Consider the following 72089-nt stretch of genomic DNA (forward strand, 5'->3'; position numbering starts at 1 on the left):
TGATTCCTTTTCTTCCTTTTCTTCCTATTCTTCTTCTTCTTCTTCTTCTTCTTCTTCTTCTTCTTCTTCTTCTTCTCGTTCTTTTTCTAGCCAGTCTTCTTCTTCTTCTTCTAACTTGCTTCTTTCCCAATTTGCAGATTTGCTTTAGATGAGGAAGCTTGCGTTCATGGAGTCTACTCTTCTGTTTATGCTTCCGTCTTGTTTTGATTTGCTTTATATGAGGACGCTTGCTATACCTATATATGTATGGATGGATGAAACCATTGTATGCTTATTGTTGGATATGTTGACTATGTATATGTGTTGGATGAAACCATTTGCTATGTATATGTGTTGGATGAAACCATTTGCTATGTATATGTGTTCGGATGCTTGTCGAAAGTATTTTCATATGTGTATATATATATGTCAAATTCTGTCAAATTGAATGAAATCAAGAAAAAACAGAAAAAACAGGGGCTATATAGACTCTTTGCCGTCAGCTGGCGGACGACAAAGAGGTTTGCCAACAGCTAGCGGACGACAACTATGCCACATGTCAGCCACCTCTGCAACCTGGGGCAGTAGGTTGGCTAATTAGTAGTTTTGTCGTCTGCCAGCTGACGGCAAAGAATGTTGCATCTTTGATGTTCGCTAGCTGACGGCAAAGCTGCCAAATAGGCTAGCCCCCGAGGCGCTGCCATGTGGCATGCTATGCCGTCAACTGGCAGACGGCAATATGCAATGGTCTTTGCCGTCTGCTGGTTGACGGCAAAGCACGCCGTTAACCACGTAACGGACTTAAGCTAGCACGTGTGCCGTCCAGGCTCTTTGCCATCGGCTGGCGGACAGCAAAGACCTGTTCATCTTTGCCGTCTGGCAGCAGACGACAAAGAGGTCTTTGTCGTAGCCTATTCAGCCGGACATGTTGCCATCTGCTGGCTGACGGCAAAGGTCTTTGCCGTCCGCCAAGTGTGCCTTTGACGTCAGCCGTGGCGGACGGCAAAGTTCCTGATTCCTTTAGTGCGTGTTACCTGGCCCAAAGGGAAATTCGTGGATACTGTCATGGTATGGCAGCAGGAGTGGTTCTTCATCACCGAACCCCGTGGCACAAAGTGGGCGGCCGCTCCTACTTTCAGATCTAGACCTCCGCTGCGGCTCGCATCCTGGACCAACAAGGGTCTAGACTGGGGATTTCCTAACGAAGTATTTATGTTGCAAAAGCGTATCAAGAGTATGATAGAAAAGGACATCACCCTTGCTGATGTGATTCAGGTGATGCTTATCCGCCGAGCTCTTCCCTGCCAACGACGACCTCTCAAAATGTGGGAGTTTAATTTGGAAGGGCCACGGACCCTGCAGCATTTCTTTGGCACGACGCACAAAGGGATCTGGAAGCTACTCTTCAAGAAGCAGAAGACATGGGAAAGGATGTCTAACGACACCGGCCATGACTGCAACAATCTAGCATCCCCTATAATTTTTATATTTCCAAACATTACTAAGCTCGTCAATCTTAGGGAGGGGTACTAAAAATTCCATCCCTGAATAGGGATGGATAAAGAAGGCAGAGCGAATCAAATGTCCGGCCCCGCTCCCCGAAAACCCAACTGAGCCGGTGTTGATGAGGATGCTGGTCCCGGCCCCACACTAGGCATTGGCGAAGAAGGACAAGAAGAAGAACATCAAGGAGGCCGATGGTGGCCTCCGTCGCGACGATACTTTGGGCGCTATGTTTGGAGGGACCGAGGCTCCTTCCTCTCATGAGGGAGAAGAAAACAAGGACGAGGAGGAGAAGGAGGAAGAAGAGAACCCTCCTCTCAAAGGGAAAAAGAGGGCGGCCTCCATATATCCGGAGGAGGGCACGTCCAAGAGGGGAAAGATATCCCTCTCGGATGATTCGGATTCGGACACCGAAGCTGTCCCCAAGCACCGCCCCCCGAGTCAAACCCCTTGCCGAATCATAAGTACCTTAGGATGCCTTACATACATCCAATCTTTTTATAAATTGTAAGGATAATACCAAATTATCTGTTTCAGTCTGGCACGTAATATCCCTCAAGAATCATCGTCATCGGGGGATCTTCCGCCAGATATGATGGAGAGCGAGATGCCTCCACAAGCTTCCCCGCCTCCTAGGGCGGACGACACCGAGGTGTCGTCCCACAGGATCTCTCCGGGCTTTGGGGAAGTGCGGGCGAGGACCAAGACAACGCCAGAGGATAACGCCTTGGCTGCCGAGAACATGAGGGGCACAACCCTCATGGAGACCGACGATGGGGGTCTTGGATCATCCGACCCCCGGCCCGATACTGCTCTGGAGATACAAACGGCTCTAGAGTCAAATCAGCAGCCCCCTCCGAGTGAGAGGAAGATGGCTATTTCGGCGGCTACCTCTACTAATGCGGAGGCGCCGAACATACTGATGTATGCTCTCCAAAGTGCGTCCGTCTTGGAGGAGCACCATACCTTGATGGCTACGGTGGTTGAGAAGATTCAGTCTGCTAAAAGAGGGCTGAATGAAGCCTTCACGAGCCTACTAACAGGCTTCAAGGTATGCGATGTAATGTCTTTATCCACTTTCCATATGAAAAATATGCCTGTATATAGATAGTTGCCCCTGAGACTCTGTTGGGCCCATGAAGGAGGGCGAACAGAGGATCTATATGCATCCGCAGGAAATAACATACTTATCTTTTAAGTAAAAAACAGGCTTTACTATTAGCGGCAATCGCTCAGGTGGCCGAAGTTTCGAACTGAAGGAGAAACTGCAGCTGGTCAACAAGGACAATATCTATATTAACAAGCGGCTCGATGAGGCGCAGGGTATGTTTCAAGTATTCCGTACATGATTGCATTAATTTGCAAATGCTAAGTTTAAGCTTACGCACTGCTATATGCATAATTGCAGATGGCCCTGCTGAGGTTGAGGCCCTCAGGGGTGACCTTGCCTGGGTGAAGGTACAGGCAAGGGTGAGTAATGCAGCCGCTGAGAAAACGGTTGCGGATTTAAAGGCCGAGCAGGCCGCCCGACGCCAGTTCGAGGAGCGGGTATCCAGAATTGAGCAAGAGCTCAAGGATTCCACTCGTAAGTGCGAGCTCCTCAAGGAGGAGAATAAAGCTAATGTAGCCGAACTCGCCAAGGCCCTTCAGGAAGCCCAAGAGGCGAGGTCCGAATCCTGAGCGGCTCGCGAGGAGATCTGACAGGCCGGACAGATAGCAGCTGGTAAGCCCTTTCTTTTAGAGTCTAAGTTTGGCGATCAAAGGTATGCCTTGCTTAATCGACTATGGAGGTCTCTCGACGATTTTGCAGATCTTTTGAAGAGTGCCGCCGATGTTGCGCAATTCTATCGAGTCCAGGAGGGGCATATGATGGAGAAGATATTCTGGTCGCAATTCGCGACGCAGGAGCGCTCGGTGCTGCTTAACAACCAAATGGCGCAATAGGCCGAGCTGCATAAGATGTCCGAAGTGGCCATGAAGGATGTCATAGTCCGGCTGTGGCCAGCCGAACCCGTTCCGAGCAGCTATTTTGGCATAGTGCGGAGACCCATTGATGCCGTGCCCCGAATTGATGCCACCAAGCGGTCAACATGCATAGAAGGTGCACGGATGGCCTTCGCCCGTGTGAAGATGCATTGGGCAAAGATGAAGGTCGTTGTTATCGCAGTTGAGGGTCCTCCAGGAGGCAAGGACCATCGCACGCCGGAGCACTATTTAGAAGACGTCCTGGAGGGCACTCGCTTGATAGAGGGTCAATGCTCAAAGGACATTATTTTTGAATGAATGTATCCGAACGACTCAAACGTGTTTATTATATATATTAAGGCTTTGTCATATATTTGTGCCATTGTCTGAGAGTTCTTTCCTCTTGTGTGACCGTTTTTGTATTCCTGGTAGTTTTCCAGTCGTCGACTTCGGCCCCCACATAGATACTACGGGGGTGTTCGGAATGGCACATGAGCACACTTGACCCAATGTCTTGGTCCGTAAAGGAGGTGTCAGTGCGGCAAACCAGGCAATCGGACTATATGGCTTTACCACTCACACTTAGCCATATGAGTTTGACAATGGGGCTATGAGATAGCCCCTGGTATGTACGCGACTATCCGGATGCGGGTGCATTACGTATGTGACTAGAAAAATGGTCCTTCGTGTGATATGGAAAATATCGTTAAAGATTTAATAAGTAGCCAAGTGGCTGACCAGCTCTTGCCACATCATGACAGTCAATTTTCAGCTTTCTCTACTGAGGTGCTTCACCGGATGAACCAAAAACACAATCGCTGTAGTTCTCTATTTACTACCCTAGCCGAATAAACGGAATGTAAGGTAGCAAGCATAGGAGCCGGTCAAACCAACTATTGACCAAAGACATGATTCAGAGCCGATGCATATAATGCGAAGTTCGGGATGTCGAGGTGTGCTCTAAAGCTATTCGTGCTTTTGTTTGGCGACACATATGTGGCCACATAGAGCCCCTGGCAATGGGTGCCGAGGTGTGTGAGTGAAACAACTAGGGAGACAGAATACAGTTGTATGAATAAGGTCAATACCGAAAAATTGTCTTCACTAGAATATGATTAATACGTCAGGACGTAATCTTACAGAGGGAACCAAAAGCACCAAGGCCATTTTACATGCTGGGGGTCTTAAAAATAAGGAGAAAATCTCTATACAGGTACTTGAATAAAGTTTGGTCTAAAGAATCCTTTGGACATCCTGCCGCACGTCTGCGCCGCTTTCGCCTTGGAGAGAGAGGTTCCTTAAAAGGAAAGGTCTTCGGCTATCCGTACGAAACCGGGCTCGAAGAGAGACCTTGTGAGTCCGTAGGATATATGTTTGAATGCACCTATGGTAGAAGAGAAAAAATACTTGAGGACAAAGGGGTGGAGGGTCACATAGGGTCAAACTGTACTATAGACATGTCCGTATTATGCCTCCGTTGACGCCCAAGGTATTTTGAGTGCATAGTTATGCATGCGCGGCACAAACTCCATGGGTGTGTGCGGCGATCGACGGAGTCAGTCATCATGCGGAACTGACTGCACTGATTTAACAATGTCCGGCGGTTTGATGGCCGATGAGGTGTGTGGCTTGATAGGGCCGCTTTGTATTTCGGCCACGAGGGCCGCAGTGTGCTCCTCCGTACGGAGGGAGTTTTCCGTGTTTCCATTAACTTTTATGACGCGACATAGATTAAGCATCTTGAGCTTTAAATAAGCATACTATGGGACCACGTTGAATCGAGCGAAAGCGGTTCGTCCGAGCAGTGTGTGATAACCACTGTGGACGGGGACGATATCAAAGATCAAGTCTTCACCGCGGAAGTTGTCTGGCGACCCAAAGACGACTTCCACTGTTATTGAGCCTGATCAACGTGCCTCTACACTAGGTATTACTCCTTTAAAGGTAGTTTCGGTGGCTTGATTCTTGATGAGTCAATACCCATTTTGCAGACAGTGTCCTGGTAAAGGAGGTTAAGACTGACGTCTCCGTGCATGAGGACTCGCATGAGGTGGAATCCGTCGATGATTGGGTCGAGGACCAAAGCTGCCGAATCTTTATGGCGGATACTAGTCGGGTGGTCCTTTCGATTGAAGGTGATCGGACAAGCCGACCATGGGTTGAATTTTGGGGCGACCGGCTCTACGGCGTAGACGTCCCTTAATGCGCGCTTGCGCTCCCACTTGGGGATGTGAGTGACATAGGTCATATTCACCGTTTTGACCTCAGGAGGGGGGGGGGATTTATTCTGTCCCCCATGTTTGGTGGGCGAGGCCCTTCATCGTCGTCCTTGCTGGGCAGCTCCTTCCCCTTGTGTTCAGCGTAGAGCTTGCCGGCCTGTTTTAAGATCCAACATTTCTGTTGGTATGATTGGCAGGTTTATCGGGGGTGCCATGAATGTGGCAAGGCCGATTAAGTATTCTGTCCACACTGGATGGACCATCTTTATTTCCTTTGAATGACACCGCCGTGTCTTCGTTATTGTTTCGACTCTTGTGCTTGTTGCGTCGTGGCTTGCTGTTGCCATCCCTGGCTTTGGATGTGCCCGGGTCGCTGGTGCTGTTGCTCCTACGAGCTAGCCAGCTATCTTCTCCCACACAAAAGCGGGTCATAAGTGCGGTAAGGGCTGCCATGGACTTTGGTTTTCTTGGCTGAGGTGTCGGGCGAGCCACTCGTCTCAGAAGCTGAGTTTGAACGCCGTGAGGGCTTTGGCGTCCGGACAATCCACAATCTGGTTCTTTGTAATTAAGAACCCGGTCCGGAGCTTCCGAGATGATTCTCTGGGTTGCAGGATTATGTGACTAAGGACATCGGCATCTGGGGGCTAAACGTAGGTACCTTGGAAGTTGTCTCTAAAGGCGTCCTCCAAGTCTTCCCAGCTACAAATAGAGTTTTTTGGGAGGCTGTTCAGCCAGTGCCATGCTGGTCCCTTAAGTTTTAGGGGGTGGTATTTGATGGCATGTAGGTCATCACCGCAGGCCATGTGGATGTGGAGAAGAAAATCTTCAAACCATACTGCGGGATCTATTGTGCCATTGTATGATTCAATGCTCACAAGTTTAAACCCTTCTCGGAACTGGTGCTCCATTACCTCATTGGTGATAGGGGGTGTGTGGCGCCTCTGTATCGAGCAGCGTCACGAGGCAGTTCGAATGAAGTCCGTATGCGGTTTTCGGCCCGGGTGAGGTTGTGCTTGTCGCTCCAGGCCTGATGGACATCATCTCGTGCTGGGACACGTCCCATTGATCCGTAAATTGATCTGGTTTGACCAGCTCTATTGTCCAGGTCTTGTCGTAGGTCATAGGTGTATCATGTAGCAGCTGTCTCTCTGCCTCTAGGGCGAGGTGGTGCGGGCTAGTGTTCGGATTGAGTTGCCGCTCAGTCCCTGCCATGAGGTGGTCGGTTAGGTCTGTCAGCAACGTTATGCACTGTAGGTATAGGCTCCAGGACCTCATCGTCAAATTGGGATAGCAGATTGCGCTTTCGGTAACTCTTAGTTGGGTGCTCGAGCACGTCTCGGCTGCTAGGACATTAGTGCATCTGTCATCAAGTAAATCTTGATCAGCTTGAAGCTGCTACTGCTTCTTTGTCAGGCTTCTTGCCATGGCTATTAGCCGGCGCTTAAAGCACCCTTGTTCAAGGGGTTCCTCTGGCACGATGAAATCTTCGTCGTCGAGGTTCTCGTCCTCTCTAGAGATCGGTTGGTAGTTACTATCCTCCGAGCCCTCGTTCCCGACAGGATCGTCGGGGTTGACTTGCCCATCCTCCCAATCATCCTATTCGGATGTTGGCTCGATAGGGGCTTCTTGGTCTTCGGCATTCTCCGGAGTATTATTGTCTCCGGTGTCGGTATTGCTGACTTTTATGCGACGTGACTTCGATCGGCGCCGCTGACGTGGGCGCTTTTGAGGTACTTCAGCAAGCTTGTCCTTTGGATATTTCCCACGCTCTTTGGGCGTGTCCACCATGTACACGTCATATGAGGAAGTGGCCGTCCAACGTTCGGCGAACGGCGGGTTCTGGCTCTTCTCATCTCCAGCATCGTTGTCCATACCATCGATGTCTTCAGAATCATAGTCGAGCATGTTGGTTAAATCCTCGACAGTGGCTATGAAGTGGGTGGCGGGTGGGACGTAAAATTCCCTATTCTCAGCCCCTAGTATGGGATGGGCATAGTTCGGCAGTGATTCTTCTGCAATGGCGAGAGATCACATTAAGTCCAGGGCCTTGTTTAAGGGTGAGGTTTGGACGGGGAAGCGAGAGTCCGTGGAGTCGAGTGGGACAGAAGTTCCTTGGCAGAGCTCACACGATGCGGACCTCGGGAGTTCGGAGCTAGTGTCCGGAGGCGAGTCTGGCTTCACGATGATAGAGGGAGCCTGGCGTGACTCTAGGCCTGTCGGTGATGCAATCCCCTCTGGTTCTCCGGTGTCAAGCTCTATATCTACAGAGAGTTCGGCGGCCTCCAAACTCCCGTCTTTGGACCTGGTGATATGCTTCGGATCAAAGGCCAGAGCAGCGGTTGGGGTCGCGAACCCTTGGAAGATCAAGTCTCCACGGATGTCAGCGACATAGTTTAGATTTCCAAAACTGATCTGATGACCAGGGGCGTAGCTGTCGATTTGCTCCAGATGGCCAATCGAGTTGGCGCATAGTGCGAAGCCGCCAAATACAAAAACTTGGCCAGGGGTGGGGGGTGGGGGAAGTCGCCCTCAAGGAGGTATTGTTGTAGATGATTGATGGAGCCATCGGGCCTTCTAGAGACAACACAGTGGAACTCTCAATGAAAGCACCAATGTCGGTGTCAAAACCGGTAGATCTTGGGTAAGGGGTCCCGAACTGTGCGTCTAAGGATCAAAGGTAATAGGAGGCAGGGGACACGATGTTTACCCAGGTTCGGGCCCTCTTAATGGAGGTAATACCCTAGTTCTTGCTTGATTGACTTTGATGAGTATAGGGGTTACAAGAGTTGGTCTACCTCGAGATCGTAATGGCTAAACCCTAGATGTCTAGCCTGTATGATTATGATTGCCTCTATGGACTAAACCCTTTGGTTTATATAGACACCAGAGGGGCCTAGGGTTGTACAGAGTCGGTTTACAGAGAAGGGAATATACATTATCGAACGCCAATCTTGCCATCCATGCAAAGGAGAGTCCCATCTAGACACAAGGGAGGGCCTTATGTCTTGTATCTTCGCGGCCCATTAGTCCGGCCCATGTAGAAGTAACCATAGTGATGGGATGAACAATGAAATATTGCTTCAACTTGCGACTGGCCATGAACACGCTGTAAACCAATTTCTGCCAATGTGGGTATCTCTGCTTAGTCTCAATGAGCACCTCACTAACATAATAAACTGGCCTTTGAACTGGATACTACTTGCCTAACTCCTTCCTTTCAACCACAACTGCCACACAGACCACTCTGTTGTTTGCAGCCCCATATAAAAGCAAGGGCTCCTTCTCAATAGGAGCTGCAAGAACCGGCGGCTCAACCAGTTGTCTCTTAAGCGCCTCAAACGCCTCATTAGCAGCATCGCTCCAGACAAAAATTATCTATCTTTTTCATCATTTGATACAAAGGGATAGCCTTCTCTCCGAGGCAGCTTATAAACCGGCTCAAAGCTGCAATATGACCCGCCAAACGCTGGACGTCATTGGTACACGCCGGTTTAGCCAAAGAAGTGACAGCCTTGATTATCTGTAGGTTAGCTTCAATGCCCCTATCAGACACCAGGAAACCGAATAACTTGCCTACTGGCACGCCAAAGACACACTTGGCCGGGTTAAGCATCATTTTATAGACCCGGAGATTGTCAAAGGTCTCTTTCAGATCATCTATCAAAGTCTCCTTCTTCCTGGATTTCACAACAATATCATCTACATAGGCGTGAACATTGCGTCCAATCTGTCCATGAAGGCATTTCTGAACACACCGTTGGTAAGTCGCCTGGGCACTTTTGAGCCCAAAAGGCATAGACACATAGCAGAAGGCTCCAAAGGGAGTGATGAAACATGTCTTCTCCTGGTCCTTAACTGCCATCTTGATCTGATGATAACCAGAATAGGCATCCAAAAAACTCAAACGCTCACAACCGGCCATAGCATCAATTATTTGATCAATACGAGGGAGAGGAAAAGGATCAGCCGGACAGGCCTTGTTAAGGTCTATACAATCTACACACATACGCCAAGTTCCATTTTTCTTAAGTACCAGCTACGGGTTAGCCAACCACTCAGGATGAAAAACTTCAATGATGAATCCTACCGCCAAGAGCCGGGCCACTTCTTCACCAATTGCCTTACGCCTCTCTTCATTAAAACGATAAAGAAACTGCTTGATCGGCTTAAACTTTGGATCCACATTAAGTCAGTGAGTTCCCTCAGTACACTAGGCATATCAGAAGGTTTCCATGCAAAGATGTCCCGGTTCTCACGGATGAACTCGATGAGCACGCTTTCCTATTTCGGATCTATATTAGCACTGGTGATGAGCTGCTTGGACGAGTCGCCAAACACAAAATCAACCAATTTAGTGTCATCTGCCGATTTAAACTTCAATAGGGGGTCATTTTTTGTAGTTGGCTTGTTCAGAGGCGTCATATCCGCCGACAGCATTGTCTTTATAAAACTTCAACTCCTCTTTATATGTAGATTTCCTTCTCTGTAACCGACTCTGTGTAACCCTAGCCCCCCTCCGGTGTCTATATAAACCGAAGGGTTTAGTCCGTAGGACAACAACAACAATCATAATCATAGGCTAGCTTCTAGGGTTTAGCCTCTATGATCTCGTGGTAGATCAACTCTTGTAATATTCATATCATCAAGATCAATCAAGCAGGAAGTAGGGTATTACCTCCATAGAGAGGGCCCGAACCTGGGTAAACATTGTGTCCCCCGCCTCCTGTTACCATTAGCCTTAGACGCACAGTTCGGGACCCCCTACCCGAGATTCACCGGTTTTGACACCGGCATTGGTGCTTTCATTAAGAGTTCCACAGTGTCATCACCATAAGGCTTGATGGCTCCTTCAATCGTCTACAACGATGAGGTCCAGGGTGAGTTTTCCTCCTTGGACAGATCTTCGTATTCGACGGCTTTGCACTACGGGCCAACTCGCTTGGCCATCTGGAGCAGATCGATAGCTGTACCCCTAGCCATCAGGTCAGGTTTGGAAGCCTGAACTACACTGTCGACATCCGCGGAGACTTGATCTTCGACGGATTCGAGCCCATGACAGGTGCGCCCTACAGTTACTATGAGCATGACTTAGATCCGCCATCGATCGGTGTTCAGGAGATCACACCTGCAGCTACCCTGGCTTTAAATCCAGAGAAGATCGTGCCATCCGAGGATGGGTGGATGGACCCCACCACGGAGACCGCACACTCAGCGGCGATAGACCTGAACACAGATCTCACTTCCAAGGAGGTCTGTGTCATCGGACTCTCGGACTCGTCTCCGGCCATAGGCTCTGAACCGCGTGCATCCGTGCCCATCGGACCTAACTGGACACCAATAATGGAGTTTAGCTCTGCGGATATCTTTCAGCACTCGCCCTTGGGCGACGTGATAAACTCATTAAAATCTCTCTCCTTGTCAGGAGACTCTTGGCCTAACTATGTCCAGTTTGAGTGGGAAGCGGATGATGAAGGAATTCGTTGCCCCACCACCCACTTAATAGCCACTGTCGACAACTTAACCAACATGCTTGATTTTGACTCCGAAGACATCAATGGTATGGACGACAATGCCTGAGAAGAACAGGAACCACCGCCCACAGGGCGCTGGACAGCCACCTCATCATACGATATATATATGGTGGACACACCCAAAGAAAACAATGGCGAAGATCAAAAGGATGCAACGGAGAATGATCCTCTTGCGAAGCAACCCAAGTGCCGACGTCAACGGCGCCGCTCTAAATCCCGCCATAGCAAAAACAGTGATACCGGCACAAGAGACAATGGCACTCCAGACGATGCCAAAGACGAAAACCCCGACCAGCCAAGCTTCAAGCAGGCCGGACGGGAGAACGGGCAAGCTAGCCCTATTGAACAGGCAATGGATGAAGACTCGGAGGATGACAATTACATGCCCTTCTCCGAAGACGAGGTGAGCCTCGGCGACGAAGAATTTATTGTGCCTGAGGATCCCGTCAAGCGCCGGCTTATAGCCACTTCAAAGAGCCTCAAGAAAAAACAGCAGCAGCTTCAAGCTGATCAAGATTTGCTCACTGACAGATGGACTAAGGTCCTAGTGGCCGAGGAATACGGACTCGAGCGCCCAACCAAAAGTTACCCGAGGCGCAGGTTGTTACCTCAATTTTAGGACGAGGCACTAGAGCCTACACTACCAGCACAGGATGCGGCTGATCGATCACCTCGTGGCCGAGACAAAGCAGTGTATCAGCCCGAACATCAGCCCGCACCCCGTCGCTGAACAAACAAAAACACGAAGGCCCGGGGCTACACACATGACCTGCAAGACGAATTGGAAAACAAAGCAGGACAGTCAAGATCGATCTACGGATCGCGGGGCGTGCCCCAACGCGTGACGATGACCGCCACGCCGGATATAATAAATACAAATCAGTCCGGGCTGAATACAGTAGCCCAGACTCATCCGAACTGCATCGTGACGTAGCCCGGCATAGAGGTGCTGCACCCCCCCTATGCTTCACTGACGAAGTAATGGAGCATGAATTCCCAGAAGAGTTTAAACCCGTGAACATCGAACCATATGATGGGACAATAGACCCGTGGTATGGATCGAAGATTTCCTTCTCCACATTCACATGGCCTGCAGCGATGATCTACGTGCCATCAAGTACCTCCCACTAAAACACAAGGGACCAGCTCGGCATTGGCTGAATAGTCTACCGGCAAACTCCATCGGTAGTTGGGAGAACCTGGAAGACACATTCCTTGACAACTTTCAGGGCACTTATGTGCGACCACTGGACGCTGATGACTTAAGTTACACAACCCAACAGCCCGGAGAGTCAGCCAGAAAATATTGGACTCGGTTCTTAACTAATAAGAATCAAATCGTCGACTGTCCGGATGCCGAAGCCCTAGAGGCCTTTAAGCATAACATCCGTGACGAGTGGCTTTCCCAACACCTTAGCCAAGAGAAGCCGAAATCCATGACAGCCCTTACGACACTCATGACCCGCTTTTGTGCGACGAGGACAGCTGGTTGGCTCGCAGCAACAGCAAATCAAGACTTTGCTCGCAGTTGATTGGCACTTCTGAACTAAGAGATAACAACGGCAAGTCCCGGTGCAGCAAATATAAGCGTCGAAATAATGATGAAAACGTGAAAGACACGACTGTCAACGCCGAATTCAGCGGCTCTAATACCGGTCAAAGGAAGAAACAATTCAAAAGAAACAGTCCGGGCACGTCCAGCTTGGACCATATACTCGACCGCCCATGCCAAATTCATGGCACCCCGGGAACACCAACCAATCATACCAACAGAGAATGCTGGGTCTTCAAACAAGCCGGCAAGTCAGGTGCCGAAAAAAGGAGAAGGGGTCGCAAAGCAATGACAACGACGAGGAGCCCCGGCCACCGAACACAGGAGGGCAAAAGAAGTTTCCCCCGCAAATTAAATACGGTGAATATGATAAACGCCACACGTATTCCCAAGCAGGAGCGGAGGCGCACACTATGGGACGTCTACGCGATGGAGCCAGTCACCCCAAAATTCAACCCATGATCGTCCGGACCGATCACCTTTGACCGCAAGGATCGTCCGGCCAATATCCGTCAGGGAGGCTCAGCCACACTAGTCCTTGACCCAATAATTGAAGGATTCCACCTCACACTAGTCCTTATGGACGGAGGCAGCAGTCTGAACCTGTTGTATCAGGACACAGTGTGCAAGATGGGTATCGAACCTTCAATGATCAAACCCACTAAAACCACCTTTAAAGGTGTTATAGCAGGCCTAGAGGCCCGCTGTACAGGCTCCGTCACTCTGGAGGTAGTCGTCGGACCCCCGGATAATTACCGTAACGAAGAGTTAATCTTTGACACCGTCCCTTTTCGCAGCACCTATCATGTATTGCTTGGACGAACCGTTTTGATCGATTCAACGTGGTGCCACATTATGCCTATCTTAAGCTCAAGATGCCCGGTCCGCGCGGCGTCATAACAGTTAATGGCAAAGTCGAACGCTCCCTCCATGCCGAAGAGCACATTGCTGCCTTAGTAGTAGTAGCACAGAGTGGCATCTTTCAATTGAACTTTCAGTTGAGGGCCAAGCTTCCGGACACCGTCAAAGGATTCCGAACTACTCCGTGACAGGATAACCCAGTTCGTCAAGAGCTCAATCAACCACTCCGGCGGTAGGCGGAGGCAAAGCTAGGTCAAGCCCCACAATGCAGCTCAACCGCTCCGTGGCACACAAACATTTTTTTCGCATTTTCTTCGCAGGTCCACTTTTGTGTAGGCCATCACCGGCGACATGGCGACCAGACCCATGAGGGGACAAACATACCAAGGAGGGAAACAACTCGAACGCGTAAGGGAATCATTAGATATTCCCCTTGATGACCATCCGATTATTACCCGGATCGGCACACACCCTCCCTCCCCTGGTCTCAACAGGTTCTGAAGTCATATTTCTTTTTATCACATTACTTGTACTCGTACACATTGATGTATTATTCAATTACAACATGTGTCTTTACATGACGCTTACTTGTTGTTCTTTCTTATTGATATTCTTTGCCAAACGGCATCCGTACACTATGGTACGCCTTAATATGCCAGGGGCCTCGTTGTACCCATAGTATGGCAATAAAGTCTGAATACCTTCACGGTCGCTCAGCACCCCGAATTTATAACATTATATGCATCGGCTCCTAATCATGTCTTGGGTCAATAGTTGGGTTGCCCGGCACCTGTGCTTGCTACCCTATGTTCCGCTATATCGGCTAGGGTAGTAAAGGGAGAACTATTATGATTGCGTCCCAGTTCTTCCAAACGAGCGCCTTAGTAGAGAAAGCCAAAAACTGACAACCATGATACGGCGAGAGCTGGTCAGCTGTTCGAGAGGTTACAAAATCTTTAAGGATTCCTTCCGCATTATGCGATAACTAATGCAGCATCCGATGGATCGGCTTTTCTTCTGATCAGGCGCTTATAGAGCCCCTAGTGCGGTCTTCCGAACACCAGGGGCTGCGCGTACCTTTGTTTTGTCAAACTCCTATGGCTAAGTGAGGGTGATAAAGCCTTATAGTCCGATTGCCTGGTTCGTTGCGCTGAACACCTCCTTCAAGGACCCAAAACTGGGTAAAGAGTGTTCAGGTTTATCCCGAACACCCCCGTACTTCTTACGTGGGGCAGAAGCCGACGACTGGCCAACTCTCAGGTTTAATATATAAAACGGCCGCACAGGAGGAAAAACTTGCAAATAATAGGCACTACATAATATAAATGACCTTGTTCAACATTACATAGGACAACATGAGTATATTCATGGGAATATAATGTCCTTGGCACATGGCTCTGCTACAAGGCGGGATCCTATCCTTTCAGGACACTATCATAATATAACTCAGGCTTGCGATTCTCCTTCCCCGTAGGCGGTCCTTCGCTCATCAACTTTTCAGCATCCATCTTCGCCCAATGCACCTTTGCGCGGGCAAAGGCCATTCGCGCACCTTCCATACAAACTAACCGCTTGATGACTTCAAGTCGAGGGCAGGCACTTACAAGCTGCTTCACGAGCCCGAAGTAGCTTCTAGGAATCACCTCGGCGGGCCATAGCCGGATAATTAAATCCTTCATGGCTAGTTCGGCTGCCCTATGCAGTTCGATCAGCTGCTTGAGTTGATCGACAAAGGGAACTGGATGCTCTGGCGCCAGATACTGCGACCAGAAGAGTTTGTCCATAGTACTCCTTTCTTTGGCTCGATAGAATTGTGCGGCATCAGATACACTGCGCGGCAGTTCCGCAAACACCACTGGATAAATCCGAATTCAAATTAGTAGCATGATTTTCAATCTTCGAATATCCGCGTTGCATAGAAAAAGCCTTACCCGCCACGATCTTCCTGGCCTCTTGGATCTCCTGCAGGGTGCCTTGGGCTTCGCCCTGGGCATCGTGTGCGGCTTGACAAGCCTTGGTGAGTTCGGATTCTTTCTCCGTTAAACTCTGCTCCAAGGTCTCGCATTTCTTCACGGCTTCTTGGAGCTCTTGCTGAACTTGAATAACCTTGGCCTCGTGCTTTTCACGAAGAGCCTGCTCAGTGGCTGCCTTCTTCTCAGCCTCGGCCACCGCCTTCTTAAGAGCCTCGATTTTGGCCATCGCCCCTAGAGCACATCATGAAAATTTTTCATCATACTCAATTATTCATTTGCGCTGAATGCGAACAAGGTTTTTGCATACCTTGGTTATCCTTCAACTACTTTTTCACCTGGCCAAGTTCTTCTTTGGCCCGCTCCAGACTCTGCTTCAGTCTGGAGACTTCCGCAGTTTGAGAGGCGGCAGTCGCTACAGATGTTTGCTTATAAAAAAACACAAAAGAGGGAGAGGTACCACAAGGTAAGTCTCCTGCAAACATATATTTGATCCTCTGTCCGGTTGTTTCTTTCGAAACCTCACAACATACCTCAAAGCCCGTGATAAGGCTGATGCAGGCTTCATTCAGCCCGCTTTTAGCAGACTAAATCTTCTCAATCACCGCACCCATAAGGGCACGATGTTCTTCAACAATGAAGGCGCTCTTCAATGCTACTGATAAGGTATCTGGCACTTCTGGTTGGGCAGAGGTCGCCGGTGGAACAGTCGCACCCCCTTCTGTCAAGGGAGGTTGCCTGCCTGATTCCAAAGCCGTGTTGGTCTCCGGAACTGGGTCCGGCTGGTACCCGAATTCAAGATAGCCCCCGCCGTCGGTGTCCATGGGAGCTTTTTCCCCCGTGTGTCCAGCCGCCGAGGTTTGACCCTCTAGCGCCGCCTCGAAGGTATCCCCGCCCCCTCCTCGGGCTTGGTCCCTTTGGGATGATACCCCGGTGTCATTCACATGTTTTGGGGAGGGGGCCGTCGGGGGTGTCCTGCTGTCCATAGCATCCAAACCTAGTGAATCCTCCAAGGAGGATTGTTCGGCGCGGGACCTCGCCAGACTGCAAAGAAAGTGTGATTCAATACGATTAATCGTCACATGATAGTGAGTCTGGATACACAAATGTGTCCGGGTTTTATATACTCACGACTTCACCAGGGGCTGGCCCCTGGGATCCCACTCCGGGCTACTGTTAGTGGCGGTGGCGGATTCCTTCGGAAAGGGAGTTTTTCCCTTGTTAGGCGACTCAGCCTCCAAGTGTGTGGAGGTCGTCCTTTTCTTTCATCCCCTTGCTGGGGAGGATCGGCTTTCCTCCCTTCCTCGTCCTCTTTGGAGGAAGAGCGGGCCTCGGAGTCTTCAAATATTGTGTCCGAAGTTCCTTGGCGACGACGGCCGCCCCTGGTCTCTTTGGCCTCTTTCTCGGTTTTCTTCTTTGGTGCTATAGCACCCCGAGACCGATGCGCCAGGTGTCTTCCAGTTATTCGCAGTCGTTGCCAAGTCATTCATTTGAGTGTTGCACTTTGCCATGTCATCATGTGCATTTCATCTGCATGTTTTTCAAAACTTGCATCCGTTCAGGTTTCCCTGGTTCTCTCCATTGTCCATTCCGAGCCCTTTCACACTCGCACGCGCTCGCGGAACCTCCAAAATATTATTTTATAAGTGGCATAAAAATGTTCTCGGAATGGGTGAAAGTTGGTGTGCGGTCTTATTATAGTGTAGGTTGACCTCCTGTCAAATTTCGTCGCATTCGGAGTCTGTTTGATAGCCCAACCGTCATCCGTAGCGGCACAGTTGCTGGTTTATTAGTCGGACATTTCGGTCTCCGAAACTACTGTCGGGCCTCTCTCCTATTCTCTCCCTAGCCACTCTACACAGCCCACCTGGCCCATCCTAACCCCTCTCCGACCGGAACCGTTGGATCGCGATCGGAGGGTCCGAAAACCCCCTAGACCCAAACCCTAGCTAAATTCTACTATATATAGCCTCCCCTTCCTATTTTGGGCAGCCTAGCTTCTCCCCCTACCTCCAGCCGTCAAATCTTCCTCGGAAATCGCGCTGCCAGCCACCTCCAGCCGCCTCCTCCTCATATTCCGGCGCCAGCCACCACCGTCCCGCCACTTGGCGTGTTCCCATTCGCGAGCGTCGCCGCTCCCGCAGCCCTCCACCACTCCCGTGACGCCACGCGCCCCCGGCCTATCCCTCCACCGCTGGCCCGCTCCCGCCCATCTGCAGCCCCCTGCCGGGCCGAAACGAGCCTCGAGCAGCCCGAGCCGCCGCCCGCATCCCCACAGCTCCCTCGATCCTGATCTGGATCGACGGGAGCCCGAGCTCCGGGACGCCATCGCCGGTCTTTATCCCCGCCACCGCCGCGGGACCTCTCCCCCGCCGCCTCTGGTCACCGCACCGCTCCCCGTCCCAAGCCCGAGCGCCCTGAGCCGCCGCTCCCCTCATCCCCAAGCTCCAAGGGCAAGAGCTCCTGCACCAGGATCCGCCGCAGTCCCTATGAAGCTCCGTCGCCGACCGGCCCTGCCGTCGCCGGGAACGGATCCAGCCGCCCCAGCCCGCCTGGATCCATGCTCCGCCGGCTCTCCGGCGACCTTTGCCCGCCGCGCCGCCGTCCCCATCGCCGGCAACTGCCGCGCCCTGCTCCTGCCTCTGCTTCGAGCAAAGGAGGATGAGCGCCCGCGTAGGCCACGGCCTCACCCGGCCAAGCTGCCCCGAGCCCAGCACCGGCCTGTTGCAGCCACTTCCCCAACTGGGCCGAAGCCCATGGTGAGCAGTCCCTAAATTCCGCCCATGCATCGAATAGCTATATAGCGCTCGTTTGTTTTTTTTTCCAGAAAAATCGACTAAGTCCCTGAATCATCATATTATGTGTGCATCTTTGGGTGGATCTAGATTTGTGCATGTTGCTCCGTTTTGTGTGTATGATATGTCAAAATGTTTATCTCAGAGTGCTCTTCATGATGGAGTAGCTTTTACGCATGTTAGGATTCATCTTGATGCCTTATTCTTCATTGCAAAACTGCTAAGTAATGTAAATTGCTGCTTGTTAACATCATATAGCTATCTTGTGAGTTGTACAACTTTGTCTCTGTTGATGCTATGGTGATGATCTTGATATGCACATGTTCTGTTCTTCATGCTATTTATATTGGTGTGCTTTGCATTCATGTTAGGTTGCATCTTGACGTATTAATCCCTGTTGCAAAAGTGCATGTTGATGTTAACTGCTGAAAACTGCTGTAACATGCTGATTTGTCATTTTTGTTACATTTTGTGTGTGCATCCTATGGGCATGATGTCTACATGTTTTAGGAGCATATTTATGCCATATTTACAGTGGTGCCATCCATGTATTTTTATATGCCTTATAGTAAGTGCATAAAGCTTGTGAAGTGGGCTACTTGCTGTTAACTTTCTGTCAATGCTGAAACTGCTATATCATGATGCCATGTTTTCTTGATGCTACCAATTAATCCATGGATATTATGGAGATTCTTAGTTGACATGTTTTGTTTTCTATGTTATGCTATATCATGCCATGCCTTTTTATGCCACATAAATTCCCTGTAGAATATGTTTTCATTGCCATGAACATGCTTATATAATGTTTCAGATTTCTGTTAACTTCATGATGTCTTGTTGTGAGCATGTTACTGAGTGATCCATGCCTCTTATGGAGATTCTACAATTACATGTTTTGAAGTATGCTATGAGTAATTTGTTGACATGACATTGTTGTTAATTTTCGAGATCATATGCCTCTGTTCCATGCTTGTAAACATGCTATCATAATGTAGCCGTTTTACACTTGCTGAAACTGTTTCAACATTCAATCTTGTCTTGTTGCTTCCCACTAATCCATGAGCCATATGTATATTATGCCATGATGTTATTTGCTCTTTGTTATGTGTAATTTGATTCCATGCGTTGGTTGCTATGTTAACTTGCTGTAGCTTGTCTCTTTCTTGCTCTCAAGTTGCCATCATATTAACTCTGCTCATGTATATGCTCCTGTGTTATAAAGTTGCTTTTTGCATTGATCATATTGGTTTAATATAGATGCCTATGAACCTAAACCTTAATGATATTTGAAGGATGTTATCTGTACATGAAGTGCATGGCAAGTTTATGCTCATATGATTCCTGTAGCTTGTTGTTTTTATGTTTACAAAGTGCCTACTTGCTATTTTGGGCAGATTGTTATATCTTGATTGGAGTGTATGTGTTGCACCGTTGCTCCATCTTGAGCTTGCTCTATATGAAACTTGCTTAGAATTGCATGTAGTTTCATATTATCATGTTGCATCGTTGTTTTGAGGTGTTTGCTTGATGTTTGGATGCATTTTGCATCAATGCCTTGTTTAACTTGTTTTGCTCATATCTTCTAGGCCGTAGCTCCGAATTAAATGAACTTCATATGAAACTTGACTAGAATTTCATGTAGATCATCTTGGTGCTATTTAACTTGCTGTTTAACAACTTCAACTTAATGTTTGTTCAGTTCTGGACCAATTTGAAATTTGCATATGATGATTTACCAGATTAGTTATATGTTGTTTCCGACCTCATTTAAACTTGCTTTGATGTGTTGTTCTTGTATGCATCATATCTTGCCATGAGTAGCATCATATAGCCTTGTCATGCATCATGCTTGATTGTGCATCATGTCATGTTTATGTGTTGTGTGTTTACCATGTTGTTTGCTTCTTTCCGGTTGTGCTTCTTCTCGTTAGTTCCTGTTTCGTTGCGATCGTGAGGATTCGTTCGACTACGCTTGGTTCCTCTTTGCCCGTTCGTCTTCATGGATTCGTTCTTCTTCCAAGCGGGATTTCAGGCAAGATGACCGTTACCCTGGATCTCACTACTATCATTGCTATGCTAGTTGCTTCGTTCTATCACTATGCTGCGCTTCCTATCACTTGCTTATCAAGCCTCCCAAATTGCCATGTCAGCATCTAACCTTTTCACCCTTCCCAGCAAACCGTTGTTTGGCTATGTTACCGCTTTTGCTCAACCTCTCTTATAGCATTGTTAGTTGCAGGTGAAGTTGAAGATTGCTCCATGTTGGACATGTTTATGTTGGGATATCACAATGTCTCTTATTTAATTAATGCATCTATATACTTGGTGAAGGGTGGAAGGCTCCACCTTATGCCTAGTGTTTTGTTCCACTCTTGCCACCCTAGTTTCTGTCATACCGGTGTTATGTTCCTTGATTTTGCGTCCCTAACATGGTGTGGGTTTATGGGCCCCTCTTGACAGTTTGCTTTGTATAAAACTCTTCCAGCAAGGCCCAACATTGGTTTTAACATTTGCCATAATAATACTTAAACTAAATAATAAATTTGCATAGGGCGTCATGAACCCGATGATATTTCTACATAGCAGGGGGGCCAGCGCTGATGGTGTTGGTCCCAAACGGGCAGACTGCGGGGCCACCATGGGGCAACCCAAGGATCTGGTTTTACTCGTAGGATGACCTATCCGGACATGGTATGAGACGAGATACGCGCGACTACTATCACGGTGTCGGCACGCCGGGAGGTTTTGCTGGATTAGTTTTACCATTGTCGAAATGTCTTGTGCACCGTGATCCCGAGTCTGATCGGATGTCCCGCGATGGAGGATTGTCTCCGTGGATCGTGAGCTTATAATGGACTAACATGGGACACCCCTACAGGGTATAAACTTTCGAAAGCCGTGCCCGCGGTTATGTGGCAGATGGGAATTTTTAATGTATGATTGTAGAGAACTTGACACCAGATTCGAAATAAAATACACCAACCGCGTGCGTAACTGTGACGGTCTCTTTTCGAGAGGGTCTACAAGACAACATGGTGGGTTTATGTTTGAACGTAAGTAGTTCAGGATCACTTCTTGATCATTACTAGTTTGCGACCGAGCTTGTCATCTTATTCTTGTACTAGTAAGTTAGCCACCATATCATGCTTAGTCCCTTGCCGCGGCCTGACCACTTATCCATTCCATACCCATTAAGCTTTGCTAGTCTTGATACCCATGGTAATGGGATTGCTTAGTCCTCGTGGCTCACAGGTTACTACAACAATAGTTGCAGGTACATGTAATGCGATGATGATGACATGAGAGCGATGCTTGCTTGCTTTGAGTTCTTCTTCTGCTTTGTCGATCAGGGGATAGGTTCCAGGTCGGCAACCTGGGCTAGCAGGGTGGATGTCGTTTGAGTTTCTGTTTGTGTTTCATCCATAGTCGGATGTTGCTCTTATGTATGATGTTGTTGTATTCGTGTGTCATTGTATGCCTTTTGTATGTATCCCCAACTATTATGTAATGGTATGATGTAATGATATCCACCTTGCAAAAGGGTCTCCAATATGCGGTTCTATCCTTGGTGGGACCTTCGAGTTCCTTTAGGATAAGGTCGCATATTGGGCGTGACTCATCTTTGTCAGAAGTGGGCCGGCTGGTTCTTCTGGCAACGGGGCCGGGCAGTAGATCTGCCCTGCCTTCTTCGTCCAGCCCTGGGAGAGTTGTGGAAAAGCACATTAAGCATTTCCCTTGTATTATGCAGATAAAGCATATGACTTGCCAACATACGAAGACTTACCGAACTTGCGGGTTGGGACAGTTGGTACCCGCAGTCCTCGGCTGAATCTGGCCATGATTTGCCGGACTTAAAGAGCACCTTCCAGATGTCTTTGTGCAATGAGTCGAAAAACCCTAATAGGGTCTGGTGCTTGGCCGGGTCGAATTCCCATAAATTGCAAGCCCTGTGCTGACAAGGGAGAATCCGGCGAACTATCATCACCTGGACTACGTTGACAAGTTTGATATTCTTGTCTTCCATACCCTTGACGCGCGTCTGGAGCACTGACAACTCATCTGGCGAAGACTAGTTCAGGCCCTTCTTGGGCTAGGACATAAGCCGCAATGGAGCTCCAGGTCGGAATTTGGGAGCTGCGACCCATTTTGTGCCGCGTGGCTCAGGGACATAGAACCACTATTGTTGCCACCCTTTGAAGGAACCATTGAAGGTACCTGATGGCCATGTGACGTTGGGCATTTTTCTTACCATGGCTCCTCCGCACTCAGCATGCTCGCCGCTCCCCACCTTGGGCTTCACATTGAAAATCTTCAGCCATAAGCCGAAGTGTGGGGAGATGCGGAGAAAGGCCTCGCACACGACGATGAATGTTGAGATGTTGAGGAAGGAATTGGGCGATAGATCATGAAAATCAATCCCATCGTAATACATAATGCCGCGAACGAATGGGTGGAGGGGAAACCCTAGCCCACGGACAAAGTGAGGGAGGAATACAACCCTCTCGTGGGATTCTGGAGTAGGGACAATATGTCCCGCCGTTGGAAGGCGGTGGCCGATCTTCTTGGCCAGATACCCGGCCTCCCGAAGTTTCTTGATATCCTTCTCCTGGACGGTAGAGGCCATCCACTTGCCTCCTGCTCCAGATCTAGACATTTTTGGAGGGCCTTTGTGGGCGGAGAAGGCGAATGCTTGGGCGTTGGAGCTCGAGCGAGAGAGAATGGATGAGCGGAGGAAGAAGAAGGCGTGGATGAAAAAGGGGAATCCTTATCTCCTTATAAAGGTAGCAGGGATCATGCGCCTCCCTACTTGCCCTAGAGACTCTCTTATTCCCCAAGCGTTGTGTTAATGGCGCGGTTGGGTGACCCACACCCGTATTGATGAGAATCCCGTGATAAGGGGACACGATGTCTGTGTCGACAAGACGTGCCAATAAAACCGCCTCGCAAGATGTGCAGTAGCAGGTTGAGAAAAACAGTTCGTATAATGACCGGTCCACGGTGTGATGTCACGCTACGGGAAAGTTGTCAGCAGATTAGATTTGTGGAATATTGTACTCTCTGCGGTGCTATGTGCAATTTGTTTTGCAGAGCCGGACACGGTTCTTGTGTTCAAGATCTACTTTGGAGTATTCGGAGAAGGAACCCACATTGCAATGCCGAAGACAATCTATGCGCCGGACTCATCATCATTGAAGCCTGGTTCAGGGGCTACTGAGGGAGTTCTGGATTAGGGGGTCCTCGAACAGCCGGACTATATGCTTATGCCGGACTGTTGGACTATGAATATACAAGATTGAAGACTTCGTCCCGTGTCCGGGTGGGACTCTCCTTTGCGTGGAAGGCAAGCTTGGCAATTCGGATATGTAGATTTCCTTCTCTGTAACCGACTCTGTGTAACCCTAGCCCCCCTCCGGTGTCTATATAAACTGGAGGGTTTAGTCCGTGGGACAACAACAACAATCATAATCATAGGCTAGCTTCTAGGGTTTAGCCTCTACGATCTTGTGGTAGATCAACTCTTGTAATACTTCATATCATCAAGATCAATCAAGCACGAAGTAGGGTATTACCTCCATAGAGAGGGCCCGAACCTGGGTAAACATTGTGTCCCCCGCCTCCTGTTACCATTAGCCTTAGACGCACAGTTCGGGACCCCCTACCCGAGATCCGCCGGTTTTGACACCGACAGCCACCCAAACAAAGCATGGTACGGGCTTTTGATCTTAACCACCTCAAAGGTCAATTTCTCAGCTCTGGAATCATGGTCATCTCCAAAAGGTATGTCCAATGTTATCTTACCCACTGGATACACGGACTTACCAGGCACCACCCCATGGAAAACAGTACAAGACGCCTTAAGATCTTTGTCAGTTAAATTCATATGACGAAAAGTCTCATAGTGAAGTATATTGATACTGCTGCCCCCATCCATGATCACCTTTGTAAGCTTATACCCTCCTACATGAGGATCCACCACCAATGCCAACTGACCTAGATTGTCAACCTGGGGCGGGTGATCCTCACGGCTCCATACAATAGGCTACTCAGACCACCTCAAATAACGAGGCACCGCCGGCTCAACTGAGTTCACTGCCCGCTCATGGATTTTCAGATCTCATTTGCACAGACTTGTGGTGCATACATGATATTGACCACTATTTAGCTACTATGGATTGCTTTGATAACCAGACTGATGTTGCTGATTCCCTTGGCCAGATTGATGTTTAAAACCACCTTGATTACCTTGGCCTTGAAAACTAGCGCTTGAGCCGCCACCTCCAAAACCAGGCCCATGAAAGACGGAATGTAAACCGCCGTGCGGGCCATGAATGTTCTGGAAAAAAAGTAGAGTTTCTATACTTTCTCGTGATGAAGCAAACCTTCCACAAATGACTGGCTGGCTTATCCTGGGTTCCGTGCTTCAGACAAGGCTGATTCATCATGGCCTCAAGGTTGAACTTCGGCCCTCCAAACCAGGGCACCTGTGTTTTCCCCTTACGGTGCTGGTTATTATTCTGCGTGCTGGTGTTAGCCATGAAGTCTAAACCACCGTCCTCCTTACGTTTATCATTACCACCTTGACCCACCGTGTTATGCTGTCCCTTTGTGTTGCCACTCTTCTTCCCCTTCCCAGTCTTCTCCACATTAGACTCAGGGTCTTTAGTGCTATTAGAGTCGGCATACTTGACGAGAGCCTCCATGACCGCCCCCATATCATTGCAATTACGCTTAAAGCCGCCCCAATTTCTTCTTAAGGGAAGAAAATGACAATTCTTCTCTAACATCAGGACTACAAAACCGGTGTTGGTACTGTCCGATGAGTGTATAACGGCTGAGATCTGGCGTACCCAATTGGTTGTTGACTCACCTTCAACTTGGACGCAACAATCCAAATCCAGAATCGACAATGGCTACTTGCATGTGTCTTTGAAATTTTGAATAAATCACCTTTTCAATTCCGCCCATGACCCAATAGAATTAACAGGCAGCCCTTTCAACCAAGTACGAGCCGGCCCATCCAACATCATGGTGAAATACTTAGCACATGCAGCATCACTAACATCCAGCATCTATGTAGCCATCTCATAGCTTTAAATCCTAGCCTCTGGGGCTGATTCACTGTGTAGTTAGGCACCTTGAGGGGCCCTTGAAATCCTTAGGCAAGTGCTCATTGCGTAGAGCTGGCACTAAACACGGTACACCCAAGGTTCTAGAGGTGACACCTGCCTCCAGAGACGTTGACGGATAAATCGGAGATAGTTGTTGAGCCGCCAATTGAGCCGCCAGCTCCACCTCACGTCGTGCTCTCCCCTGATCCACAAAAGCCTGAGCATCTTTACCAGCGCGCGCCAGGTCAGGCCTACGAGGCTGATTGCGATGTCATTCACTACTTGACACGTCCGGTTCATCAATATGTCTGCTATAACTCCGGCTTGGATGTGGTGTTGAATGAATGCGATCATGACTATATGAATAAGCCGCCTCTTGAGCCACAACCGTCTGAAGAAGTTCTCTGGCTCTCCGTATTTCCAACGCTACAGGCGATTCATCCCGAACTGGGTGAACCGCCAATCGAGTAGCCGCAGCTATCATGTTATCCAAAGGATTAGAAAAATGACCTGGGGACATCGGAACATGCTGAGTAGGGGTTAACTTCAAACGCGGGGGGTTTGTAGCTCGAGGCTGAACCGGTTCTCGAGCCGCTGGCGCCTCAACGTCCTGATCAACACCAGGCGGGTTATTGGTTCCTGCCCTAGGCGTGTTGAAAAGGTTCCTCGCGTCGTAAACCGGGGGTAACCGACTCACATGCCTTCTGTTGAAGACATTGTTTGATGCGTCCCGGTACAAGCTCAAGCGAAAGTTCTCTGCCTGAAGCCGTTCTGCCTCCTCCAAGGCGGCTCACTCCGTTGCCATCCGGGTGTTCTCCGCATTTAGATCCTCTTTGGCTTGAGCTATCTCGTCACGTACTTTGCAATGTCCCCGTTATGCTGAGTTTAGCTCGCCGGGGTTACCTCCGCCGTTAGCAATGTTGCCAGTACATCGAACAGATCAAATAAGACTTGAGCTAGCAGGCGCACAGGGCCTCCTGCCCCGGCGGCCGTTGTCATTGCTGACCCGGAGATCATTAGTGCTGCAGTCGAAGAATTCTGCCCTGGCTGTGTACCGTCCATGAAGATCGCAACCCGGTTTGGCAGCTCGTACGGGTCGGGAATACTGTCACCATCTAAATAGCCCCCAAGCACACCATCCTCAACCTTATAGATGGAATTGGTCTCGCCAGTTGAGGAGTCATCGCCTGAATAAATGGCCGTCCCACCACCGGACTCAGATCCTCCTCCTAGATCCACTCCTTGAGTAAAGCCAACAAAGACATGCTTCGGGGCGGCTTGAACCCTGGTGGGTCGTGCACGCTGAGCCGTCTCGATGATGTTGGTGCAAGTGTATGGCTCAACTTCCGACTCACCAATCTTGCCAATGAAGACATGGATTCTGCCAAAGGGGACCCGGTATCCATACTCGATTGAGCTGGCCCATCCAACATCATGGTGAAATACTTTGCACGTGCAACATCACTAACATCGAACATCTCCGTAGCCATCTCATAGCTTTCAATCCAAGCCTGTTGGGGCTGATCCACCGTGTAGTTAGGCACCTTGCGGGGGCCCTTGAAATCCTTAGGAAAGGGCTCGTTGCATAGAGCTGGCACTAAACACGGTACACCCAAGGTTATAGAGGTCACAGCTGCCTCCACAAACGCTGACGGATAAACCGGAGATTGTTGTTGAGCCGCCAACTCCGCCTCACGTCGTGCTCTTCCCTGATCCATCAAAGCCTGAGCATCATTACCAGCGCACGGCAGGTCGGGCCTACGAGGCTGATTGTGGTGTTGTTCACTGCTTGACATGACTGGTTCATCAATATGTGTGCTATAACTCCGTCTTGGACGTGGTGTTGAATGAATCCGATCACGACTATATGAATAAGCCGCCTGTTGAGCCACAACTGTTTGACGAAGTTCTCTCGCTCTCCATATTTCCATCGCTGTTGGCGACTCATCCTGAACCGGGAGAGCCGCCAATCGAGTAGCCGCAGCTATCATGTTACCCAAAGGACTAGAAGAATGACTCGGGGGCGTCGAACATGCCGAGTAGGGGTTAAATTCAAACCCCGGGGGGGGGGGGTTTATAGCTCGAGGTTGAATCGGTTCTCCATCCATTGGCGCCTCAACGGCTTGATCCACACCAGGCGGGTTACTGGTTCCTGCCCCAGGCATGTTGAAAAGGTTCCTCGCATCGTAAATTGGGGGTAACCGACTCACATGCCTTCTGTTGAAGACAGCGTTTGATGCGTCCTGGTCCAAGCTCAAGCAAAAGTTCTCGGCCTAAAGACGTTCTGCCTCGTTCTCCAAGGCGGCTCGCTTCGTTGCCATCAGGTGTTCTTAGCATTTAGATCCTCTTTAGCTTGAGCTATCTCGTCAAGTACTTTACAACGTACGCATGATTGCTGAGTTTGGCTCACCGGGGCTACCTCCTCCGTTAACAATGTTGCCAGACCATCGAACAGATCAGATAAGACTTGAGCCAGCAGGCGCACTGGGCCTCCTGCCCCGGGTGCCATAGCCGTTGCTGACCTGGAGATCATTGTTACTGCAGTCGAAGAATTCTGCCCTGGCTGTGTACTGGCCATGAAGACTGAAACCCGTTTTGGCGGTACTGTCACCATCGAAACAGCCCCCAAGCACACCATCCTGAACCTGATAGATGGAATTGGTCTCGCCGGTTGAGGACTCATCGCTTGAATAGACGGTCATCCCACCACCAGACTCAGATCCTCCTCCTAGATCCACTCCTTGAGTAAAGCCAAAAAAGACATGCTACGGGGCGGCTTGAAGCCTGGTGGGTCGCGCACGCTGAGCCGTCTCGATGATGTTGGTGCAGATGTGCGGCTCAGCTTCCGACTCACCAATCTTGCCAATGAAGATATGGATTCTGCCAAAGGGAACCCGATATCCATACTCGATTGAGCCGGCCTCCGGGCCCCAGCCTGCATCGTCGATGTAGTGCTTGCCGCGACGACTCTTCGTCATCCGGCCCACCGCGTATCCCTTGAGCCCTGTGAAGCTGCCCTTCAAGAACTCGAAACCACCGTGCGCTAGCCCCATGGTGGGCGCCAACTGTCATGGAATTGTCATGACAGATGCCCTAGCATGAGGACTTAGGTGTGGATCCATCACGACGTCTTTAGCTTGAAGGGGTTAAAACAGGACAAGGGACACAGAGAGTTTACCCAGGTTTGGCCCCTCGCAATGAGTTAAAGGCCTACTCCTACTTTAGGTTGTATTGCTTGTGTTTCGATCACCAGGGAGCGAATACACTTGACCTAGTTCTCAACTGGTCCTTTCTTGCCCTAACCCACTGCCGGGTCACCCCTTTATATACATAGGCTGATGCCTGGTGGCTTACAGAGTCCCGGCCGACTCATACACAACGTGTCCGGCTCGGTGACAGAACTAAACTCTTCTTATCATACAAGTTAAACATATGGCGGTTTATGCCCGTGGGCTTCAAGTCTCCTCCGGGTCTTGGGCTTCAGTAAGCTTGCTTCACGAGCCGGACACATTACCTTTTCGTTATGAACCGCCAGTGGTATGACCCGGCCCCTCCTGGGCGGGTCATACCCAATAGTCATATCCACAACACTTCCCCTTCTGTCACTTAGAAAGAACACTGCACGATCGAACCCATCACAAAGCACCTCTTCCTATGGCAAGAAAAATCGATCTACTTGGCCTAACTAAACTAAAGATTCAGGAATAAATACGAGGCTATAATTAATCATGCGTGTAAGAGATGAAAACTCAAATAACTTTCATGGATAAAATAGATCTGATCATTAACTCAAAGTTCATCGGATCCCAACACACACACCGCAAAAAATAGATCTCTAAGAGACCACTGTATTGAGAATCAAAAGAGAGAGAGGTATCCATATAGCTACTAACTACAGACCCGTAGGTCTACAATGAACTACTCACGCATCATCGAAGAGGCACCAATGAGGATGATGAACCCCTCCATGATGGTGTGTAGATTGGATCTGGTCGTTCTGGAACTTGCGCGGTTGGAATTGTGTTCCGTCGACTCCCCTAGGGTTTTTAGATTTTCGGGGTATTAATATAGCAGAGGCAGTGCAGGACGCCACCGAGGTGGGCACAACCCACCAGGGCACGCCCTGGCCACGAGGCGTGCCCATGTGGGTTGTGCCCACCTCAGGGCACCCCTATGGTACTTCTTTTGCCCATCTTCTGTCTTCTGGTCCAGAAAAAATCTCCAAAAAGTTTCGCTGCGTTTGGACTCCGTTTGGTATCCATTTTCTACAAAGTAAATAACAAGCAGAAAATACCAACTATCAGTGGGCACTATGTTAATAGGTTAGACCCAAAAAATGATATAAAGTTGCTACAAAATGATTTTGAAACATTCAAGAATGATAATGTAACAACATGGAACAAGCGAAAATTATAGATGCGCTTGAGACGTATCATACGTCTTCACTTCATCTTCAATCTTCTTGGACACAGTCATTTCCTCCGGACAGGCATCGAACCAATTGCTTCACGTCAACAACTTTTTAGGGGTCACTCTTGTTATCATAATCTTCAGTGATAACCTTCACTGCTATGCAGGGGATTATCTTCGTTGTTTGAATAAAACTTCTCTTGATTCCACGGACCTGTTACTCTGTGTGCACTAGCAAACACATAAGTCCCATACTGTCTATGTCAAAAAACTCCAAAACATCCAAATTATTGCACCAACAATCTCCCCTTTTTTCAACAGTTGTTGAAAAAACAGATGATCATCGAAGTGAAGATAGTTAAGTGATAAATAATTCCAACAAGAGTGAAAAGTGTTATTGTGCTCGATGATGAAATAGATTCCCCCTAAATGTATGCAGGGATAAATATATGAGATTAATTCTCCTGAAATATTGAAGCATACAGAGGAAATTTCAAACAATCTAGTCAATGATTCGCACTGAGGATATATAATCCGTTGCGATTGTAGTGCAATCATTCATAACTTCTGATAACAATTCCACCTGCAAAACAGATGCTTCGTGACAAATAGTGCAACAAGCGGGTTATTAATATTACAGCACATAAGTTCTACAACTTAGAGCATATAAGTTTAGACCAGAAGTTTCAACCTTCCACGAAACCAAACCAAAGAAACACAAAAAGCAAATCTATCGAGACTTGATGTAATTCTCCCCCTTTTTGTCAACTCATGTCAAAAAGGTTTCGAATAACATAAGTGCAAAAATGTAGAAGATGATTCACTCGGTGGCATCTCCAATGAACCGTCGAGGTGATTTCATCTTCAGATGTGACTGGATCGGCTTCATCTTTAGAAGTAGCAGATTTTCCTTCAGGGATGGCAACTTGGGGCTGAGAAGACCAGGGCATATTGGGGGCAGCCACATGAGGAACATGGGATATCACATTGCCTTCGATAGGTTTCTCTGTCGGTGAGGTGGCTTCAGATTCTTCAAGCGGTTTGCGAAGCTCAAGATCCAGAAGATCAGTGGTTACCTCACAAACAGGAAGAGGAGGGGTACTCTGATCTTGGAAATCTTCAACAGTGAAGCCTTTGTCAATATAATCATGGAGCTCTTGGAGATTGACATTCAGGATTTGTTTCTTGGTAAAGAACTTGTGAAGCAATTTCTAGAGCCTCTTCTTGTTTTCATCCGCAATCGTATGCATGATTCTGGTTCAATTGTGGAGAGCTTTTAGCTCAGAGGTGAGATGTTCTTTTTCGCGTCAATCCTCAGTGATATGCTGTAGCAGCAGTTGTCGAGTTGCGATGAAGGTTGAGGTGAAATATGTCGGTTGCACGGAGGGAGAAGTGGCCCATCAAATTGCTTTTGATAATCATAATGGCTTGACATAGGCACTTTCCCAGAAGAAATTGTAACGCCCCGAGACCGATGCGCCAGGTGTCTTCCAGTTATTCGTTGTTGCCACATCATCCACTTTGCGTGTTGAACTTTGCCATGCCATCATATGCATTTGATCTGCATGTCTTTCAAGACTTGCATCCGGTCATTTTCTAAGTTGTCCGTTTGATAATTCGACACTCTCGCACGTACCCGTCGCACCTCCCAGATCTTGTTTCGTGAGTGGGTGAATAACTTTCTCGGAATGGGCCGAGAGTTGACGATTGGTCTTGCTATATCACCGGTAGACCGCCTGTCGAATTTCGTTCCATTTGGAGGTCGTTTGATGCCCCAACAGTTAACTGCGTTAACCATTGGACCCCTTTCTCTTTGTGGCCCAACACCCCTCCCCAGTAGCACACTAGCCCATCTAAACCCCATCCATGCTCTTCTTTGTCGGATTACGATCGTGTTGGCAAAAACTGCACCCCCATAGCCCTATACTAGCCCCTCTACCTATAAAAACACCCCTCCCCCCTAATATTCGGGTAAAAACCCTAGCCTTCCTCCTCGCGCCGCCGGACACGTCCGCCCCCGCCACCGGACATGTCCACCGCCGCCCCCAACCAATCTGTGGCTGCTACGTTGCCTCCCCGCTCCACCCCGCGGTCGCGGCCCGCCAAGTCCATTGCGGGCCCGTGCGATCCCGACCGCGCCCGCTACCGCGCCTCGCGAGCTTGCGCCCGCCGCCGCCCTTCGCAACTGGTCGCCACATCTGGACCCCGCCGCCCGCCGGAGCGTGCAGCTCCTCACCGCCTACCTCGCCACCTCGTGCCTTGTCAGACTCCGCCCCGTCGCCATCGCCCACTCCCGCCCGAGGGCCTTTGCCCCGCCGTCGTCAACCACCTCGCTGCCCTGCAGCTCCCCGCCGGCGATCCCGTGCTTCACCGCCCGTCGCCCGAGTCGCCGCCTGGCTCCCCTCGTTGACCATCCCTGCTGGCCTCCTCCACCCAGGTCCGCGTCGCCCGCGGCCAGATCCGTCCTTGCAGGTGCCTGATGCCTTAGCTCCGGTGAGCCCCTCCCGCGGGAGCCGACGCCCTCGCCTCTGCATTGCCATTGCCTCCGGCTCCTCCCGCGCTGACTGCGCCCGGTGGGCCCTGCAAGTCTGACCGGATCGGGACGGTCACGTCAGGATGACCCCGATGGCCCCCGATCCAAATAGCTCGGTTGCACCGTCTCGTCCCGGGACTACGAGATCTAGATTTTCCCCAAGGTGGTTGTTTGGTGATGATCATAAGTTCGTGCATGTTGCTCCACTTAGGGTGTATGATATTTCAAAATGTTCATCTCAGAGTGCTCTACATGTTGGTGTGGTTTGCATTCATGTTAGGGTTCATCTCCTTGCAATAATCTCTATTGCAAAAGTGCCAAGTGCTGTGAACTGTTACAACTTGCCCTTTTGTCGTTTCTATATCTTTTTGTGTGATTTTCTTTTGAGCATCATTTCAACATGTTGTAGGAGAATAATCGTGCCATCTTTTCAGTGGTGCAATCCATTTATTTTGATATGCCCTGTGGCTACTGCAACAAGCTTGTGAATTGAGCTACTTGCTGTTAATGTTCTACCTAGTCTGAGTCTGTTATATCATGATGCCATGTTTGCTTGATGCTACCATCAATTCCATGCATAATATAGAGATGCCTAGTTGATATGTTTTGACGTCCATGTTATGCTCGATCATGCCATGCCATTTGATGCCTCATATAAGTCCTGTAGAATGTATTTTCATGTTCCAGTTTTCTGTTAACTTCATGATGCCATGTTTTGAGCTTGATATTAATTAATCTACGCCTCTTTAGGAGATGCTACAATTATAAGAATTGAAGTATTCTATGAGCGCTTTGTTCACATGCTATGTTTGAATTTTTTTGCATCATATGACCTCTGTTAAAAGCTTGCAAACATGCTATGATGATGTTGTTTTACACTTGCTGAAACTGTTACAACATTCAAACTTGTCTTGTTGGTTACTGCTAATCCATGAGCCATATGCATAAGATGCCTTGATGTTATTTGCCCTATGTTATGTGTAATGGGATGCCATGCCCTTGGTTGCTATGTATAGTTACTGTAGAATCTTTGTTTCTTGCCCCAACATGTCATCATATTAACTCTGCTCATGCATATGCCCTGTTTTTCAGTCTTAATCTGTGTTATCAAGTTGCTTTTTTGCATTGATCATCTTGGATTAATCTTAATGCCTATGAACCTGATACTTAATGTCATTTGAAGCATGTTATCTGTATTTTGAGTGCATATCAAGTTTGTGTTCATATGTTTCCTGTAGCATGTTGTTTTGATGATTGCAAAGTGCCTACTTGCTGTTTTGGGCAGATTGTTGTTATAACTTGCTTTCGGTGTATGTGTTGATCTGTTGCTTCGTTTTGATCATGTCCTATATGAAACTTGCTTAGAATTGCATGTGGTTTCATAATATCTTGTTCCATCCATGTTTTGAGGTGTGTGCTTGAGGTTTCTATGCATTTTGCGTCAATGCCATGTTTAACTTGTTTTGCTCATATCTTCTAGGTCGTAGCTTCGAATTAAATGAACTTTATATGTAACTTGACTAGAAAGACGTGTAGATCATCATGGTGCATTACAAATTGATGTTTAACAACTTCAACATAATGTGTTATTCGGATCTGGACCAATTTCGAAATTTGCATATGATGACTTACCGGAATTGTTATATGTTGATTCCGGCATCATTTAAACTTGCTTTGATGTGATGTTCTTGTATGCATCATCTCGTGCCATGAGTAGCATCTTGTAGCCTTGTCATGCATTATACTTTGTTGATCATCAGGTCATGTTTATGTGTTGTATGTTTACTATGTTGTTTGCTTCTTTCCGAATGTGCTTCTACTCGATAGTTCCTGTTTCGTTGCGATCGTGAGGATTCATTCGACTACGCTTGGTTCGTGTATGCCCGTTCATCTTATTCATGGACTTGATCTTCTTCCTAGCGGGATTTAAGCCAAGATGACCATTACCCTAGATCTCACTACTATCATTGCTATGCTAGTTATCTTGATGCTATCGCTATGTCGCGCTTCCTGCCACTTGTTTATCAAGCCTCCCTATGTGCCATGAAATAGCCTCTAACCTTTTTCCGCCATCTCAGCAAACCATTGTTTGGCTATGTTACCACTTTTCTCAGCCCTTCTTATAGCGTTGCTAGTTGCAGGTTGTTCCATGTTTGGACATGGATATCATGGATATCTTGGGATATCACAATATCTCTTATATTTAATTAATGCACATATACAATTGCGAAAGGGTGCAAGGCTCGGCCTTATGCCTGGTGTTTTGTTCCACTCTTGCCGCCCTATTTTTCGTCATACCGGTGTTATGTTCCTTGATTTTCCATCCCTAACACGATGAGGGTTTATGGGCCCCGCTTGATGGTTCGCTTTGAATAAAACTCTTCCAGCAAGGCCCTACATTGGTTTTACCATTTGCCTAATAACAACTAAAACTTGCATAGGGACTTCCCGGGCCTCGAGGACTTAACTAACAACCCCCGGCCAGTGCTCCTCATGAGTGTTGGTCCAAACCTGTCAACGGCCGGTGACCGCCAGGGGCAACTCTCGATTTGGCCTACCGGAAGTTTGGACAATCTGATCGTGGCGTGAGACGAGATATGCGCAGCTACTATCAGGGTGTCGGCATGTCGGGAGGTCTTGCTGGACTTGTTTTACCATTGTCGAAATGTCTTGTGCACCGGGATTCCGAGTCTGATCGGAGGGTCCCAAGATGGAGGATTGTCTCCGCGGATCGTGAGCTTGTCATGGGCTAAGTTGGGACACCCCTGCAGGGTTTAAATTTTCGAGAGCCGTAGCTGCGGTTATTTGGCAGATGGGAGTTTTCAATATCCGGTTGTAGAGAATTTGACACCAGATTCGAATTAAAATACACCAACCGCGTGTGTAACCGTGACTGTCTCTTTTCAAGTGAGTCGAGAAGAGATCATCGTGGGGTTATGTTTGAACGTAAGTAGTTCAGGATCATTTCTTGATCATTACTAGTTAGCGACCGTTGCGTAGCTTCTCATCTTATTCTTGTAAGTTAGCCACCATACAATGCTTAGTTGGTTGCTGCAACCTCACCACTTATCCATTCCATTCCCATTAAGCTTTGCTAGTCTTGATACCCATGGTGATGGGATTGCTGAATCCTCGTGGCTCACAGTTTACTACAACAATAGTTGCAGCTACAGGTAACGCAATGATCTGATGTGATAGTGATGGTTGCTTGTCTTGGAGTTCTTCTTCTGCTTCTTCTTCATTCAGGGGTAAGGTTCCTGCTCGGCAGCCTGGGCTAGCATGGTGGATGTCGTTTGAGTTTCTGTTTGTGTTTTTCATCCGTAGTCGGATGTTGCTCTTATGTATGATGTTGTTGTATGCATGGGGCATTGTATGCCTATTTTACGTATCCCCATCTATTATGTAATGGTACAATGTAATGATATCCACCTTGCAAAAGCGTTTCAATATGGGGCTCTATCCTTGGTGGGACCTTTGAGTTCCTCCCGGATAGGATCGCATATTGGGCATGACAGAAATATCTTCCATGATTCGCAGGGTCTTGCGAACAGGAGGAATGAAGCTTTTATGACTTACTTTCGCCAGATACTTGATGCACATAGAGTGATCAATAACTTTCTAGATCCATGGCGTGAAAACCTTCAGGCAGAAGGGATGTTGAGTAGAATCCTTCAAAATGCGCAGAAACATGTTCTCGACATCAAAGATGTATCGTTCAGAGATTAAATAGATAGCATTCCGAAGAACATTTGAGGTGTACTTATCTATATTCATCCCAGCGAGAGGGAAAATAGTGGAAGAGAGCATATGATATATAATTTGATTCTCAAACATTAAGTGCTCAGGACGGGGAGGACCAGTGTAGTCACGAATCTTTTCTGGATCCCTAGTGCACCGAAATGTTTCATCTGATATATCATCAATGTTGTGCACCCGAATTTCTGTGTCACCATGCTCAAAGCAAGGGATATGGAAGTGCGAGACAAAATCTATTGAAGTGCATTTGATGCGTTTGCCATCAGTAATCCACTCCATAATCCATTTTGTGATGTCTGATTCATCACCAGAGATATATAAAGGAGCATAGAACTGAAATAATCTCTCTGTTCCATGCATGCTCGAATTCAAATATCTTGGTGAGGCAGAACTCATCCAGATCTTGCAGCAACTGATTGAAGAAGCCAATGTTCCGCATAACAGGGATGTTCAGGTATTCATGCAGAAATATCTTTTTGCTTACATAGAGAACCCGAGAGTAATATATGGCCTATTCCTTTTTCCAGGAACGAGGCGATTCGGAAGTGCGCAGCCCAGCATACTAACTTGCTTGAAAGAAATTGGGATGTGTATTTCGACTGAAAAGAGGACCTTTGGCGCCATCTCCTGCCAGGAATGGGTATGTGAGTTCATCTTCTAGTGAGAGAAATTCATCATCATAAACAACAGAGTCGGTACGGCAAGTGCTACTTTTTGAGCTTGCGTTGGTTTTTTCCATTGAAGAGGAAAGGGTGATGCAGCGAAGTAGAGATAAGTATTTCCCTTAGTTAAGAACCAAGGTATCAATACATTAGGTGATACACGCAAGTCTCCAATCTATGCACCTGCATAAACAATCAAACACTTGCACCCAACATGATAAATGGGTTGTCAATCCCTTCATAGTCACTTGCAAGGATGAGATCTGATAATAATATATATATAAGCTTACTAAAATGTAAAAAAAGGTAAATAAATTGCAACAAGTTTCTTTTTTGGATTTTTCGGTTTATAGATCTGAAAATATATGATGGAATATAGACCCGGGGGCCATATGTTTTACTAGAGGCTTCTCTCTTGAAGGCAAATAATACGGTGGTTGAACAATTTACTGTCGAGCAATTGATAGAAAAGCGCGAAGTTATGACGATATCCAAGGCAATGATTATGAATATAGGCATCACGTCCGTGTCAAGTAGACCGACTCCTGCCTGCATCTACTACTATTACTCCACACATCGACCGCTATCGAGCATGCATCTAGAGTATTAAGTTCATAAGAATGGAGTAACGCCCTAAGTAAGATGACATGATGTAGAGGAATAAACTCAAGCAATATGACGAAAACCCCATCTTTGTACCCTTTATGGCAACAATACAATACGTGCCTCACTACCCCTACTTTGTCACTAGGTGAGGACACCGCAAGATTGAACCCAAAACTAAGCACCTCTCCCATTGCAAGAAGAACCAATCTAGCTGGACAAACCAAACCGATAAGTCAAAGAGAAACACAAAGATATCAAATCATGTATATAAGAATTCAGAGAAGATTCAAATAATTGTCATAGATAAACTCATCATAAATCCACAATTCATCGGATCTCAACAAACACGCCGCAAAAGAATATTACATCGGATAGATCTCCAAGAACAACGAGGAGAACATGGTATTGAGGATCAAAGTGAGAGAAGAAGCCAGCTAGCTACTAGTATGGACCCGTAGGTCTGTGGTAAACTACTCACACTGCATCGGAAGGGCAATAGAGTTGATGTAGATGCCCTCCGTGATCGAACCCCCCCACCCTCCGGCAGGATGCCAGAAAAGTCCCCAAGATGTTATCTCATGGTAACAAAAGGTTATGGCAACAAAACAATATTTTTTGGTGGACGCTTCTAGTCGTTTGGGAATATTTCTGATTTGTACGCGAAATATTAGGGTTGGAGACCTCCAGGGGGCCCACAAGCCATGGGGGCGCGCCCTGAGGGCATGTGGAGCCCTCAGGACTCTTCTATCTTCCTCTCCAAGTCCTACGTGTGTCTTCTTGTCCAAGAAAAATCATCGTGAAAGTTTTATTCCGTTTGGACTCCGTTTTGTATTCCTTTTCTGTAGAACTCAAAACAAGGGAAAAACAGAAACTGGCACTGGGATCTAGGTTAATAAGTTAGTCCCAAAAATAATATAAAATAGCATATTAATGCATATAAAACATCCAAAACAGATAATATAATAGCATGGAACAATTTAAAATTACAGATACGTTGGAGATGTATCAAGCATCCCCAAGCTTAATTCCAGCTCGTCCTCAAGTAGGTAAATGATAAAAACAGAATTTTTTGATGTGGGATGCTACCTAACATATTTATCCATGTATTTTTCTTTATTGTGGCATGAATATTTAGATCCATAAGATTCAAAACAACAGTTTAATTTTGACATAAAAACAATAATACTTCAAGCATACTAATAAAGCAATCGTGTCTTCTCAAATAACAAGGCCAAAGAAAGTTATCCCTACAAAATCATATAGTATGGCTACAGTCCAAATTCAACACACAAAGTATTAAATCATGCATAACCCCGATGACAAGCCAAGAAATTGTTTCATACTTTTGATGTTCTTAAACTTTCTAAACTTTCACGCAATACATGAGAATGAGCCATGGATATAACACTATAGGTGGAATAGAATATGGTGGTTGTGGAGAAGACAAAAAGAAGGAGATAGTCTTACATCAACTAGGCATATTAATGGGCTATGGAGATGCCCATCAATAGATATCAATTTGAGTGAGTAGGGATTTCCATGCAACGGATGCACTAGAGCTATAAGTTTATGAAAGCTCAAAAAGAAACTAAGTGGGTGTGCATCCAACTCGCTTGCTCATGAAGACATAGGGCAATTTGAGGAAGCCCATCATTGGAATATACAAGCCAAGATCTATAATGAAAAATTCCCACTAGTATATGGAAGTGACAACATGGGAGACTCTCTACCATGAAGATCATGGTGCTACTTTGAAGCACAAGTGTGGAAAAGGATAGTTGCATTACCCCTTCTCTCTTTTCTCTCTTTTTTTGTTTGGGCTTCTTTTGGACTCTTTTTTTTTTCAAAGTCCGGAGACTCATCCCAACTTGTGAGGGAATCGTAGCTTCGATCATCCTTTCCTCACATGGGACAATGCTCTAATAATGATGATCATCATACTTTTATTTACTTACAACTCAAGAATTACAACTCAATTCTAGAAAAAAAGGCATGACCCTATATGAATGCCTCCAGTGGTGTACCGGGATGTGCAATGATTTAGGTAGCAAATGACATCAAAAAATGGAAAAGCCATGAAAACATCACGCTAGCTATCTTACGATCATGCAAAGCAATATGACAATGATGGAGCGTGTCATAATAAACGGAATGGTGGAAGTTGCATGGCAATATATCTCGGAATAGCTATGGAAATGCCATGATAGGTAGGTATGGAGGTTTTTTTGAGGAAGGGCATATGGTGGGTTTAATGCACTGACGAAAGTTGTGTGGTACTAGGGAGGCTACCAATGGTGGAAGGGTGAGAGTGCGTGTAATCCATGGACTCAACAATTGTCATAAAGAACTAACATACTTATTGCAAAAATTTATTAGCTATTGAAACAAAGTACTACACGCATGCTCGTAGGGGTATAGATTGGTAGGAAAAGACCATCTCTCGTCCCCCACCGCAACTCATAACGAAGACAATCCATAAATAAATCATGCTCCGACTTCATCACATAACGATTCACCATACGTGCATGTTACGGGAATCACAAACTTTAACACAAGTATTTCTACCAATCCAATTACTCACTAGCATGACTCCAATATCACAATCTTTATATATCAAAACAATGATAAGGAATCAAACTTCTCATAGTATTCAACACTCTTTATATGAAAGTTTTTATTATACCCCTTTTGGATGCCCATCATACTAGGATTAAATTCATAACCTAAGCAAATTACCATGCTATTTAGAGAGACTCTCAAAATAATATAATTGAAGCATGAGAGTTCCATAATTTCTATAAAATAAAGCCACCGCCATGGTCTAAGAAGATATAAGTGAAGCACTAGAGCAAATTGCCTAGCTGAAAAGATACAAGTGAAGCACATAGAGTATTCTTATAAATTCACAATTCATGTGTGTCCCTCTCAAAATGTGTGTACAACAAGGATGATTATGGCAAACAAAAAAGTGAAGACTCATATCATACAAGATGCTCCAAGCAAAACACATATCATGTGGTGAATAAAAATGTAGCCTCAAGTAAATTTACCAATAGACGACGACGAAAGAGGGGATGCCGTTCGAGGCATCCCCAAGCTTAGATGCTTGGTTGTCCTTGAATATTACCTTGGGTGCCTTAGGCATTCCCAAGCTTAGGCTCTTGCCACTCCTTATTCCATAGTCAGTCAAATCTTTACCCAAAACATGAATACTTCACAACACAAAAGTCAACAGAAAACTCATGAGAACCGTTAGTATAAGAAAATAAATCACCACTTTTTGGTAGTGTTGTGAACTCATTCTTTATTTGTATTGGTGTAATATCTAGTGTATCCAACTTCTCCATGGCTCATACCCCCGATACTACCCGTAGATTCATGGAAATAAGGTAGAAACACATAGAAGATAGAACCAGTCAAAAACAGAACAGTCAATAGCAATCCGAAAACTTCGTATACTTTTGTAACTCCGAACATTCTGAAACATTAGGACAACCTGGGCAATTTGTATATAAATCTTGTGCGGAAAAATTAGGATTTTATCACGCTTCTGTGAATTATAAAAATAATTTTGTTGGGCGCAAAAGTTTCTGTTTTTAGCAAGATCTAATCAGCTATCACCATAAGCCATCCGAAAGGTCTTTGTCGGTGTTCTGGGAACGGGGGTACCCAAACTTGCCTTCCTGCGGCCCACGGCGTAGCTCCACCAGTGGCCCAGTATGGCCCGTCTTCATCAACCAACACTCAAGACCCTCGTGAGGGGCCAAGCCTCGCGGGGCGAATGACACAAGGCCTCCTCAGGGGCAGCCTCACCAGGCAGGCTCACGAGGAGGCGGAGAGATCAAGGCAAGGGGTACGTCGCGAGGTTCTCGTGACGCAAGCCATGACGACAAAGACCAGGCGGGCGCCAGCCCGCGCAGTGTCCTCGTTTCCACTTTGGTGCAAAGGGGGTAAGCGCAGGCGCGGAGTACCGAGGCATCAGGCAAAGGTTTCATATCGGTGAAACGAGACCAAGGCGAGCAGGACGGTAGGACTGAGGTCACCATGGAGCCCAACACGGCGTCACCACAAGCGCCTTTGGTAGGCGAATACCACCTTTAGTCAAGATAGCTTGTACTAGGTGTCCCCTTTCAAAATGGCCGTTGTTGAATCCCTTCCCGCTCAATATTTGGGAAGAGGACCAGGGCCTCTACAAACAGGGCTAGCCACCACCATCGAGAGGACGGATCAATTCCTCCTCAAGCACACCACCAAGCACAAGAACACCTCTCCTCGCAAGGTTGTTCTTCCCCTGTATTGTTCATCATCAGCCCAAGAGGCAATCCACCACACCACACAGAGGAGTAGGGTATTACACCACAACGGTGGCCCAAACCTGTATAAATCTTGTGTGTCTTGTGTTGTCCATCGAGCTAGCTTAGAGATCACGGCGAGGCTGAGGGTGTGTTTTTGTAGGGAGGGATCTTTGTGTGCACTCAAGTGTTTGAACCTTAAGGGTTTTGCCGGAACCCGATATCCAACATTTGGCGCGCCAGGTAGGGGGTGCGCCGGAGCTCTTCCTCCCACCGACCCGCTCTCCACCGACACCGTGTTTCGCCCTCATGGCGAACATTGCGCTTCCAGCTTCGGCGGCCGGTGCCAGCGCTGGGGCAAGGGGGCTCTGAGCCTTGGCCCCCGCCTTACGACAGGTGTAGTGGCTGCACAAGTTCAAGCGAGAGATGCCGCCGTGCTACAACGGCGCGACAGACCTGCTGGTTTTCCTGCTGGCGTATGAGGAGGCCGTCCGCAAGGCCGGGGGCGACGACAAGGTCATGGCCAACTGGTTTCCCCTAGCCCTCACTGGCGTCCCGCGCGCTTGGCTACTCAACCTGCCGGCGTCTTTCGTGGCCTCCTAGGAGGAACTGCGCGACCTCTTCCTCGCCCACTATGTAGCGCCGATGCCCCCGGTCGTCGCAGCTCTCTTGGGCGGCTCGCAGGTGCCACCCTCAGACCGCCATGCCAAGCCATTCTTTCGCCAGATCGGCACCGCCCTTGCACGGAAAGGAGCTCCCCCAGGTTGGGTGGCGCCCAAGGCCAACCTGACGTTCAGCTCGGAAGACCACCCCGTCAACACCGCCTGCTCGGGTGCACTTCCAATGCTCTGCACTCCCACCATCTGCCAGGTGGCCATCACCAAAACCCTCATCGACGGCGGCGCCGGCCTTAATGTGCTCTCGGTGGAGGCCTTCAGCCTCCTCCATGTGCCGTTGGAGCGGCTCCGACCCAGCAAGCCCTTCTCGGGCGTCGGAGGCGGTTCCTCCAGTTCCCTGGGGCAGATCGGCCTTCCCGTGACTTTCGGCACCCACGACAACTACCGCACGGAGCTGGTCGACTTCGACATCGCCCACATCGGCCTCCTATACAAGGCCATCCTAGGATATCCTGCCTTGGCTCAGTTCATGGCAGTAACACATCCGACCTACAACCTCATGAAGATGCCCATGAGCAGCGGCGTCCTCATCGTAGCTGGAGACACCAAGGAGGCTCTGCTGGCGCTCAAGCTGCCCCTTAAGGCTGCTGCGGCGGTGAAGCCCGCCGGCACGGACGCCTCCAAGGCCAAGGAAGCTGCACTGACCAAAAAGAAGCAGTTGTTCACTCACGACAAGGCGGAGACCAAGCAGGTGCCAGTTGAGGAAGATGGGTCCTCGGGAGCCACCTTCACCATAGGTGCCAACCCCAACCCCGACCAAGAGGAGGCGCTGGTGAAGTTCTTGTGCTCGAACAAGGAGGTGTTCGCGTGGGAACCGAAGCAGCTAGCGGGGTTCCCAAGGGAGCTGATTGAACATCACCTGAATGTGTGCCCCAATGTATGCCCTGCGAAGCAGAAAGCGAGGCGGTAGTCCACAAAGAAGCAGGCCTTCATCATCCAAGAAACCCACAAGCTGGAGGAAGCAGGTGTCATTCGCGAGGTCCGCTACCCTGAATGGCTGGCGAACCCCGTTGTCGTGCCAAAAAAAGGGGGGAAGGAACGAATGTGCGTTCACTTCAGCAACCTCAACCAGGCCTGCCCTCAAGATCCGTTCCCGCTTCCTGCATCGACCAGATCATCGACTCCACCACCGAGTGCGACCTGCTGCGTTTCCTGAATGTGTTTTCGGGTTATCACCAAATCAAGATGGCGGTGGAAGACATGGAGAAGACAACCTTCCTGACCCCGTGTGGGGTGTTGTAACGCCCCGGATCCGATGCGCCAGTTATTCGCCATCGTTGCCATGTCATTTGCTTGCGTGTTGCTTTTTGCCATGTCATCATATGCATTTCATCTGCATGTTTTTCAAACCTTGCATCCGTTCGGGTTCCGCCGGTTCTCTCCGTTGTCCGTTCGGAGTCCAGACACACTCGCACGCGCCCGCGGCACCTCTGAAATATTATTTTATAAGTGGCATAAAAATGTTCTCGGAATGGGTTGCAACTTGTCATGCGGTCTTATTATAGTGTAGACAGGCCGCTTGTCAAGTTTCGTCGCATTCGGAGTCCGTTTGACTGCCCAACCGTTAAACATAGCGGTACCGTTGCCGGTACCTTCGTCGGACGTTTTCGGTCTCCGGAAACCGTTGCCGGGCTGCCTTCTCTTCTCTCCTCTCAGCCCAACTCTTCTACACAGTCCACCAACCCCTCACCTAAGCTCCCTCCGATCCGGACCAATGAATCATGATCCGAGGGTCCGAAACGGAGCAAAAACCCCCAACCCTAACCCCCTCTTTCTATAAATAGCAGCCATCCTTGCCATTTTGTCACCCCTAAACTCCCTCCTCGAATCCCGCGCCGCCAATCATCAGCCGCCGCCACCTCCCACCTTCTCCTTGTAATCCGGCGCTGGCCACCTCCTCCCCGCCACTTGGCACCATCCCATAGGCCGCGCCGCCGCCAGCTGTCGCGCGCAGCCAATCGGAGCCGGCCACGTCACCCTGAGTCGCCTCCCGCGCTCCCCTGCCTCCTCTGCTCCACCATCGGCCCACCAAGGCCCGCAGGAGGCCCTCGAAGCCCATCTGGGCCCGAAACATCCCCGCGCCCGCTCCAGGGAGGAGCTCACCCGCGTCCGAGCTCCTCCGCGCCTCGTCCGCCGTCCAGCCTCGTCGGACCCCGCCCCGGGGTCTCCCCCGTCGCCCCGTCATGCCTCGCATCGCGCCGCCGCCGTCCTCGTGAGCCCGCACCATCCCCGTCCCTCTCCTCCTCCCTTTTCTTCCTTCTCCCTCTCCCTCATGGCATCTCTCTCTCTCCCCCCTCGCAGGTGCGCCGTCTGCCGCCTCGAAATCGTCGTCGCGGGCATCGTCCTCGCCGGACCCGGCAACCACCGCCCGGATCTCCTCCTCCGCCGCCCGTTCATGGCCTCCCCCCTGCCCTCGCGCCTCGCCGGAGGCCCAGCCGCAGCCGCTGGCGCCGTCGCCATGACCTCTGCTTGTTTCGAGCAGAGGAGGAGGTCGAGCGACCCCCCTGATGGGCCAGCCTCGCCCCAACCCAGATCTGCAGGCCCCAGATCCCATCTCCAGGCCCATCCCAGCACCGACAGGCCCAAGGGCCCTAGGTGAGCTCCAGTTTGGCTAAACCCCGCCTGTGCGTAGCCTAAGTAAATCACGCTCTCTCCATTTTTTTCCTGAAATTGACTAAGTCCCGAAATATTTTGACATTATCATGCCATGTTCATCGCACCGTATCTCTGCATCTGTAGCTCCGTTTAGTGCGTGTAATATGTCAAATTGTTCGTCTCAACTAGTTCTTCATTTAATTACATTGCATCATGTTCATTTAAGCTCACCTTGATGCATAATCATTGTTGCAACAGTGCTTCATAATGTTGGCTGCTGTCTGTTAACAGAACATGCTCTTTTGTCATTTTTGCCATGATTGATGTGTGCATCCTATGAGGTTGATGTCTACATGTGTTTTAAACTATGCCATGTCTTCTTTACATAGGTGCTTACCATGTATTTTTGTGATCAATGTGGTGACTAGCACAAGCACGTAAACTAGGCTTCGTGATGTTGCTGATTTTAGTCCCTATTCTGCTGTTATTTTGATGCCATGTAAACTTGATGCTACAGAGAGATCCATGCATATTTTGAGATACTTCAGTAAGGATGTTTTGAACATATGGTTATTCTATAACCATTCATGCCCCTGGTTGCAATTATAGCCTGCTGTAGCTTGTTGTAATCTTGCTCCAAAGTTGCTTCATAATGTTGCTGTCAGCCTGTTAACATTAAGCTCAGTTGTTGCCATGTGTTTTGCTAGTGATCCATGCACCCTATGAGCTTGCTATTGCCATGCTTAGCTTCATAAACATGCCTTCTTACTATTGGTTGCCTTTCCATGCCATTTATTGCTCTGTGGTGAGTGGTACAAGCTCATCTACATGCCTACTTATTGTTGTTCCTGCCATGTTTAAATCTGTAATATAACTTGCCATGTTTACATGGGTGCCATCATATTTTCTGATCCTTTTTGGCTCATGGTCAATAAAGGACTTTTGATCTATGATTTGAGTAGAATCATGCCATTCCTTTGTTTGCCATGATAAGCTCCTGTAACATGTTGTTTGATAGATCTAAACATGGCAACCTGATGTTAATTTCTGCAAAGTCTGAACTGTTATTATTTGCAATCTTGCCATGTGTGTTTGAGCATGTTCTGGTGATTTCTGGAGATAGCTCAGTGTTCATGTTTTGATATGCTTTACCTGTACATCATGCCCATGCATTTTGTTTTCGTGTTGAGGTCCTGTAGCATGTTGTTTTGATGCTTGCAATGCGCCTAGTCGCTGTTTTGGACAGCTTGTCCTTTAAACTTGTATAGAGTGCATGTGTTGAACCGTTGCTCCGTTTTGAGTGTGCTCTATATGAAACTTGCTTAGAATTGCATGTAGCTTCATATTATCATGTTGCATCCTTGTTTTGAGGTGTTTGATTGATGGTTGTATGCATTTTGCATCAATGCCATGTTTAACTTGTTTTGCTCATATCTTCTAGGCCGTAGCTCCGAACTAAATGAACTTTATATGTAACTTGACTAGAATCTCGTGTAGATCATCTTTGTGCATCTTAAATTGCTGTTTAACAAATAGAACATAAGGCTTATTGAGATCTGGACCAACTTCGGAATTTGCATCTGAGGACTTACCGGAATTGTTATATGTTGTTCCCGGCCTCATTTAAACTTGCCTTGAAGTGTTGCTCTTGTTTGCATCATCTCTTGCCATGAGTAGCTTCATGTAGCTTTGTCATGCATCATGCTTGTTGTGCATCATGTCATGTTTATGTGTGGTGTGTTTACCATGTTGTGTGCTTCTTCTCGATAGTTCCTATTTTGTTGCGATCGTGAGGATTCATTCGTCTACGCTTGGTTCGTCTTCGTGGCTTCATCTTCTTCATGGACTCGTTCTTCTTCCTTACGGGATTTCAGGCAAGATGACCGCTACCCTGGATCTCACTACTATCATTGCTATGCTAGTTGCTTCGTTCTATCGCTTTGCTGCGCTACCTATCACCTGTTTATCAAGCCATCCCAAATTGCCATGTCAGCCTCTAACCTTTTCACCCTTCCTGGCAAACCATTGTTTGGCTATGTTACCGTTTTTGCTCAGCCCTCTTATAGCGTTGCTAGTTGCAGGTGAAGTTGAAGATTGCTCCATGATGGACAGAATTATGTTGGGATATCACAATATCTCTTATATTATTAATGCATCTATATATTTGGTAAAGGGTGGAAGACTCGGCCTTTTGTCTGGTGTTTTGTTCCACTCTTGCCGCCCTAGTTTCCGTCATACCGGTCTTATGTTCCCAGATTTTGCGTTCCTTACACGGTTGGGTGATTTATGGGACCCCCTTGATAGTTCGCTTTGAATAAAACTCCTCCAGCAAGGCCCAACATTGGTTTTACCATTTGCCTCACCACCACCTACCTTTCCCTTGGGTCGGCCAACCCAAGGGTCATCTTTATTTTAGCACCCCCGGGCCAGTGCTTGTCTAAGTGTTGGTCCGAACCGAGTAGACTGCGGGGCCCCCTCGGGGAAACTCGAGGTCTGGTTTTACTCGTAGGATGTCTCATCCGTTGTTGCCCTGAGAACGAGATATGTGCAGCTCCTATCGGGATTTGTCGGTGCATCGGGCGGCTTTGCTGGTCTTGTTTTACCATTGTCAAAATGTCTTGTAAACTGGGATTCCGAGTCTGATCGAGTCTTCCTGGGAGAAGGTATATCCTTCGTTGATCGCGAGAGCTTATCATGGGCTAAGTTGGGACACCCCTGCAGGGTATAATCTTTCAAAAGTCGTGCCTGCGGTTATAGGCAGATGGGAATTCGTTAATGTCCGGTTGTAGATAACTTGACACCAGATTCGAATTAAAACTCATCAACCGCGTGTGTAGCCGTGATGGTCTCTTTTCGGCGGAGTCCGGGAAGTGAACACGGTCTTTGGGTTATGATTGACGTAAGTAGGAGTTCAGGATCACTTCTTGATCATTGCTAGCTTCACGATCGTTCTGCTTGCTCTCTTCTCATTCTTATTTGCGTATGTTAGCCACCATATTATGCTTAGTCGCTGCTGCAGCCTCACCACTTTACCCCTTCCTTTCCCATTAAGCTTTGCTAGTCTTGATACCCATGGTAATGGGATTGCTGAGTCCTCGTGGCTCACAGATTACTACAACAACAGTTGCAGGTACAGGTTTATGTGATGATCATGATGCGAGAGCGATGCTTGCTTGCGTTGAGTTCTTCTTCTGCTTCTTCTTCAATCAGGGGATAGGTTCCAGGTCGGCAGCCTGGGCTAGTAGGGTGGATGTCGTTTGAGCTTCTGTTTTTGTTTCATCCGTAGTCGTATGTTGCTCTTATGTATTGTGATGTTGTATTCGTGTGGTATTGTATGCCTCTTTTATGTATCCCCATCTATTATGTAATGTTGATGTAATGATATCCACCTTGCAAAAGCGTTTCAATATGCGGGTCTATCCTTGGTGGGACCTTCGAGTTCCTTTTGGATAGGGTCGCATATTGGGCGTGACAAGTTGGTATCAGAGCCTCGACCGACCCTAGGAGCCCCCTTGATTGATCGTGTAGTTTGGCCGTTGTCGAGTCTAGAAGAAAACTATTTTCGGAGTATAGTTATATCAGAGAGTAGGAATTCTTTTTACTCCTCTGCCCCTTCGTCGCTCTGGTAAGGAATCTTGATGTAGGTGTTTTGAATTACTTCTCTTCCCCTTCAAATTTTTCTTTAGGTTCATGCAATTGGTTTTTTTCGATCGTTGGTTCTCTTCTCTTCATCCGGTGCATTTCTCGTCAAGTTGACTTGAGCCTCTTCATCTTTGAGTTCAATCCTCAGTTGCTTTCTTTCCCACCCGCCCACCCTTCTTCTTCTCGGAACCGAAGTTCGTAATCGGGTATCCATCCTACTCGTGTGAAGCCTTTGCTTTCTTTCAACCGGTGTCTTCTCTTCAAGTTATTCGTCGGTTCCCCTCCCAAGTTGCCTTTGTTTTCCCGCACTCCCACCCTCTTCTTCCCGGAGCTTGAGTCTCTTTCGAGCATCAACTTCATTCGTGTGGATCCTCTTCAGTCTTCCCTCAATTATTTTAACCGGTGATTTATCTTTTGTTCGTCATTCTTCATCTCTTTTCCGGTGGACTCAATTCAAGTTTTTCGGTAGTGATCACATTCTTTTCCTTGGATCTAGTGTTCTCATTGCTCGTTCGCCTCTCGCCATTCAATCCTTCCGGAGTGTTCAAGACATCTCAGGAGATTTATTTGTGTCCGAGTTAATTCGAGGCTGTCACCTCATTCAAATATTTAAATTGTTCTGGTGCATCATCTATCTCTTCAACAATCCTTTTCAACGGTGTTTTTCTCTTCAGTGGGCCCTAACCCACAGGTCTTTTCCCAGGATCTTACCTGACTCTTCTGATTCCCCCAGAGTTATTCTCAATTCTTTTCAAAGTGTGACGTAAGAATGAACTCCATCAGTCACATGCCTTTCCAAATTGATTTCAAATCATTTCATTGTTGGCTCAACCTCTCTGCTTTTCATTCTCCCGGAGTATCTCAGTAATTTTGGTGCTATTTCTTGTCGTCATTTGAAGACCGAAGAAGAGTTTTTCCTCTAAATCTTTCCTGTTCTTCCGAAGATTCGTGGGTCTAGCTTCTTGTTACCCTCTCGAATTATTCCATTTGTCAAAGATTCCTTTTCTTACCATCCGGAGTTTGTCAGGAGTTGATTTATGTTTCTTTTCATCGGAGGCCATCGTTCCAGAAGATTGGTCGTCCTCATGTTTCAGCTACCGTTATCCAATTATCCCGGTGCTCCGTTCAAGTGTTTTTTTAGTCAGCTCATGATCTCCTTGTCCTTTTGCATCTAAATCCCCTCGAGCATATTGGTTCTTCTAATTCTTCCCGGTGATTCATTCTCTTTCATCAATCATTTTCTAATTCTTACGGTGGTTCATTCAGATTCTTTTCCTTTGTTATCGTATCAATTCATTCGTTCTTTTCAACCCTACCGGTGGTTCATGAAGACCTTCTCAAGTTTGCGATATGTCACTTCTCAATCCTTTTGCCAAGAAGAATAAGTAGTATGTAAAGTCCATTGCTTGTCATCAATTTAATTTGATGAAGGATAAGCATACAATAAATCTTATTCTTATTTCATCCAAGTGAGTAATCCATTCCTTCAGAGTTTGTTCTTGATGAATAAATTCTAGTTCTAAGTGTTTTCATCTTTTCTTTTCCGGAGTTCAAATTTTCCTCAGCCATTTCGTCGGAACCTCCATCTAAATCATCGCAAAGCTCATCTTATTATTTCATCCTTCATTTTATCTCGTCATCCTTTTGTTACCGGAGTTCTTCATGGTGGTTCTTCATGATTTAATTCATTCTTCAAGAGTTCATTAAGATTCTTGTTGGCGGAGTTCAAGTATCTTTTCTTCTCGTGTCTCGAAGTGCAATTAAGTCTCCATATTATTTTGAAGTGGAGTTTTGCATTCCTTCGTTCTTCTCAACTATTCAATCATTTCCGTTTGCGGCTGGTTATCACCTCATAATTTCTGAGATGTTATCCATAAGTCCACGACAAGCTTATTCTTTTCGTTGTTGATTTTCTCAACAACTCCATTCAATCCTTCCTTCTAAGTTCATCTCTTTCCATTCTTTAATTCTTCCGGAGGCATTGTTCATCTTGTCAAGTGCCATCCCATCTTGTGAAGTTCATGTTCTATTCCTCCATGTTTCAGTCGGTGTGCTGCCTAAATCCTTTCAGTCTTATTCGTTTCTTATCTCGTTCTTACCGGAGTGGTTTCATAGTCTACCTAATTCCGTGAGTTTTCGATTCTCGTCATTCTCGTCGTTCCTCTCTTCTTCTCGAGTGCTCTCGATTCTTTGCTTCTCCTCTTGAGTTCTTGTTTCACCTCTTCCTCTTTCTCTTCCCTCTCGGTCCTAAGATCTCGGGACGAGATCTCTTGTTAGTGGAGGAGTGTTGTAACGCCCCGGATCCGATGCGCCAGTTATTCGCCGCCGTTGCCATGTCATTTGCTTGCGTGTTGCTTTTTGCCATGTCATCATCTGCATTTCATATGCATGTTTTTCAAACCTTACATCCGTTCGGGTTCCGCCGGTTCTCTCCGTTGTCCGTTCGGAGTCCAGACACACTCGCACGCGCCTGCGGCACCTCTGAAATATTATTTTATAAGTGGCATCAAAATGTTCTCAGAATGGGTTGCAACTTGTCATGCGGTCTTATTATAGTGTAGACAGGCCGCCTGTCAAGTTTCGTCACATTCGGAGTCCGTTTGACTGCTCAACCGTTAAACATAGCGGTACCGTTGCCGGTACCTTCGTCGGACGTTTTCGGTCTCCGGAAACCGTTGCCGGGCTGCCTTCTCTTCTCTCCTCTCAGCCCAACTCTTCTACACAGTCCACCAACCCCTCACCTAAGTCCCCTCCGATCCGGACCATTGGATCGTGATCCGAGGGTCCGAAACGGAGCTAAAAACCCCAACCCTAACCCCTCTTTCTATAAATAGCAGCCATCCTTGCCATTTTGTCACCCCTAAACTCCCTCCTCGAATCCCGCGCCCCCAACCATCAGCCGCCGCCACCTCCCACCTTCTCCTCGTAATCCGGCGCCGGCCGCCTCCTCCCCGCCACTTGGCACCGTCCCATAGGCTGCGTCGCCACCAGCTGTCGCGCGCAGCCAACCTGAGCCGGCCACGTCGCCTGAGTCGCCTCCCGCGCACCCCTGCCTCCTCCGCTCCGCCGTCGGCCCACCCAGGCCCGCAGGAGGCCCTCGAAGCCCATCTGGGCCCGAAACCTCCCCGCGCCCGCTCCAGGGAGGAGCTCACCCGCGCCCGAGCTCCTCCGTGCCTCGTCCGCCGTCCAGCCTCGTCGGACCCCGCCCCGGGGTCTCCCCCGTCGCCCTGTCGTGCCTCGCGTCGCGCCGCCGCCGTCCTGGTGAGCCCGCACCATCCCCGTCCCTCTCCTCCTCCCTTCTCTTCCTTCTCCCTCTCCCTCATGGCATCTCTCTCTCCCCCTCGCAGGTGCGCCGTCTGCCGCCTCGAAATCGTCGTCGCGGGCATCGTCTCCGCCGGACCCGGCAACCACCGCCCGGATCTCCTCCTCCGCCGCCCGTTCATGGCCTCCCCGCTGCCCTCGCGCCTCACCGGAGGCCCAGCCGCAGCCTCTGGCGCCGTCGCCATGACCTCTGCTTGTTTCGAGCAGAGGAGGAGGTTGAGCGACCCCCCTGATGGGCCAGCCTCGCCCCAACCCAGATCTGCGGGCCCCAGATCCCATCTCCAGGCCCAGCCCAGCACCGACAGGCCCAAGGGCCCTAGGTGAGCTCCAGTTTGGCGAAACCCCGCCTGTGCGTAGCCTAAGTAAATCACGCTATCTCCATTTTTTTCCTGAAAATGACTAAGTCCCGAAATATTTTGAAATTATCATGCCATGTTTACCGCACCGTATCTCTGCATCTGTAGCTCCGTTTAGTGCGTGTAATATGTCAAATTGTTCGTCTCAACTAGTTCTTCATTTCATTCCATTGCATCATGTTCATTGGAGCTCATCTTGATGCCTGAATCATTGTTGCAACAGTGCTTCATAATGTTGGCTGCTGTCTGTTAACAGAACATGCTCTTTTGTCATTTTTGCTATGATTGATGTGTGCATCCTATGAGGTTGATGTCTACATGTGTTTTAAACTATGCCATGTCTTCTTTACATAGGTGCTTACCATGTATTTTTGTGATCAATGTGGTGACTAGCACAAGCATGTAAACTAGGCTTCGTGATGTTGCTGATTTTAGTCCCTGTTCTGCTGTTATTTTGATGCCATGTAAACTTGATGCTACAGAGAGATCCATGCATATTTTGAGATACTTCAGTAAGGATGTTTTGAACATATGGTTATTCTCTAACCATTCATGCCCCTGGTTGCAATTATAGCCTGCTGTAGCTTGTTGTAATCCATGCACCCTATGAGCTTGCTATTGCCATGCTTAGCTTCATAAACATGCCTTCTTACTGTTGGTTGCCTTTCCATGCCATTTATTGCTCTGTGGTGAGTGGTACAAGCTCATCTACATGCCTACTTATTGTTGTTCCTGCCATGTTTAAATCTGTAATATAACTTGCCATGTTTACATGGGTGCCATCATATTTTCTGATCCTTTTTGGCTCATGGTCAGTAAAGGGCTTTTGATCTATGATTTGAGTAGAATCATGCCATTCCTTTGTTTGCCATGATAAGCTCCTGTAACATGTTGTTTGATAGATCTAAACATGGCAACCTGATGTTAATTTCTGCAAAGTCTGAACTGTTATTATTTGCAATCTTGCCATGTGTGTTTGAGCATGTTCTGGTGATTTCTGGAGATAGCTCAGTGTTCATGTTTTGATATGCTTTACCTGTACATCATGCCCATGCATTTTGTTTTCTTGTTGAGGTCCTGTAGCATGTTGTTTTGATGCTTGCGATGTGCCTAGTCGCTTTTTTGGACAGCTTGTCCTTTATACTTGTATAGAGTGCATGTGTTCAACCGTTGCTCCGTTTTGAGTGTGCTCTATATGAAACTTGCTTAGAATTGCATGTAGCTTCATATTATCATGTTGCATCCTTGTTTTGAGGTGTTTGCTTGATGGTTGTATGCATTTTGCATCAATGCCATGTTTAACTTGTTTTGCTCATATCTTCTAGGCCGTAGCTCCGAACTAAATGAACTTTATATGTAACTTGACTAGAATCTCGTGTAGATCATCTTTGTGCATCTTAACATGCTGTTTAACAAATCGAACATAAGGTTTATTCAGATCTGTACCAACTTCGGAATTTGCATATGAGGACTTACCGGAATTGTTATATGTTGTTCCCGGCCTCATTTAAACTTGCCTTGAAGTGTTGCTCTTGTTTGCATCATCTCTTGCCATGAGTAACTTCATGTAGCTTTGTCATGCATCATGCTTTTTGTGCATCATGTCATGTTTATGTGTGGTGTGTTTACCATGTTGTGTGCTTCTTCTCGATAGTTCCTGTTTCGTTGCGATCGTGAGGATTCGTTCGTCTACGCTTGGTTCGTCTTCGTGGCTTCATCTTCTTCATGGACTCGTTCTTCCTCCTTGCGGGATTTCAGGGAAGATGACTTCTACCCTGGATCTCACTACTATCATTGCTATGCTAGTTGCTTCGTTCTATCGCTTTGCTGCGCTACCTATCACCTGTTTATCAAGCCATCCCAAATTGCCATGTCAGCCTCTAACCTTTTCACCCTTCCTAGCAAACCATTCTTTGGCTATGTTACCGTTTTTGCTCAGCCCTCTTATAGCGTTGCTAGTTGCAGGTGAAGTTGAAGATTGCTCCATGATGGACAGGATTATGTTGGGATATCACAATATCTCTTATATTATTAATGCATCTATATATTTGGTAAAGGGTGGAAGACTCGGCCTTTTGCCTGGTGTTTTGTTCCACTCTTGCCGCCCTAGTTTCCGTCATACCGGTGTTATGTTCCCGAATTTTGCGTTCCTTACGCGGTTGGGTGATTTATGGGACCCCCTTGATAGTTCGCTTTCAATAAAACTCCTCCAGCAAGGCCCAACATTGGTTTTACCATTTGCCTCACCACCACCTACCTTTCCCTTGGGCCGGCCAACCCAAGGCTCATCTTTATTTTAGCCCCCCCGGGCCAGTGCTTGTCTAAGTGTTGGTCCGAACCGAGTAGACTGCGGGGCCCCCTCGGGGAAACTCGAGGTCTGGTTTTACTCGTAGGATGTCTCATCCGGTGTTGCCCTGAGAACGAGATATGTGCAGCTCCTATCGGGATTTGTCGGTGCATCGGGCGACTTTGCTGGTCTTGTTTTACCATTGTTGAAATGTCTTGTAAACCGGGATTCCGAGTCTGATCGGGTCTTCCTGGGAGAAGGTATATCCTTCGTTGATCGCGAGAGGTTATCATGGGCTAAGTTGGGACACCCCTGCAGGGTATAATCTTTCGAAAGTCGTGCCTGCGGTTATAGGCAGATGGGAATTTGTTAATGTCCGGTTGTAGATAACTTGACACCAGATCCGAATTGAAACGCATCAACCGCATGTGTAGCCGTGATGGTCTCTTTTCGGCGGAGTCTGGGAAGTGAACACGGTCTTTGGGTTATGATTGACGTAAGTAGGAGTTCAGGATCACTTCTTGATCATTGCTAGCTTCACGATCGTTCTGCTTGCTCTATTCTCGCTCTTATTTGCGTATGTTAGCCACCATATTATGCTTAGTCGCTGCTGCACCCTCACCAGTTTACCCCTTCCTTTCCAATTAAGCTTTGCTAGTCTTGATACCCATGGTAATGGGATTGCTGAGTCCTCGTGGCTCACAGATTACTACAACAACAGTTGCAGGTACAGGTTTATATGATGATCATGACGCGAGAGCGATGCTTGCTTGCGTTGAGTTCTTCTTCTGCTTCTTCTTCGATCAGGGGATAGGTTCCAGGTCGGCAGCCTGGGCTAGCAGGGTGGATGTTGTTTGAGCTTCTATTTGTGTTTCATCCATAGTCGGATGTTGCTCTTATGTATTGTGATGTTGTATTCGTGTGGCATTGTATGCCTCTCGTATGTATCCCCATCTATTATGTAATGTTGATGTAATGATATCCACCTTGCAAAAGCGTTTCAATATGCGGGTCTATCCTTGGTGGGACCTTCAAGTTCCTTTTGGATAGGGTCGCATATTGGGCGTGACAGGTGTACTGCTACACCTGCATGTCGTTTGGGTTGCGCAATGCGGGCGCGACCTTCCAGTGGCTGATGCACATTGCCTTGGGCCGGCAACTCGGGAGGAATGCCGAGGCTTACGTCGATGACATTGTGGTGAAGTCTCGGAAGGCGAGGACCTTGATCCAGGACCTGGAGGAGACCTTCGCGAGTCTCTGCCAGGTGGACTTGCGACTCAACACAGAGAAGTGCGTGTTCGGCGTCCCTTCAGGCAAGTTGTTGGGCTTCCTCATGTCCCACAGAGGGATCAAGGCCAACCCGGAGAAGGTCAAGGAAATCGAAGACATGAGTCCGCCGCAAACCCTCAAAGAAATGCAGAAGCTCGCCGGGCGCGTAACTGCGTTAGGACGCTTCATCTCCAAGCTGGGGGAGCGCGCCCTACCGTTCTTCAAGCTGATGAAGAAGAAATGCCCGTTTGAGTGGACACAGGAGGCCGACCATGCATTTCAAGACCTCAAGAAATATCTGACCAGCAATCCGGTGATGGTGGCACCGCGCCCCCTCAAGTCCCTGGTGCTCTACCTCGCCGCCACTCCCTACTCCGCCAGCGCAGCATTGGTGGCAGTTCGGGAGGAATGTCGGGCTAAGGCCGCGTCATGCCCAGCCACGCCTCAGCCATGGCGACACAAGACCTAGAAGGCCTCGCAAGGACCACGACCATGGCGACCGGAGACCAACCTCGGCAGGAAGACTCCCCCAGGTTGAGGAGGCCACACCAAGCAACCGGGCGCTGGGGGCTCCACCGTCTCAGGAAGAGCCTCAACCTCCGCAGGACACATGCTACGTCAGCACACCCACCCTCGTCGAGCATCCGGTGTACTTCGTCAGCACGGTGTTGCGGGATGCAAGGGCACGATACCCCATGCCTCAAAAGCTCTTACTCGCACTCCTGGTGGCCTCGCGCAAGCTGCAGCACTACTTTCAAGGTCACCCCATCAAGGTCGTCTCGGCCTACCCGTTGGAAAGGGTACTCAGCAGCCCCAACTCAGCAGGAAGAGTCGCCGAGTGGAACATCGAGCAGCAGGCGTTTCAGTTGGAATTCATCACAACCAGGGTCGTCAAGGGAGCCGCACTTGCTGATTTCGTGGCAGAATGGACAGAAGCACTAGGGCTCAAGGCAGGCGAGGATCGGTCTCTCTCCCCAGGAAGTGAGGCACCAGATGGCTGGGTCATGTACTTTGATGGTGCATTCTCGTGGCAGGATGCGGGGGTTGGAGCAGTGCTTATATCCCCCACTCAGGACAAGCTCTACTACGCGGTACAACTCTGTTTCCAGCAGGGTGAGAAGGTCTCCAACAACATAGCAGAATATGAGGGCCTCATAGTAGGCCTGAAAGCTGCAACAGCACTGGGGGTGAATCACCTCGTCATCAAAGGGCGATACACAACTCCTCATCAACTTCTCCAACAAGGTGTATGAGCCGAGGGACGAGCACATGGAAGCATATCTTGTGGAAGTATGCAAGATGGAAAAGCAGTTTTGGGCGCTAGAGTTGCAGCACATGCCCCGCGGCACCAACCAAGAGGCTGATGACATCGCCAAGAGGCCGTCCAGGCGGCTGCCTCAGGAGCCTGGCGTTTTCGAGGAACTACTCTTCAAGCCATCGGCGGCACAACATCGCGAAGAGCTCCCTCAGCCACCTACCATGGGAGCCCCGGCCTGTGGCCCGACCTCAGGAGGCCGCCTGCTCCTGGCGTTGGAGACTCAGGAGGGATGCTGGACCATGAATTCAAGGACTACGTGATGCAAGGGACGTTGCCGGAGAAAGAGGAGGATGTGGAGCGCGTGGCCAGGCAGGCCACGGCCTACTGCATCCAAGACGGTGAGTTATACCGGAGGCGGCCAAATGACGTTTCCCTACGCTGCTTCTCCAGGGAACAGGGAAAGGAGTTGCTGGCCGACATACACGATGGAGATTGCGGACACCACTGGTCGTCACGGACCCTCGTCGGCAAGGCGTTCTGCAGTGGGTTCTACTGGCCTATGGCACTCAACGACGCGACAGAGCTGGAGAAGTCCTGCGAAGCCTGCCAATTCCACGCCAAGAAGTGTTGGGGAACGTAGCAGAAATTCAAAATTTTCCTATGTGTCACCAAGATCTATCTATGGAGAAACCAACAATGAGGGGAAGGAGAGTGCATCTACATACCCTTGTAGATCGCTAAGCAGAAGCGTTCAAGAGAACGGGGTTGAAGGAGTCGTACTCATCGTGATCCAAATCACCAGAGATCCTAGTGCCGAACGGACGGCACCTCCGCGTTCAACACACGTACAGCCCGGTGACGTCTCCCATGCCTTGATCCAGCAAGGAGAGAGGGAGAGGTTGAGGAAGACTCCATCCAGCAGCAGCACAACGGCGTGGTGGTGGTGGAGGAGCGTGGCAATCCTGCAGGGCTTTGCCAAGCACCGCGGGAGAGGAGGAGGACTTGGGAGAGGGGGAGGGCTGCGCCAGAACTTGGGTAAAGCTCCCATGCGCCTCCCCACTATATATAGGGGTGGAGGGGGCTGGTTTCTTGCCCTCCAAGTCCATTGGGGCGTTGGCAAAGGTGGGAGGAAAGAAATCCCATCATTTCCTTCCCCACCGATTGTTATCCCCCCTTTTTAGGGATCTTGATCTTATCCCTTCGGGATATGATCTTATTCCTTCTAAGGGGGGATCTTGGTGCGCCTTGACCAGGGGTGTGGGGCCTTGCCCACACTACCCACGTTCATGTGGGTCCCCCCATGCAGGTGGGCCCCACTCCGGAACCTTCTAGAACCTTCCCGGTACAATACCGAAAAATCCCGAACATTTTCCGGTGGCCAAAATAGGACTTCCCATATATAAATCTTTACCTCCGGACCATTCTGGAACTCCTCGTGACGTCCGGGATCTCATCCGGGACTCCGAACAACATTCGGTAACCACATACAAACTTCCTTTATAACCCTAGCGTCATCGAACCTTAAGTGTGTAGACCCTACGGGTTCGGGAACCATGCAGACATGACCTAGATGTTCTCTGGCCAATAACCAACAACGAGATCTGGATACCCATGTTGGCTCCCACATGTTCCACGATGATATCATCGGATGAACCACGATGTCAAGGACTCAGTCAATCCCGTATTCAATTCCCTTTGTCTAGCGGTATTGTACTTGTCCGAGATTCGATCGTCGGTATACCGATACCTTGTTTCAATCTCGTTACCAGCAAGTCTCTTTACTCGTTCCGTACCACATCATCCCGTGATCAACTCTTTGATCACATTGTGCACATTATGATGATGTCCTACCGAGTGGGCCCAGAGATACCTCTCCATCACATGGAGTGACAAATCCCAGTCTTGATTCGTGCCAACCCAACAGACACTTTCGGAGATACCTGTAGTGCACCTTTATAGCCACCCAGTTACATTGTGACGTTTGGTACACCCAAAGCATTTCTACGGTATCCGGGAGTTACACAATCTCATGGTCTAAGGAAATGATACTTGACATTAGAAAAGCTTTAGCATACGAACTACACGATCTTTGTGCTAGGCTTAGGATTGGGTCTTGTCCATCACATCATTCTCCTAATGATGTGATCCCGTTATCAACGACATCCAATGTCCATGGTCAGGAAACCGTAACCATCTATTGACCAACGAGCTAGTCAACTAGAGGCTTACTAGGGACATGGTGTTGTCTATGTATCCAGACATGTATCTGAGTTTCCTATCAATACAATTATAACATGGATAATAAACGATTATCATGAACAAGGAAATATAATAATAACTAATTTATTATTGCCTCTAGGGCATATTTATTATTGCCTCTAGAGTCAATAATCTAGTTCACAACGCCATGTGATTAACACTCATAGGTCACATCGCCATTTGACCAACACCCAAGAGTTTACTAGTGTCACTAAACTAGTTCACATCATCATGTGATTAAGACTCAATGAGTTCTTGGGTTTGATCATGTTTTGCTTGTAAGAGAAGTTTTAGTCAATGGGTCTGCAACATTCAGATCTGTATGTACTTCGCAAATCTGTAGGTCATAATGTAAATGCTGCTTCCACGCTCCACTTGGAGCTATTCCAAATGGTTGCTCCACTATACGTATCCGTTTTGCTACTCAGAGTCATTCGGATAGGTGTTAAAGCTTGCATCGACGCAACTCTTTACGTCGAACTCTGTATCACCTCCATAATCAAGAAACATGTCCTTTATTTACTCCAAGGACAATTTTTTGACCGCTGTCCAATGATCCATTCCTGGATCATTCTTGTACCCCTTGACTGACTCATGGCAAGGCACACTTCCGGTGCGGTACACAGCATAGCATACTGTAGAGCCTACGTCTAAAGCATAGGGGACGACCTTCGTCCTTTCTCTCTGTTCTGCCGTGGTCGAGCTTTAAGTCTTAACTTCATACCTTACAACTCAGCCAAGAACTCCTTCTTTGACTGATCCATCTTGAACACCTTCAAGATCATGTCAAGGTATGTGCTCATTTTGAAAGTACAATTAAGCATTTTGATCCATCCTCATAGATCTTGATGCTCAATGTTCAAGTAGCTTAATCCAGGTTTTCACTTGAAAAACACTTTTCAAATAACCCTATATGCATTCCAGAAATTCTACATCATTTCTGATCAACAATATGTCAACAACATATACTCATCAGAAATTCTATAGTGCTCCCACTCACTTCTTTGGAAAACAAGTTTCTCATAAACTTTGTATAAACCCAAAATCTTTGATCATCTTATCAAAGTGCATATTCCAACTCCGAGATGCTTACTCGAGTCCATGAAAGGATTGCTGGAGCTAGCATACCTTTGAGCATCCTTAGGATCGACAAAAACTTTCTGATTGTATCACAGACAACCTTTCCTTACGAAAACTGGTAAGGAAACTCGTTTTGACATCCATCTGCCAGATTTCATAAATGCAGCTAATGCTAACATGATTCCGACGGACTTAAGCATCGCTACGGATGAGAAAATCTCATCGTAGTCAACTCCTTGAACTTGTGAAAAACTCTTCGCCACAAGTCGAGCTTCATAGACGGTGACATTACCGTTCACGGCTGTCTTCTTCTTAAAGATCTATTTATCTCAATGGCTTGTCGATCATCGGGCAAGTCCACCAAAGTCCATGCTTTGTTCTGATACATGGATCCTATCTCGGATTTCATGGCTTCTAACCATTTGTCGGAATTTGGGCCCACCATCGCTTCTCCATAGCTCATAGGTTCATTGTTGTCTAGGAACATGACCTTCAAGACAGGATTACTGTACCACTCTGAAGTAGTACGCATCCTTGTCACCCTATGAGGTACGGTAGTGACTTGATCCAAAACTTCATGATCACTATCATAAGCTTCTACTTCAATTGGTGTAGGCGCCACAGGAACAACTTCCTGTGCCCTGCTACACACTTGTTGAAGTGACGTTTCAATAACCTCATCAAGTCTCCACCATCCTCCCACTCAATTCTCGAGACAAACCTTTCCTCGAGAAAGGACCTGATTCAAGAAACAATCCCTATTGCTTTCGGATCTGAATTAGGAGGTATACCCAACTGTTTTGGGTGTCCTATGAAGATGCATTTTATCCGCTTTGGGTTCGAGCTTATCAACCTGAAACTTTTTCACATAAGCGTCGCAGCCCCAAACTTTTAAGGAACGACAACTTAGGTTTCTCCAAACCATAGTTCATACGATGTCGTCTCAACGGAGTTACGTGGTGCCCTATTAAAGTGAGTGCGGTTGTCTCTAATTCCTAACCCATGAACGATAGTGGTAATTCGATAAGAGACATCATGGTACGCACCATATCCAATAGGGTGCAACTATGATGTTCGGACACACCATCACACTATGGTGTTCCAGGCGGTATTAATTGTGAAACAATTTCCACAATGTCTTAATTGCGTGCCAAAGCTCATAACTCAAATACTCATCTCTATGATCATATCATAGACATTTTATCCTCTTGTCACGACGATCTTCAACTTCACTCTGAAATTCCTTGAACCATTCAATTTCATACTTGTGTTTCATCAAGTAAATATACTCAGTATCTACTCAAATCATCCGTGAAGTAAGAACATAATGATATCCACTGCGTGCCTCAGCACTCATTGTACTTCACACATCAAAATGTTTTACTTCCAACAAGTTGCTATCTTGTTCCAACTTACTGAAACCGAGGCTTTTCAGTCATCTTGCCCATGTGGTATGATTTGCATATCTCAAGTGATTCAAAATCAAGTGAGTCCAAACGATCCATCTGCATGGAGTTTCTTCATGCGTATACACCAATAGACATGGTTCGCACGTCTCAAACTTTTCAAAAACGATTGAGTCCAAAGATCCATCAACATGGCGCTTCTTCATGCGTTTTACACCAATATGACTTACATGGCAGTGCCACAAGTAAGTGGTACTATCATTACTATCTTATATCTTTTGGCATGAAAATGTGTATCACTACGATGAAGATTCAATAAACCATTCCTTTAGGTGCAAGACCATTGAAGGTATTATTCAAATAAACAGAGTAACCATTATTCTCCTTAAATGAATGACCGTATTGCGATAGACATAATCCAATCATGTCTATGCTCAATGCAAACACCAAATAACAATTATTTAGGTTTAACACCGATCTCGATGGTAGAGGGAGCGTGTGATGCTTGATCACATCAAGATTGGAAAACACTTCCAACACATATTGTCAGCTCACCTTTAGCTAGTCTCCGTTTATTCTGCAGCCTTTTATTTCGAGTTACTAACACTTAGCAACCGAACCGGTATCTAATACCCTGGTGCTACTAGGAGTACTAGTAAACTACACACTAACACAATGTATATCCAATATACTTCTATCGACCTTGCCAGCCTTCTCATGTACCAAGTATCTAGGGTAATTCTGCTCCAGTGGCTGTCCCCTTATATTACATAAGCACTTAGTCTCGGGTTTGGGTTCAACCTTGGGTTTCTTCACTGGAGCAGCAGCTGATTTGCCGTTTCATGAAGTATCCCTTCTTGCCCTTGCCCTTCTTGAAACTAGTGGTTTCACCAACCATCAACAATTGATGCTCCTTCTTGATTTCTACTTTCGCAGTGTCAAACATCGTGAATACCTCAAGGATCATCATATCTATCCCTGATATGTTATAGTTCATCACGAAGCTCTAGCAGGTTGGTGGCAATGACTTTGGAGAAACATCACTATCTCATCTGGAAGATCAACTCCCACTCGATTCAAGTGATTGTTGCACTTAGACAATCTGAGCACAAGCTCAACGATTGAGATTTTCTCCCTTAGTTTGCAGGCTAAGAAAATCATCGGAGGTCTTATACCTCTTGACGTGGCCACGAGCCTGAAATCCCAATTTTAGCCCTCGAAACATCTCATATGTTCCGCGATGTTTCGAAAAACGTCTTTGGTGCCTCTTCTCTAAACCATTTAACTAAACTATCACGTAGTTATCAAAAACGTGTATGTTCGATGTTCACAACATCCACAGACGACGTTTGGGGTTCTGCACACTGAGCGGTGCATTAAGAACATAAGCTTTCTACTGATCGCATAATCGCTACTGTCAACTTTCAGGTATATTTTCTCTAGGAACATATCTAAAACAGTAGAACTAAAGCGCGAGCTTACGACATAATTTGTAAAGATCTTTTGACTATGTTCAAGATAATTAAGTTCATCTTATGAACTCCCACTCAGATAGACATCCCTCTAGTCATCTAAGTGATTACATGATCCGAGTCAACTAGGCCGTGTCCGATCATCATGTGAGACGGACTAGTCATCATCGGTGAACATCTTCATGTTGATCGTATCTACTATACGACTCCTGTTCGACCTTTCGGTCTCTTGTGTTCCGAGGCCATGTCTGTACATGCTAGGCTCGTCAAGTCAACCTAAGTGTTTCGCGTGTGTAAATATGGCTTACACCCGTTGTATGTGAACGTAAGAATCTATCACACCCGATCATCACGTGGTGCTTCGAAACGACGAACTTTCGCAACGGTGCACAGTTAGGGGGAACACTTTCTTGAAATTTTAATGAGGGATCATCTTATTTACTACCGTCGTTATAAGCAAATAAGATGCATAAACATGATAAACATCACATGGAATCAAATACTGACATGATATGGCCAATATCATTTTGCTCCTTTTGATCTCCATCTTTGGGGCTCCATGATCATCATCGTCACCGGCATGACACAATGATCTTCATCATCATGATCTCCATCATCGTGTCTCCATGAAGTTGTCTCGCCAACTATTACTTCTACTACTATGTCTATCGGTTAGCAATAAAGTAAAGTAAATACATGGCGTTGTTCAATGACACGCAGGTCATACAATAAATAAAGACAACTCCTATGGCTCCTGCCGGTTGTCATACTCATTGACATGCAAGTTGTGATTCCTATTACAAGAACATGATCAATATCAAACATCACATATCATTCATCACATTCTTCTTGGCCATATCACATCACATAGCATACCCTGCAAAAACAAGTTAGACGTCCTCTAATTGTTGTTTGCATGTTTTACGTGGCTGCTATGGGTTTCTAGCAAGAACGCTTCTTACCTACGCAAAACCACAACGTGATATGCCAATTGCTATTTACCCTTCACAAGGACCCTTTTCATCGAATCCGATCCGAGTAAAGTGGGAGAGACTGGCACCCGCTAGCCACCTTATGCAACAAGTGCATGTCAGTCGGTGGAACCTGTCTCACGTAAGTGTACGTGTAAGGTCGGTCCGGGCCGCTTCATCCCACAATGCCGCCGAATTATGATTGGACTAGTAACGGTAAGCATATTGAAAAAAATCAACGCCCACAACTACTTTGTGTTCTACTCGTGCAAAGAATCTACGCAATAGACCTAGCTCATGATGCCACTGTTGGGGAACGTAGCAGAAATTCAAAATTTTCCTACGTGTCACAAAGATCTATCTATGGAGAAACCAGCAATGAGGGGAAGGAGAGTGCATCTACATACCCTTGTAGATCGCTAAGCGGAAGCGTTCAAGAGAACGGGGTTGAAGGAGTCGTACTCGTCGTGATCCAAATCACCGGAGATCCTAGTGCCGAACGGACGGCACCTCCGCGTTCAACACACGTACCGCCCGGATGACGTCTCCCATGCCTTGATCCAGCAAGGAGATACGGAGAGGTTGAGGAAGACTCCATCCAGCAGCAGCACAACGGCGTGGTGGTGGTGGAGGAGCGTGGCAATCCTACAGGGCTTTGCCAAGCACCGCGGGAGAGGAGGAGGACTTGGGAGAGGGGGAGGGCTGCGCCAGAACTTGGGTAAAGCTCCCATGCGCCTCCCCACTATATATAGGGGTGGAGGGGGCTGGTTTCTTGCCCTCCAAGTCCATTGGGGCGTTGGCAAAGGTGGGAGGAAAGAAATCCCATCATTTCCTTCCCCACCGATTGTTATCCCCCCTTTTTAGGGATCTTGATCTTATCCCTTCGGGATATGATCTTATTCCTTCTAAGGGGGGATCTTGGTGCGCCTTGACCAGGGGTGTGGGGCCTTGCCCCCACTACCCACGTTCATGTGGGTCCCCCCATGCAGGTGGGCCCCACTCCGGAAACCTTCTAGAACCTTCCCGGTACAATACCGAAAAATCCTGAACATTTTCCGGTGGCCAAAATAGGACTTCCCATATATAAATCTTTACCTCCGGACCATTCCGGAACTCCTCGTGACGTCCGGGATCTCATCCTGGACTCCGAACAACATTCGGTAACCACATACAAACTTCCTTTATAACCCTAGCGTCATTGAACCTTAAGTATGTAGACCCTACGGGTTCGGGAACCATGCAGACATGACTTAGACGTTCTCTGGCCAATAACCAACAGTGGGATCTGGATACCCATGTTGGCACCCACATGTTCCACGATGATCTCATCGGATGAACCACGATGTCAAGGACTCAGTCAATCCCGTATTCAATTCCCTTTGTCTAGCGGTATTGTACTTGCCCGAGATTCGATCGTCGGTATACCGATACCTTGTTCAATCTCGTTACCGGCAAGTCTCTTTACTCGTTCCGTACCACATCATCCCATGATCAACTCTTTGATCACATTGTGCACATTATGATGATGTCCTACCGAGTGGGCCCAGAGATACCTCTCCGTCACACGGAGTGACAAATCCCAGTCTTGATTCGTGCCAACCCAACAGACACTTTCGGAGATACCTGTAGTGCACCTTTATAGCCACCCAGTTACGTTGTGACGTTTGGTACACCCAAAGCATTCCTACGGTATCCGGGAGTTACACAATCTCATGGTCTAAGGAAATGATACTTGACATTAGAAAAGCTTTAGCATACGAACTACACGATCTTTGTGCTAGGCTTAGGATTGGGTCTTGTCCATCACATCATTCTCCTAATGATGTGATCCCGTTATCAACGACATCCAATGTCCATGGTCAGGAAACCGTAACCATCTATTGATCAACGAGCTAGTCAACTAGAGGCTTACTAGGGACATGGTGTTGTCTATGTATCCACACATGTATCTGAGTTTCCTATCAATACAATTATAGAATGGATAATAAACGATTATCATGAACAAGGAAATATAATAATAACTAATTTATTATTGCCTCTAGGGCATATTTCCAACAAGAAGATCCATCAGCCAGCACAGAGCCTGCAAACCATCCCGCTCTCTTGTCCGTTCACTGTCTGGGGGTTGGATATCTTGGGCCCATTCCCTCGAGCGCCTGGGGGCTACTGCTACCTCTACGTCGCCGTCGACAAGTTCACCAAGTGGGCGGAGGTGGAAGCTGTCCACAACATCCCAGCCGGGTCCGCTGTCAAGTTCATCACGGGCCTCGTGAGCCGATTTGGGGTCCCTAACCGCATCATCACCGACAAAGGTTCGCAGTTCACCAGCAATCTCTTCAGAACATATTGTGCTAACCTTGGAATGCAGATCTGCTACGCTTCAGTGGCGCACTCCCGGAGCAATTGCCAGGCCGAATGTACCAACACGGAGATCCTGAGAGGCCTCAAGATAAGAACCTTCAAGAAGAAGCTGGAGGATTGCGGCACGGGCTGGAACGACGAGCTCCAGTCCGTTCTGTGGTCCATCCGGACCACCGCCACCAAAACAACGGGCGAGACCCCATTCTTCCTCGTCTACGGAGCAGAAGCGGTTCTCCCTCACAAGGTCAGGTGTCGCTCCGCGCGGGTCCTGGCGTTCGATGAGGCGCAGCAGGACGCCATGCGGGGGATGGACCTCGTGCTAGGGGAGGAACGCCGTCGTGAAGCCACACTACGGGCGGCAAGGTACCAGCACGCGCTGCGGCGCTATCACTGTCGCAACATTCGCCCCAGGTAGGTGACCTCATACTCCGGCGGGTGTTCTCTAGGGAAGGGCTGCATAAGCTTTCACCCATGTGGGAGGGCCTGTTCAAGGTTGTCCACGTCTCCAAACCTGGCGCCGCGTGCCTGGAGACTCAGGATGGGGTGCCCATCCCGAACGCCTAGAACATTCAGCACCTCTGGAAGTTCTACCCCTGAAGAAAGGCCCAGTGCCTGTGAAGAAGGCCCGGTGCCTGTGAAGCTCTCCGCCTGAAGAAAGGCCCAGTGCCTGTGAAGAAGGCCTGGTGCCTGTGAAGCTTGCTGCCCTAAGAAAGGCCCGGTGCCTATGAAGCTCGCCGCCCGTGACACTCTCACATAATAATGAGTGGGGCTGTACACGCCCCGGAGTCTCAGGAGTGCCGCCCTTGGGCCTTGGGGGCTCCCACCCACGCCCAGTGGCAGCACTTAGCTCTAAGCTGGTGAGAAGACGTCGAAGACTAGACTAGGTGCGGGACGCCCCTTTTCATTTGCTTTCCGCAGTTGGCTCGCTCTTCTTTTTTTGAACCTTGATCTTCCTTGTTTGAGCCTTGATTAAAGTTGCTTCTAGTGTTCTTTACTGGTTCTGCTGTCTCCTTCTGCGCTAGTTTTCTGTTTTCAGCTTTTTGTCTGACTCGTTCTCTCTCACAAACCTCGCGAGAGGGCTGCGCGGGTTCCCTCGTGAGCCTTTCCTCTCCTGATTTTCAAGAGGCTCTCTTGTTCGAGTTTGCAGCAGGAGCACCCCTCCCAGTCCGTGCCCCTCGGGCAACGCGACACAAAGCGCCAGGCCATGGCCGACAACCCTCGCGACCAAGGTTCGGAAATGATTCGCCCAACAGATTTTTTGCACCTCTTAAGGCGCCTAGCGAGGCCTGAAGTAGGCACCTCGCGAGGCGGAAACCAGTTCAAACGTACCCAGCTAAGTTGTTCCTACACGCAGATGCATAACAACGACACCATAACACAACACAGGAACAATAAATGCAGCATGATAACTAGGGAATCATAGTCTGTTGCACGCCCCCACGGGGCCCCATACTTCTCTCTCTCTCGATGTAGGGAAAGAAGGAAAACAAAACAAAAGCAGCACGCGCCTTGCAACGGCTCGCGAGGAGGGATCTGCGGCGTTCTCCTGAGCTTAGTCAGACTCCGCCTCGTGCTTCATCAGAGCGCGATGACGGGACGACCCGCCATTGCCCTCGAGGCGGGCACGGCGTGGTGGTGGTTGGCCGTAGCCACCGCTGGAGGAGCTGTCACCGAAGGAGGAGCCGCTGAAGCTTGACGAGCTGTAGTCGCCACCGGAAGCGGGTTCGCCTTTGCCCTCGCCACGGTCGTCGCCAAGGCTGAGCACCTCATCGCCATCCTTGTCTTCATGGCAGCACCCAACACGGCGGCCATGTTCTCCAAACACCCTCACGTAGAGGGGTGCATTGCCGTCATAATTGAAGAGGAGGGTGCACCGCCTGCCCAAACCACGCGCACGGGCAAACGTCTGCCAGCCCCTAGCCAGCGCTATGATACGTCTCCAACGTATCTATAATTTTTGATTGTTCCATGCTATTATATTACCCCTTTTGGATGTTTATGGGCTTTATTTTACACATTTATATCATTTTCGGGACTAACCTACTAACCGGAGGCCCAACCCATATTGCTATTTTTTTTGCCTATTTCAGTATTTCGAAGAAAAGGAATATGAAACGGAGTCCAAACGGAATGAAACCTTCGGGAGCGTGATTTTCGGAACGAACGTGATCCGGAGAGCTTAGAGTGCAAGTCAAGAAGCACCCGAGGCCCCCAAGAGATAGGAGGCCGCCCCCCCTGTAGGGCGTGCCCCCTCACACGTGGGCCCCTCGGGCGGCCACCGACGTACTTCTTCCTCCTATATATACCTAAGTACCCCGAAAACATCCAGTGGCACCACGAAACACAATTTCCACCGCCTTAACCTTCTGTATCCGTGAGATCTCATCTTGGAGCCTTCGCTAGCACTCTGCCGGAGGGTGAATCGACCATGGAGGGCCTCTACATCAACATCTTTGCCCCTCCGATGAGTTGTGAGTAGTTTACCATAGACCTACGGGTCCATAGTTATTAGCTAGATGACTTCTTCTCTCTTTTTGGATCTCAATACAATGTTCTCCACCTCTCTTGTGGAGATCTATTCGATGTAAACTCTTTTTGCGGTGTGTTTGTCGAGATCCGATGAATTGTGGGTTTATGATCAAGTTTATCTATGAGTAATATTTGAATATTCTCTGAATTCTTTTATGTATGATTGAGTTATATTTACAAGTCGCTTCGAATTATCAGTTTGGTTTGGCCTACTAGATTGATCTTTCTTGCCATGGGAGAAGTGCTTAGCTTTGGGTTCAATCATGCGGTGTCCTTACCCAGTGACAAAAAGGGTTGCAAGGCACGTATTGTATTGTTGCCATCGAGGATAACAAGATGGGATTTATATCTTATTGCATGAGTTTATCCCTCTACTTCATGTCATCTTGCTTAATTCATTACTCTGTTCTTATGAACTTAATACTCTAGATGCAGGCAGGAGTTGGTCGATGTGTGGAGTAATAGTAGTAGATGCAGGCAGGAGTCGGTCTACTTGTTATGGACGTGATGCCTATATACATGATCATGCCTAGATAATCTCATAACTATGCACTTTTCTATCATTTGCTCGACAGTAATTTGTTCACCCACCGTAATACTTATGCTATCTTGAGAGAAGCCACTAGTGAAACCTATGGCCCCCGGGTCCATCTCTTATCATATTTGCTTTCAATCTACTTTTATTTGCATCTTTACTTTTTGCATATATATTATAAAAAACCAAAAATATATTTATCTTATCATACTATCTTTATTAGATCTCACTTTCGCAAGTGGCCGTGAAGGGATTGACAACCCCTTTATTGCATTGGTTGTGAGTTCTTAGTTTGTTTGTGTAGGTGCGTGGGACTTTTGAGGAGCCTCCTACTGGATTGATACCTTGGTTCTCAAAACTAAGGGAAATATTTACGCTACACTTGCTGCATCACCCTCTCCTCTTTGGGGAAAACCAACGCAAGCTCAAGACGTAGCAAGAAGGATTTCTGGCGCCGTTGCCGGGGAGGTCTTCGCTCAAGTCAAGACATACCAAGTACCCATCTCCCTCGCATTTACATTATTTGCCATTTGCCTCTCGTTTTCCTCTCCCCCACTTCACCCTTGCCGTTTTATTCGCCCTCTCTTTCCCAATCTCCTCCTCTCTTTTCCGCTCGCTTTCTTCCGCCTTGCTTTTGTTTGCCACTATGTCTGAAATTGGGGAGATTATCGTCCATATGGCCAACAATGATAACATAGAAAATCCCGAGGCTCCGGTCGATGAACCCCCTATCTTGCATACTAGGCTACGTTGCTGGTGACGGAGATCTCCACCGCAACCTAGGAGGCCTTGCTGTAGCAGCCATCCGCTTGCAGCCAGAGCCCGCCGGGGCCAGCGGCCGGCAGTTCACCTCCGAAGGAGTGAGGGAGCTGAAGCCAGTTGCCTGCCGGGTTATCCGACCACACAATGAACTCCGGCAGCACCTTCGCTAAGTGGAAGTGCTACTGAGGAGGCCGCCCTGCCGTGGCACGCCTTCCCCCACCAACCAGGCCGCCTCGACATGGGCGACCACCACCGCGTGAAGGGCCACTGCCGCGACCAGGGGAAGCCACAGCAGGGGTCGCGAGATGCTTGCAAGGACGACCGCGGCCGCTCTTAGACAGAGGAGAGCCAAGCCCTTCTTGGCGAGCCTTCCCCTTCTCTGCGGATGAAAACCTCTTCACGGGCGCCATGGGGAGCACTACCAGCAGCAGGAGCTAGGAAGGAGAAGCAGGCAGGCGGAGCAAGAAGAGATGGGCAACGGGGGCACTTGCCCCACCTCATTTATAGCCCAAGCGAGGCCAACAGTCGACATCCACGATCACAGGTAATGATGCCCCTTTTTGCATGCAGAAGGGACTCGTCAAGTCGGGCATTTGCCGAGGCGGCATGGGGAAATGGAGACGCCCATGCCCAATCAGTCACCACGCGTCAACCAAGGCCGCATGCTGTAGGGGCCCGCGGCGCTCCACACTTACCCTTTGGCTTCGCCGCTAAGCTAAGTTCGAGCGTGCCTTGGGCCCGAGGGCCACTATCGGCGTTCTGGGAACGGGGGTCCCTAGACTTGCCGGCCTGCGGCCCACGGCGTGGCTCCACCGGTGGCCCAGTACGGCCCGTCTTCATCAACCAACACTCAAGACCCTCGCGAGGGGCCAAGCCTCGCGGGGCGGACGACACAAGGCCTCCTCAGGGGCGGCCTCACTAGATGGCTCTCGAGGAGGCATAGAGATCAAGGCAAGGGGTACCTTGCGAGGTCCTCGTGACGCAAGCCATGACGACCAAGACCAGGCAGGCGCCAGGCGGACGCCCGCCCGCGCAGTGTCCTCGTTTCCTCTTCTGTGGAAAGGGGGCAAGTGCAGGCGCGGAGTACCAAGGCATCAGGCAAAGGTTTCCATATCGGTGCAACGAGACCAAGGCCAGCAGGATGGCAGGACAGAGGTCACCATGGAGCCCAAGACGGCGTCACCACGAGCGCCTTTGGCAGGCGAAGACCACCTTTAGTCGGGATAGCTTGTACTAGTTGTCCCCTTTCAAAATGGCCGTTGTTGGATCCCTTCCCGCTCAATATTTGGGAAGAGGACCAGGGCCTCTATAAATAGGGCTAGCCACCACCATAGAGAGGACGGACCAATTCCTCCTCAAGCACACCACCAAGCACAAGAACACCTCTCCTCGCGAGGCTGTTCTTCCCCTGTATTGTTCATCAACAGCCCAAGAGGCAATCCACCACACCACACACAGGAGTAGGGTATTACACCACAATGGTGGCCTGAACCTGTATAAATCTTGTGTCTCTTGTGTTGTCCATCGAGCTAGCTTAGAGATCACGGTGAGGCTGAGGGCGTGTTT

Source organism: Triticum dicoccoides, chromosome 1B, assembly GCF_002162155.2.
Source record: "Triticum dicoccoides isolate Atlit2015 ecotype Zavitan chromosome 1B, WEW_v2.0, whole genome shotgun sequence".
NCBI lineage: Eukaryota > Viridiplantae > Streptophyta > Magnoliopsida > Poales > Poaceae > Triticum > Triticum dicoccoides.